This window comes from Maylandia zebra, linkage group LG14, assembly GCF_041146795.1.
Source record: "Maylandia zebra isolate NMK-2024a linkage group LG14, Mzebra_GT3a, whole genome shotgun sequence".
Classification (NCBI taxonomy): Eukaryota; Metazoa; Chordata; class Actinopteri; order Cichliformes; family Cichlidae; genus Maylandia; species Maylandia zebra.
The window spans coordinates 30,853,301-30,914,248 of NC_135180.1; the positions used below are offsets into that span (position 1 = coordinate 30,853,301).

The 60,948-nt window shown below is 40.6% G+C and overlaps 6 protein-coding genes across 6 annotated transcripts; all 6 read left to right on the forward strand.

Annotated features, from left to right (window-relative positions):
* The first annotated feature begins 30,425 nt into the window (after window positions 1-30,425).
* LOC112435961 (olfactory receptor 2AT4-like) lies at window positions 30,426-31,403 on the forward strand. Its single transcript, XM_024805071.2, has one exon. The coding sequence runs from the start codon at window positions 30,426-30,428 to the stop codon at window positions 31,401-31,403; it is 978 nt and encodes a 325-aa protein (XP_024660839.2).
* Window positions 31,404-34,621: 3,218 nt separating this feature from the next.
* Window positions 34,622-36,080, forward strand: LOC112435962 (olfactory receptor 2AT4-like). The gene has a single exon (XM_024805072.2). It carries the CDS (start codon window positions 35,094-35,096, stop codon window positions 36,078-36,080), a length of 987 nt encoding a protein of 328 aa, XP_024660840.2. The 5' UTR covers window positions 34,622-35,093.
* Window positions 36,081-39,127: 3,047 nt separating this feature from the next.
* On the forward strand, window positions 39,128-40,105 carry LOC101466556 (olfactory receptor 2AT4-like). Its single transcript, XM_014410083.2, has one exon. It carries the CDS (start codon window positions 39,128-39,130, stop codon window positions 40,103-40,105), a length of 978 nt encoding a protein of 325 aa, XP_014265569.2.
* Window positions 40,106-44,291: 4,186 nt separating this feature from the next.
* Window positions 44,292-45,790, forward strand: LOC112435933 (olfactory receptor 2AT4-like). Its single transcript, XM_024805036.2, has one exon. The coding sequence runs from the start codon at window positions 44,798-44,800 to the stop codon at window positions 45,788-45,790; it is 993 nt and encodes a 330-aa protein (XP_024660804.2). The 5' UTR covers window positions 44,292-44,797.
* Window positions 45,791-54,097: 8,307 nt separating this feature from the next.
* On the forward strand, window positions 54,098-55,399 carry LOC106675465 (olfactory receptor 52E8-like). The gene has a single exon (XM_014410082.3). The coding sequence runs from the start codon at window positions 54,098-54,100 to the stop codon at window positions 55,061-55,063; it is 966 nt and encodes a 321-aa protein (XP_014265568.3). The 3' UTR covers window positions 55,064-55,399.
* A 2,311-nt stretch (window positions 55,400-57,710) lies between these two features.
* On the forward strand, window positions 57,711-58,676 carry LOC101465985 (olfactory receptor 52E8-like). The gene has a single exon (XM_004560628.3). The coding sequence runs from the start codon at window positions 57,711-57,713 to the stop codon at window positions 58,674-58,676; it is 966 nt and encodes a 321-aa protein (XP_004560685.3).
* Window positions 58,677-60,948: the final 2,272 nt, after the last annotated feature.

Below are 60,948 nucleotides of genomic sequence, written 5' to 3' on the forward strand. Positions count from 1 at the left end.
ACAGAAAGGGCCAGAGTCGTCTCTATTTTTTGAGGCGACTGAGGTCCTTCAACATCTGCCAGAAAATGCCCAGGATTTTCTATGAGTCTGTTGTGGCCAGTGCGATCCTCATGCTGTTGCATGCTGGGGGAGCAGGCTGAGGGTTGCAGATGCCAACAAACTCGATAAACTGATTTGTAAGGCCAGTAATGTTGTGGGTATGGAGCTGGACTCCCTCAAGGTGGTGTTGGAGAGGCGGATGCTGTCCAAGATAAAGACAATGTTGGATAACAATAACACCTCCCACCCACTCCATGCTGGTCAGTCACAGAAGCACGTTCAGTGAAAGACTGAGATTACCGAAAAGCACCACTGAACGACACAGGAAATCATTCCTGCCTGTGGCCATCTCTCTGTACAACTCATCCACTTAACACACTGTTTACTGCAACAGCTACACCCTTCTTGCACATGTTCTTTTTCAGCTTTTTATTAATAAGTGACTTTTATGTATATATATGCCTGTATATATTGTGCTATTCTTAGTTAGTGTATTGTCTGTCTCTGTTAATGTTTGTTTATAATGGAGCACTGTAACGAAAAATAATTTCCCCTAGGGACCAATAAAGTATTCTGATTCTGATTCTGATTCTCAAAGACCGCTAAGGCCGGAAGTGCGAGGCTTGTAGGCTTGCGAAATGGGACGGTCTAGCCTCCGTCGCACTGCCCAGGTTGCCTAGCAACCATGATACTTACAGCTGGAAACATTTCATACAGCTTTGTTTGACAGAAATGAAGGAGAACATAGCAGCTAGTTCTCTCCCATCATGCCTTGGGACATGTGCTGCTGTTTAGATGTTCTTGTTTTATTGTTTATGGTTACGTTACTTTTAACTGTTATCTTGAATGTTGTGTTTACGCTGTGGTGCAGAGTCACTGACAGTTGTTGTTTTGTAGAGAGAGTGCTGTACCATGAGTGACTTCTGTTGTGCTGTTGTTGAACATTGAGGCACATTGTAGCACGAGCAAGTGTTTTAATAAAGAGCTCCCCCTACCAGCTTGGGGTTGAATAACAAGCTCAATCTCTCTCTGTGAGCTTCTTTGTTAAGAGGAGCTTATCACTCGCCTGGAAGTGGTGAATGGAGCACACCGCGAGAAGCAGGTAGAGCCCTGGGCAGCAGCAAGCCAACCAGGGGAAGATCTGTTGGGCTTACCAGATGGAGCCTCACACCCCCACCCACTTGGAAGCTGTCGGAGCCGCCAAGGCATGCTGCAGGCTCCAAGACCACGAGCAGCCAGCCAGCCTCCACTCATTGTGATGCCTGGGAGCAGCACACCGTCATTACTGGCAGCCGAGGGGGACAACGCCAACTGCCTCCTGGACCAAGCAGCCGCCGCTGCCATCAGGGGCTCCTGTCCAGGGGAGCATGAAGCTGCCACGCTATAATGGGGAGGCACCTCCAGAGACCTACCTTATCCAGGTACAGCTGGCTGCTCAGCTAAACGGATGGTCAACAGAAGAGACAGCTGTCCAAGTCGCCCTCGCCTTGGAAGGCAGGGCCCTGCAGATCCTCACAGAGCTTCAGCCAGAAGAGCGTTTAAGTTGACCTGCTGTTCCCAGAGTGATGCAGAGCAGGTTTGGCCTCCGTACACATGCAGATGATGCCCGAGATAAACTTGCTAGCCGCCCACAGAGACAACAGGAGAGTCTGGGTGCCTATGCTGCCGACCTACGTCTTTATGCACGAAGAGGGTACCCTGCTTTTGATGCTGCAGCACAAGAAGAGCTTGCTCTCCAGGCTTTCGTCCGGGGTCTCCAGCCAAAACGACTACAAGAGCACATCCGTCTGCATGCACCAGAAACCCTGGCAGCCGCTCTAACTGAGGCCGAAAAAGTGGAGCATGTGCTCAGCCCAGGTGCATGCAGCCCTGGCACAAGTCACCAAGTGCGCTAAACGGACTACGAAAGGAGCAACCAGGAGGAGGAGGCCCTCCAAACCACCATCACACCACCCTGGCGATCTCGGCGAGGGAATAGACAAGCAGGAGGCCAATCCAGGGGCAACTGCCATCGGTGCGGAGAACCAGGCCACATCGCACGCTACTGTCCAGCACCAAGCCCATGAAGCCTGGCACCCCAGCTGCCGTTAAACTAAGGCGGGGTGGCACAATGGAGGAACTGCCACCCCTACCACTCTGTCCTCCGAATCACACTTGCGGGTTGGCCGGCTGGGCCAGACACGGGGACTGTATCTGGACTGTGACCTTGCCGGCACCACCTGTAGAGCCCTGGTAGACACTGGATCCACGCTTTCCTTGGTACAGGCCAGAGTCCTCCCTGGTACTGACGGCCCAAGACCGCAGGGTTGGCAGCCTACTCAGCTCCACATCACCACAGTCACAGGGGAGCGTGCCAAAGTTAAGGGGGAAAGATCCCTCCCGGTGACTGTTGCTAACTGCACTGTGGACCACCAGTTCTGGCTAGCCAGCATCCAGGACCAATGCATCATTGGTCTGGACCTGCTAGCCAAATGGGAGGCCACAGTGGACATGTCCCGAGCAATCCTTTACCTGGGCACGGAGGCTCTGAAGCTCCACGCCACCAAGGAAGTCCCGCTGCCTGCCTCCACTTTTTCAGCCAGCGTCAGGAAGCCTGAGGACCTGTCGCCGCTGGCAGTGGAAGGGGCCTCTCCGCCCATCCGCCTCCACCCTTGCCAAGCGTGCTGCAGCAGAGCAGAAGATCAGGGAAATGGCATCATCGAACCCTCAAACAGCCCATGGGAAGCCCCGGCTGTACTGGTTCGGAAAAAGGATGGTACCTGGCGGACTATCGTCTATTGTCTACTCAACAGCATCACACACAAGGACTCCTACCCATTGCTGATGCCCTCGACGACATTGCTGGGTCCTGCTGGTTCAGTTCCCTCGATTTGCACAGTGGCTACTGGCAGGTGGAGCTGACACCAGAGGCCCGCCCAAAGACTGCTTTCTCCATTGGCCAGGGACTGTGGCAGTTTAAGGTGATGCCCTTCGGCCTCTGCAATGCCCCAGCCACATTCGAGCGCCTAATGGAGAGGGTTCTGGCTGACATCCCCCGCGACCGCTGTGTGGTCTACCTGGATGACCACCTCGTTCACGCGACAGACTTCAAGAAAGCCTTGGCTAACCTGACTGCTGTTTTCCATGCTATCCGCCAGGCTGGCCTTCATCTCCACGCCAAAAAGTGCTACCTCTTCCGAAAGGAGACGACCTTCTTGGGTCACGTTGTCAGCGGAGCAGGGGTTTCCACTGACCCGGCGAATGTGGCTGCTGTGAAGGACTGGCCCATTCCGGGCAACACTGCTGAGTTGCGGAGCTTCCTTGGCCTGGCATCATACTACCAGTGTTTTGTCAAGGACTTTGCTACCATTGCAAGCCCCTGCACTGGCTCACACAGAAGGGCCGGGAGTTCCACTGGAGTGAGGACTGTGCCGTGACATTTGATCGGCTCCGATCTTCACTGGTTGAGGAACCGGTGCTAGCCTACCCAGACCTTCAGCTTCCTTTTGTCGTAGACACCGATGCCAGCAACACGGGTGTGGGGGCTGTACTGTCGCAGGAAGGCCCTGAGGGGGAGCGGGTCATCTCCTACTACAGCCATTCCCTCAGCAGACCGGAGAGGAACTATTTTGTCACCCGTTGAGAGCTGCTGGCCATCATCCTGGGTCTCCGCCATTTCGGACCCTACCTCTACGGGAAGAAGTTCCTCCTGCGCACAGACCATGCGTCCCTCACTTGGCTGCTCAGCTTTAAAGAACCGGAGGGACAGCTAGCCCGGTGGTTGGAGACATTGCAAGATTACCACTTTGAGGTTCGTCACCGGGTGGGACGTCTCCACACCAATGCAGATGCCCTCTCCCGACGCCCTTGTGAGGAAAAACAGTGCAGGTACTGCCAACGCTTGGAGGACCGGGAGGGCATGTCTTCAGTCATCGCGTCACCACAGGGCGGCCCTGAGAATGACTCTGTTCCGGGTGGGCATTGTAGCAGACTTCAGGTCCAGTCCGCCGCAGGGGATACCGAGGATCTGGAGGCCATGGATCCCCAGCAGCTGCAACGCGACCAGAACCAAGACCCTGCCCTTTCCCAGGTTCAATGTTGGATTGAAGCCGGTTAGAGACCATAATGGTCAGAAGTATCTGCACTGGACATCGAGACCAAGGCTCTCTACTCCCAATGGGCCAAACTCACAAACCGAAACGGCCTCCTCTATCGCCGCTGGCAGGCTCCCGGGGGTCACCGTGAGGTTTTCCAGCTCGTGGTACCTCAACAGTTGCGTTCCAGGGTCCTCCAGCTAGTCCATGGTGCGGTGGGGGCAGGACACTTTGGAGTTACCAAGACTCTGCGGCGACTTCGGTCTCGGTTCTACTGGCCCGGGTGTCGCCAGGACGTAGAGCTCCATGTCCATCGGTGCAATGCCTGCACGGCTCAGAAAGGGCCTTCCCAACGCTCTCATGCCCCCTTGCAGCAGTATCAGGTGAGGGCTCCCATGGAGCGGGTTGGTGTGGACATCCTGGGACCCTTCCCCACCACTGACCAGGGGAACCGCTACGTCCTGGTTGCCATGGACTACTTCACTAAGTGGCCTAAGGCCTATGCAGTCCCTGACCAGAGTGCTGTTACCACTGCTGAGCTTCTGGTCAACGAGATGTTCTGCCGGTTCGGGGTACCAGAGGAACTGCACAGCGACCAGGGCCGGAATTTTGAGGCTGCGGTGTTCATGGAGGTCTGTCAGCGGCTGTGTATCAGGAAGACCCGGGCGATGCCACTGCACCCCCAAAGCGATGAGTTGGTGGAACGCTTCAACCACACCCTGGCCACCCAGCTTGCTATCCTGACCTCCCACCAGCAGCGTGACTGGGATCAACACCTTCCCTTGGTCCTAATGGCCTACTGTTCTGCAGTCCAGTAATCCACTAAGTGCACTCCAGCGGCCTTGATGTTTGGTCATGAGCTTCGTACCCCAGTGGACTTGGTGTTTGGATTCCCCCCCGAGCAGGAGGTGTGCGGGGACCCCGGGTTGGACTACCTCCACAAACTCCTCGCCCGGCTACGGGAGGTGCACCAGTTGACCAGGCAGGCTCTCCGAGATGCAGGCTCCCGGCAGAAGCGAGCTTATGATACCCGCTGCAAGGGGGAAGGATTCTCGCCAGGTCAGCATGTGTGGGTCTACAGCCCGGAGAGGAAGAAAGGGCTCTCTCCCAAACTGATGACCCAGTGGGTTGGACCCTGCACCGTTCTCGAAAGGCTGTCCGACGTGGTCTACAGGGTGCGGCTGGTCAAACGGAACAGGGTGGTCGTACTCCATCGTGATCGCCTGGCACCCTATCAGCTCTTGAGTCCTTCCAGGGAGGAGTCAGGGTCCCAGCTTCAACTGCAGGCCCCCAACCTGGCCTGAGAGGCGGCTGGGGGACCCACGGAACGTCCTCAACGACGCCGTCGCCTTCCCCAACACCTCAGAGACTTTGCTATGGACATGCCGGTTGCTGGGGACAGCTAACCACTCAGGTGGGGGCTGTGTGGCGTGTTGGGGGAGCAGCTAGTTCTCTCCCATCATGCCTTGGGACATGTGCTGCTGTTTAGATGTTCTTGTTTTATTGTTTATGGTTACGTTACTTTTAACTGTTATCTTGAATGTTGTGTTTACGCTGTGGTGCAGAGTCACTGACAGTTGTTGTTTTGTAGAGAGAGTGCTGTACCATAAAGAGCTCCCCCTACCAGCTTGGGGTTGAATAACAAGCTCAATCTCTCTCTGTGAGCTTCTTTGTTAAGATTCCTCTGCATGCCACAATATTTTGTTAATTTGTTTGTTTGTTTCTACATGAGCTTTGTGTGATTTGATAAGTATCTAAGGCTGAGACCACAGGACTGTAAAAACATGATTGTTGGGCTTCATTTCTGTACCGAACAGTCATTTTAAGATTAGCTAGTAAATAACAATTAGCTAATATTGTTCATGAGACTTAAGTCATCTCACTTTGGTAATATAAATATAATATGGCCAATATTAACCCTCTGGGATCCAGGGTATAATTGGCCGTTTTTGACTACTTTTGATTTTACCTCTATATTTCACCTTTAAAATATGTTTTTCTTGCCTTGTTTGGTACCATTTTTTTCAGCACAACCTCAAATGTCTGAAATTTGAGTTATTTTTTCATTTTGGTATACTATATTGCCACAGTTGATCTAAATTAAGACAAAAAATTTAAAATCAAAGTAGAAAAAAGTTATATTTCTTACTGTAAAACCCACAAACATGTTTAACGAATCATTTTCATAATTTGAAATGCAAATAGAAATGTGCATAATTTTTAGAAATATACAAAGTTTTGCAAACAACAAAGTTATATGGTACTATTTACCTAAAAATGCAGCCAAGGCCTCAGGCGTTGTGATATAACCATTTAAATCTATTTACAGAACAATCAGGTGTGCTGCATCAAATAAGAAGGCACACAAATTATTTGTGCCAGTCCAAAAAATGTAGTTTGTGTTCAGTATAAGACAGAGGAGAACACCAAAGGCCTAAATCCTGCAGGTCTGACAGCAGGAGGTGCATCAGTCCAGTTTTTCATGTGGGAACAGCGTTTACACTGGAATCTGTCTTTGACGGCTTTTTTTTGGAGAAAATGTGAAATTCAGCAGTATAACTGACACACAATACGAAACAATAATTAAACAACAAACTAACTATAGCCTCCAAACACGCTAAACGTCACTAATGTCTCACATATGAAAACTCCCTTGCTCTCTTTCTTTCGCTTGACCGCTTTCCGTCGCAGGTGTCACTCCGAAAAACTTCTCCTTCTCCCTAAACAACCAAGTGCCACATGTTGCCTTATCATTTTTTTGATTGGCTGACATGGTAAAGTCTAACACCAATAGGGAAGGGGTGTTTTTTCTTTTTCTTTTTTCACTAGCAGAGGGAGAGTGTTTGCTAGCGCTGTCTGTAGAAAACGCTGTTTTTACCGTTCTTCCCGCTGTAAACACCACTGTTTTGTTCAGAAAAAAACATTGCGTGTATTTTTTATCATAACTCTGGTTTTACGTGGCCCATCGACACAATTCAAAAACTGCTATGTAGTTTGAAGTCGGCACTTTCGACCCAAGTTGAAATAGAGACTCCGAATCGCTGCATTTTGTAGCTGTGTCGTCTTAAATTGGTCATGTGATTTTGATGCGCCAGCGCATCCGGCGACCCCAGAGGGTTAAAGTTATTATATTAGTCATTATTGGTTATTACAGCAGTGAGCTTGAACTCCGTGTCAAAGATTCAATTATTATTCAATTAGATTGCAGTTATTTATATTTCCTATCACCTTAAATCTTCACTCAAAGTCAAGTATCTTTGACAGTGTATGTATAGATGTATCATATATAAGAGACAAATTTTGGCATTACTAAATTTGGCTCAGTGCTTACTAGGGGTGCAACAATACTCGTATCAGTATTGAACCGTTCGATACAGTGCTTTCGGTTCGGTACGCATATGTATCGAACAATACAAAAAATTTTATTTATTTTATCAACTCTTCTTCTGACGATGCTGTCTGTGTTGACTGCTCAGTGAATCTGCGTTTGACTACTCCGCCTAGGCTGCACTGTCGAGTGCAGATCCACTGAGCGCAGCGCAAGCTAGCAAGACAGAAGCTAAGCTCGAAATTGAACCTCCCCCACCCTCATTCAGATCTGGCGTTTGGAACTATCTTGGTTTTCATGTGACGCATGACCCTGATGGTAAGCGCGTCATGGACAAAAGTAAAACCGTATGTCGGATGTGCCACGCAATGCTCAATTGGTGGGAAATAGTGCGTTAGCGCAGTTAGTTTGTTAATGTGTTGACGCTGTCCAGCCCCACGCACGGGGCGATCCACAGTAACTCGTTAAAGGAGATTTGCTATGTTATGGCGTTAATGTCATTTTAACGAGATTAACGCTGACAGCACTAGTGTGAACACAACGAATATCACTGCACATTTACACCGACATCATCCTAGTGCAAAGACAAGTGGAAGCAGACAAAAACAACAAGCACGCATGCTACAAACTTTACCCGAGTCATTTAGACAGCCGTTAGCACATGATTCTCCTTATGGGGACCTGATATGTTTAATATGCTGCTCAGAATATAACCCAGAAGAAGCGTATAGTATAGCTTTTATTTTGGAAAGAGCCATTTCTCTGTAATAAACTCTCTTTTCCAAAGATGAGTGATTTCTCAATCAGATAGATTTTTTTTTTAAATTTTGTTGTTTTAGCAACATTACATTTTAAAAAAAACGTACTTTTGAGTTAAAATATATATTTATAATTTTAATAAATGACAAATTAAAAAGGCATGAACATTTTTTTGTATCGAAAAAATATCGAACCGTGACTCCAAAGTATCGAACCGAACTGTGAATTTTGTGTATTGTTGCACCCCTAGTGCTTACATATGTGTAAAAACAAAATGTATGAGCTGTGATCAAGGTTATTATCCTTGACGAAAACTAACGAAATAACGAAAACTAGAAGTAAAAAAAATTTTTCGTTAGCGGAAATAAAAATAAAAACAAAAAAAGGAAAACTAACTAAAACTGTAATGAATGTTCACAAAACTAACTAAAATTAAATGAATTTATAGCAAAAATGTGTTTAGTTTTCATTCATGTGTGCGTGTCATACAATAGTCAAGGGTGAAAATGAAGTTTAGTTTCCAGATTTTTTTCTTGCTGTCTAATTATGCCAGCAGGTGGCAAGTACGTTAGTCGAGTCGTCTGTGTTGCTGCTCCGTCCACGCGCAGAATCGTGTCAGGAAAAGTCGGGAGAAAGCGCCAGAGTCCAATTTGGGATTACTTTGAATATGACTGTGTTTTGGATAAAGCAAGTGTCTTGTAGTGGAAAGAGACAAATTATGAGGGACATTTCTAAAGGGAAAAAAATCCCACAAACCTTAAAGTGCACTTGAAAAGCTCACACAAGAAGGCTAACCTAGCCTACCTTGAGAAGGTAAGGGAGCACACTCAACCCTCATCCCCAGAAAACAGAAGCTAACCCCAGGCAAGGCAGCGTGATGCATCCCGAGACAACAGGACTGGGATATCTACACAACTGTGTGAGTCAATTGCTTTCAAAAAGTTTATCAATTCACTTGAACCAAAATTACGAACACCGGTGCTGCAAGAGTTAATAGTCTCATTGGGGCCAAGATATACATTTTAAAGTTGCCTGGTATCAATGGTTGTTCATCTGCCTTTATTTATTTATTTATTTAAAGAACCCATAGCTGGGAATGTGAGTTGTCTGTCTCGGCATGTTAGCCCTGCAACAGACAGGCGACCTGTCCAGGGTGCAGGGTATGGTAGCTGGAATAGCAACATACCCAAGGATAAGCAGAAGAGAATGACTGATATGATGAAACTGGGATTTTGTTACACTTAATTATTGCAAACACAACTAAACCTATAACTGAAACTAATCAAAACTAAACTGAAACTAAGGATTTTCAAAAAAAATAAAAACTAAACTAAACTAGCAAACAATTGGTAAAAACTAATTAAAACTGATATAAAATTGAAAATCTGAAGTCAAATCTAAATAAAAATAAAAACTAATGATAATTGCAAAACTATTAAAACCCTGGCTGTGATAACTGTTGCTGATACAATGAAAAGTAGACTGATATATTAAATATTCCTTTATTGGGTGAGAAAATCATACCATCTCATAACTGCTTTAAGTCATACAGAATAGATATCAGAGCCTTAAACAGGCTAACTTCTGCTAAATGGGTCAAACTGGGCAGAAAGTATACAAACACATAACATCCTTATAGAATATGATGTAACACTATATCTCAGAATATATAAAGCATATAAACAATTACAGCAATATGATGCAACAAACACAGCAGTACTGCAAATCCAAAATACTCAAAGCTTCATAGAACTGAAACAAACATTTATTTTTAGATCCATTCTGCTGCCGATATATACTTTAGGTTTCTGAATATTAAACTTGTTACTGCCTTTCATAGTGTTTAACTTGAAGGCCCTGAGTACTTTCTCCCACACTGAAAACACTGGAATGATAAAATTATTTGAACATTACCTAATAAGACTGATTCAGGACATACAATTAGTTCTTTTAAACTTTCCTAGCAGTCCTTCACAAACAGGGGAAAGTCTGTCTATTCTCTCCATCTGTCAGCTGCTGCTGGCTGTTCCTCCTCCTCTTCCTTCCACACTGCTGAGTTTGTCCTGGTGGATCATCAGGGGTGCAAAGCCTCAGAGATGATGTGCAGCAGTGGGTCCCTCAGTCTCACACACACACACAGCGGTTTTCATACACACCCTCTTCACTTCACTGAATTTGATCAGTTTCTACAGCCTAATCGAACTCTTGTTCTATGTTCACACTCTGTATACTGTACCCTCTGTAATTCTACTCACTTTTAATATAAAAAGAATGCACCCTCAGCCACACACAGAAAACTGAAAAGTTTCACACAAGTATATACTCAGGTCTTTACACTTGCAAGCATTCACAAAAAGAAATCCTTCACATTAAAGTCCTCAGCGTGGTTAGCAGAATTCCTTTGGCACAAATCTTCAGCAAAATTAACACCGTTTTTCAACTCACATCAAAATTCTTTTAGCTCAGCTCTGCAGCACAATTCACACAATACTTTCAGCACCATTTTAGCACAATTCACTCAGGTCTTTTAGTAGCTCTTCTCACCCTTATCACACCATTCTATGTCACACCTTCAAAACAATATGCACTTCTGCCCATGCATCCAAAGGACAATTTAAACTTCACTATATATTCACACATTTATACGTATAACAAAAGACACCAAATGCCAAGACACATTATTCAACGTTTCCATGACACACTTTACGTCATCCTCCACTGGTACCAGTCATCCCTACACAATTTCGACAACTTTAAAATCTTATTTGTCCATGTCCAACCTTGCTAACCAGTTAACCTGTTTCTGTCCCGGACAGGTGCCTGATCTCTAAACCCTATGTTAATTTAAAAGCGTTTTTGTTTCAGAGTATTCCTGTAGCTGAGAACCATGGCCTCAAATCTGAGGCCATGGTTCTCAGCCGGAAAAGGGTGGAGTGCCCACTCCGGGTCGGGGATGAGTTCCTGCCCCAAGTGGAGGAGTTCAAGTATCTTGGGGTCTTGTTCTCGAGTGATGGGAGAAGGGAGCCGGAGATCGACAGACGGATTGGGGCTGCAGCTGCAGTAATGCGGACGCTGCACCGGTCCGTCGTGGTGAAGAGGGAGCTGAGTGTAAAAGCGAAGCTCTCAATTTACCGGTCGATCTACGTCCCTACCCTCACCTATGGCCACAAGCTGTGGGTAGTGACCGAAAGAACGAGATCGCGGATACAAGCGGCAGAAATGAGCTTCCTCCGAAGGGTGGCTGGCCTCTCCCTTAGAGATAGGGTGAGAAGTTCGGCCATCCGGGAGGGGCTCAGAGTAGAGCAGCTGCTGCTCCACATCGAAAGGAGCCAGCTGAGGTGGTTCGGGCATCTGACAAGGATGCCCCCTGGGCGCCTCCTGGGTGAGGTGTTCCAGGCATGTCCCACCGGGAGGAGGCCCCGGGGCAGACCCAGGACACGCTGGAGAGGTTATATCTCTCGGCTGGCCTGGGAACACCTTGGTATTACCCCGGATAAGCTGGAGGAGGTGGCTGGGGAGAGGGAGGTCTGGGCCTCTTTGCTTAGGCTGCTGCCCCCGCGACCCGGTCCCAGATAAAGCGGATGAAGATGGATGGATGGAGTATTCCTGTATTTTGTACTTTTTTCAAAAAGTTAGATCAGGTAGTGATATTATTTTTGTGGGGAGGGAAACATTTCAGAACTTTGTTCAGGTCTGAAAACAGAGATGGGTAGATGGCTACCCATCTATTTCGTTACTTTCAAGCACGGCATTGTACTTCTGCTCTCTTCCCCTCCTACCCTCTTCATCCAAATGTCCAACCGTGGGAGGAATTGTTGTCCCTTAAACCCAGTAAGGCATGCATTTATTACTTCCAGGCTGGACTACTGTAATTCATTATTATCAGGCTGTCCTAAAAACTCCATGAAAAGCCTTCAGTTAATCCAAAATGCTGCAGCAAGAGTACTGACAGGGAGTAGAAAGAGATAGAATATTTCTCCTGTATTGGCGTCCTGTTAAATCCAGAATTGAATTCAAAATCCTGCTCCTCACATACAAGATCTTAAATAATCAGGCCCCATCTTATCTTAATAACCTTCGCTCTCACATTGCATGCTTACTTGTTGTTCCTAGAGTATTTAAAAGTAGAATGGGAGGGAGAGCCTTCAGGCTCCCAGTTTGGATTTGGGAGAGAGACAGTAAAGTTTAGGCTTAAAACGTTCCTTTTTACTAAAGCATATAGTTAGGGCTGACCCTGAATCCTCCCTTAGTTATGCTGCAATTGATGTAGACAGCTGGGGGGATTCCCAGGATGCATTGAGTTTTTCCTTTCCACTCACCTTTCTCACTCACTATGTGTTAATAGACCTCTCTGCATTGAATCGTACCTGTCATTAATCTCTGTCGTTGGTCCACAGCATGTCTTTATCCTGTTTTCCTTCTCTCACCCAAACCAGTCGCAGCAGATGGCTGCCCCTCCCTGAGTCTAGTTCTGCTAGAGGTGTCTTTCTGTTAAAAGGGAGTTTTTCCTCCTCACTGTCACCAAAGTGCTTGCTCATAGGGGGTCATATGATGCTATAAAAATAAAATTCAATTCAATTCAATTCAATAAGAAATCAATTACATCTTTAATATATAACAACTTATGGATAAAGACTGTAACAGGATAAAAACGGTAATTGAGTTGGACAAACTTAAATAATTGATGACATATCAACTTATTTATTGCAGTTGAGTGCAGTTTAATTTAATTCACTCCATCCAACCCATACAAAATTACGTTAGTCTAAGAAAAAAACGTAATGCTAAAACAAAGGCATTTATCAATGTTGAAATCCTTTCTATGATTATTTTAAGTTCATTTAGAGGTATTTTAAATAAAACTAAAAATTGCCATGAGAGTAAACCCCATTAATCAAAAAAGTTGCCACATGTGATCGTGCAAGTTGTGACCTAAGGGGTTCAGCTGGAGATGAGTAATAACTACATAACAAGTAAACCACGTCTTAAAGAAGTGGGATTAGGCACAGTTAAGTAAGTTTCGGGTATGGAATTTATATAGTGTGATTGTTAGCAGTGCCCAAGTCCAGATCCTCAATGATTCCTCAACAACAGCTACTTCTGTAAACAGATTTCAAGTAATTAACAAATTTGTTAAAAAAACAAAAAAAACAAAAACATTTCACAATTTCAATCATGCATTTTCAAAAGTCAGTCATGTGTATAAGAGAGGCTGTGTATGAGGCTTTAAAAATCTGTCACAAAGGTGTCTTTGTGTCTGACCTTATTGCATATCTATGTGTAGAAGTTTCCTTTTCAGATTGCAAAATTATGGGAGGAGGCTGTATAGAAACATGAATTACTAAAGTCTGTGCCAGGCAATTTGATGCATATTAGGCTGAATTTATCAACAAAAACATGTGTCTTATTTTGCACATGTAGCCGTAAGAGTTTCTGCTAGCAGTGCTCAGATATCTGGCATGAGAGGGAGGTGATACCAAGACATACATGCATCTTCTCTTACAAGGCATCAAGTTACTTATGTCATTTTTTCCAGGTGTGCCTACAGTGAGCAATTTTTATTGTTATTTATAGTTATCTCAACTATGTTAGGTCGATGTTGGAGCAATTCTTTCATTTTCATCATTTTTGAAATGTAATAAAAATGTGTTGCTGCTTTCAGGTATTGAATACTATCCTTGTATTCCAAACACCTGATCAGACATTACTGAAGGTCTGGAAACAAACAAAAGAATTATTGAAGCAGTTCAAATAAATCATTACTAAAGTTTTTGTTGATTAAAATATTTACAGCATAGGAGGAAAAAACATACTGTTGCTCACAGACACAGTTTCACAAAATGGAAAAAAGACAATCAAAACCTTTCATTCTAAATTTTTTATGAATTGAATTGAATAGTTAAGGTAAGGAAAATATCTTGGGTAAAACCCACAAAGTAAAATAATTTGCACTTCTGTGCCAATCAAGGTGTGCCAGAATCGAGGTGAATAGTTTGTGTTTCATTTTGTGACAAAATGTTCAGAATGGGCTATCACTGTATTCATCTAAAAAAAAAAAAAAAAGTCACACTCTGTTCACAAGACTTTAGTCAGATGTGTGAAACTTTTTGAAAATCTTATAGAACTTTTGTTTAATTTCTTTTGTTCTAAGACAGTACACAAAAGGATTTACAAGACATGGACCGAGGACTGCACCAATTAATAAACCTTGGCGTTCCTCAAGAGTTAGTACCACGCCAAACCTGGTGAAGATATTGCGAACAAATGCAGGACAGTAATAAACGATTACACAAATTAAGTGACTCACAAGAGTCACTTAATTTGTATTAAGCATGTATATATATATATATTTACATGCTTCCATCTCCCGTTTCTGGTTGGTGACATCTCTTACTTTCGACTCATTTTCTCCCTCCCTCGCTCACAGACACATAACGGATATGGCAGTCCAGTCTCCATGTAGCATGGACTACACTGCCGGAGGCTACATTTTTTAGGGCTATGCCTGTAACACTCTGCCTATTGCCTTTATATTAAATCATTTTTGTGAATAATTTTTAAAAATATTTCTTCACGTCATTATGCGGCCGCAAGTAGAGGTGACATGGGCCGCAAATGGCCCGCGGGCCGTGAGTTTGAGACCCCTGCTCTGGATACTGTGAAAAACAAAGTCTTAAATCAGAAGTACTTGACTCCCTCGTATAACTATGAAATGCATAGCTGTAGCAGATAGCAGATCTATAACAAAGCCATTTGTAAAGCTAAGGCATGCTTATTATTCATCATATTAAAGAAAATAAGAACTGCACTTGGTTTCTCTTCAGCACTGCACCCAAACTGAAAAGAGTAAGCTGTGTTAACCAAATATTCTTTTAACCGTAGCTAGTAATGATTTTGTTAGTTTCTTCACTAAATTTTAAAAAAATTCTAATAACTGTCTCACAGATGTATCATTACGTCCAGCAACTTCCATTACTATTGATATTTATATAGTCTTAATCTCTGATTGATGCTTGTTCAGTAAACACTTCCTTAAACCATCAATGTGTCTATACGATTCGATTAGATTCAAAGACCTACCATTAAATATTGTTCCATTCCAAATAATAGGGCCATCTCTATTAATGGTCTATGTGCCACAGGCTTCAAGGTAGCAGTAATTAAAACATTAATCAAAAAGCCATCACTTGACCCAACTACCTTAGCTAATTATATTTCAATTTACAACTTTATTTTATGTAAACAATTCTTCAAAGAGTAGTTTTAAAAGAGCCAAATGACCATTTGTTAGAGGAATGATTTTTTTTGAAGAAGCAATTTAATTCATATTAAGCTGAATATATTACCAAAAACGTGTCTCTTATTTTGTCAATGCAGATGTAAGAGTTGCTGCTAGCAGTGCTAAGCTATTTGGCAGAGAGGGTGATGTTATCAGTACGAGCAAGGATCTTGCCAAGTTACTCGTGTCACTTTTTCCAGATGTGTCCTCACAAAGTAGCTTTATTTGTTTGTTTATTTTACGTCTCTCTGATGTATAATCATTTAACAGACCAAACTGAAATGTCTGTCAAAATGTAGCAGCCATGTCAACTATGTTAGGCTGTTTTTGGAGACATTCATTCATTTTGATCATTTTTGAAATGCAATAAAAACTCATTGCTGGTTTCCAAAAACACATGATCAGACACAACTGAAGGTCTGGAAACAAGCAAAAGAATTATTGAGGCAGTTCAAATAAATAATTGCTAAAGCTGATTAATTTTTGTTGAATAAAATATGATTATTTACAGCGTAGCAGGAAAAAACATACTGTTGCTCACAAACACAAAAACAGTTTCAGTAAATTTAAAAAAAAAATTCAAAACCTTTGTTTCTAAATTTTGTATTTTTTTATTGAAAAGTTAAGGTGCAAATATCTTGTGTAAAACCCACAAAGTAGAGTAATTCTCACTTCTGTGCCAGAATCAAAGTAAATGGTTGGTGTTTCAAACATTTTGTGATAAAATGTTCAGAAAATTTACACCAACATCAATTAAGACTACTACTGTATTCATCTTAACAAAAAAAAAAAAAAGTCACACTCTGTTCACAAGACTTTAGTCAGATGTATGAAACTTTTTGAAAATCTTATAGAACTTTTGTTTAATTTCTTTTGTTCTAAGAAAGTACACAAAAGGATTTACAAGACATGGACCGAGGACTGCACCAATTAATAAACCTTGGCGTTCCTCAAGAGTTAGTACCACACCAAACCTGGTGAAGATATTGCGAACAAATGCAGGACAGTAATGAACAAATACACAAATTAAGTGACTCACAAGAGTGCTCCCCATTTTCTTTTTTTCATTATTTGAAGATAATTTTACAAAAAGTAATATTCCACAATATGAAAGACAAATGAAAATGAAAGTGAAAAAGAAAATAAAAAATGAGACAATGGCAACTTCATTGAAATATTTTTCTGGGTTAACACAGGTTGTTCTTAATACAGCAGCAAAGTCACAGAAAGTGTACCTGAGCCTGGAGCTGCAGTGTGGGAGGAGGACAACAGTTGCAGGCATATAAAACACAAAACACCAGGCAACGAACCACACGATAAATGTAAGAACAAGAACACGTGTGTTTGTTAAATAACTTTGATACTGGAAAGGATAAATTATTGCAATGAATCTATCCAATGCCATAACTGCTAAAACAAATGACTCCATTGATGTTCCCAAAGCGCCAACACACATTTGAATTAAACATGCCATATAGGATATAGTATTAACACCTGCGAGTAGAACCCCAATCATTGTTGGACTGCAACTGGAGGTGTACATTATATCAACAACAGCAAGGTTGCAAATCAGAAGATACATCGGTTTATGTAATCTCTTGTCAGAAATAATAAACATGATATTTATCATATTGGCAAGAACAGCAAGAAGATAGACTATTAATATAACCACACCAACAGCAATAGGTCTACTGAGTGTGTCAAAACCACCTATAATAAAGTGTGTTACATTGATTGAAGCATTCTGTAAAGACATATTCTGTTTGGAGGTTTAAGAAGAAGAAGGGAAAAAAGGAAAGCAAATCTGGATAAAATACGTGGTAAATCTTCTTTATCAGACTTCACAGACACCTCTGAGCTCAGTCAAACACCTTTGCTTTTACTGGGCAACATTTAAACTTCTCATCTTAAGGCTTTGGAAGAACAGTAAGTTTTGATTGGAGAGCTCCCTCTTCCAGTCAAATTAGTCTATATTGCATCAGATATTGCAAAAAGATGATATAGAATACAGGGTGGGCCATTTAGAAGTCAGCCATCTTAGATACAACTTTTGTTTTTTCAATAGGAAGAGGGTCATGTGACACATCAAACTTATTGGTAATGTCACAAGAAAAACAATGGTGTGCTTGGTTTCAACATAACTTTATTCTTTCATGAGTTATTTACAAGTTTCTGACCATTTATAAAATGTGTTCAGTGTGCTGCCCTTTGTGTTGGATTGTCAATGTAACCCTCTTCTCCCACTCTTCACACACTGATAGCAACACCGCAGAAGAAATGCTAGCACAGGCATCCAGTATCCATAGTTTCAGGTGCTGCACATCTCGTATCTTCACACCATAGACAATTGCCTTCAGATGACCCCAAAGATAAAAGTCTAAGGGGGTCAGATCGGGAGACCTTGGGGGCCATTCAACTGGCCCACGATGACCAATCCACTTTCCAGGAAACTGTTCATCTAGGAATGCTCGGACCTGGCACCAATAATGTGGTGGTGCACCATCCTGCTGGAAAAACTCAGGGAACGTGCCAGCTTCAGTGCATAAAGAGGAAACACATCATCATGTAGCAATTTCAAATATCCAGTGGCCTTGAGGTTACCATTGATGAAGAATGGACCCACTATCGTTGTACCCCATATACCACACCAAACCATCACTTTTGTTGTTCCAACAGTCTTGGAGGGCTCCATCCAATGTGGGTTAGTGTCAGACCAATAGCGATGGTTTTGATTGTTAACTTCACCATTCACATAAAAGTTTGCCTCATCACTGAACAAAATCTTCTGCATTAATTGAGGGTCCTGTTCCAATTTTTGTTGTGCCCATTCTGCAAATTCTGTGCGCCGATCTGGGTCATCCTCGTTGAGATGCTGGAGTAGCTGGAGTTTGTAAGGGTGCAATTTATGAGTAGCTAATATCTGCCGAAGGGATGTTCAACTAATGCCACTCTCCAGTGACATGCGGCGAGTGCTACGCTGAGGGCTCTTGCTGAATGAAGCTAGGACAGCCACTGATGTTTCTTCATTAGTGACAGTTTTCTTGCATCCACAACACTGAACCAGTTTCACGAAACTTAGCAAGCAGTTTGCATGGGAGATGAGTGGTCTCGTAGGGTGTCTTGCATTGGAATCTGCTGCAATGATCCAGTTACTGCATTCACCAGATATCAACACAATTTCGATCCGCTCCTCACGTGTTAACCTCTTCGACATGTCAATGGCTGCGCTAACGGCTGTCTAAATGACTGGGGTAAAGTTTGTATCATGCGTGCTTGTTGTTTTTGTCTGCTTCCACTTGTGTTTGCACTAGGATGATGTCGGCGTAAATGTGTAGTCATATTCGTTGTGTTCCCACTAGTGCTATCAGCGTTAATCTCGTTAAAATATCATTAACGCCTTAACGCCGCAAATCTCCTTTAACGAGTTACTGCGGATCGCCCCGCGCGTGGGGCTGGACGGCGTCAACACGTTAACGAGCTAACTGCGCTAACGCACTAGTTCCCACCAATTGAGCATTGCGTGGCACATCCGACATACGGTTTTACTTTTGTCCATGACACACTTACTATCAGGGTCATGCTTCACAAGAAAACCAAAATAGTTCCAAACGCCAGATCTGAATGAGTGTGGGGGAGGTTCAATTTTGGGTAGCGTTGAGGAAGTTGCCATGTTGCAACGAGCTCAACTTCTGTCTCGCTAGCTTGCGCTGCGCTCAGTGGATCTGCACTCGACAGTGCAGCCTAGGCGGAGTAGTCGAACACTGAGCTCTCAACACAGTCAGCATCGTCAGAAGAAAAGTTGATAAAATAAATTAAACATTTTGTATTGTTCGATACATATGCGTACCGAACCGAAAGCACTGTATCGAACGGTTCAATATCGATATGAATATTGTTGCACCCCTAATGGTTACGTGTGAGTCCGGAGTTAGCGCAGTTAACCACGACTCTGTGAAGCACATCAGGCTGCACTCCCTGTAGCTCCTCTGAATTCGGGTAAGAGCCGCCAGCTCGTCTACTTTGTTGGGGAGAGATCTCACATTCCCCATAATAATAGATGGAATTGCTGGCCAGTACCTCCTAACTTTACTGCGACACCCGATCCCAGCCCGAGTACCGCGTCTCTTCCTCCTCACCTCGCAGGGAATGTTGGCTTGCTCAGCGGAGGCCCTGAGGGCTAACAGCTGATCCCTGCTGTAAACAGTGTTGGGAAGGTTACTTTTAAAATCTATTCCACTATAGATTACAGAATACATTACCCAAAATGTATTTTGTAATGTATTCCGTTCTGTTACTCAATGAGAGTAACGTATTCTGAATACTTTGGATTACTTAATATATTATCATGCTTTTTTACAACCAATGAATGTCCTATTGCTGTGTGATTTAGTACTATTACTGAAGGCTACTCGCCATACCAATAGCAACTAGATTTTAAAACCTTAATATAAAATGAGTAACAGTAGGGTGGACATTACGCAAGGCTGCACTTTTTGCAGTCATCTCATATAGAAAACTATTCCGCGCGTATATAAAACAGGCCCGCAGCTCCGAACCGTAGTAAAGGGACCTTTGGCTAGTACGTTGGGTTCCGTGTCAGGCTCGTAGCCAAAAACTAGCTTTACTTTGTTGTCTGGGTCAACTTTGCTAGCGAGAGACAGAGAGAGGCATTTAAAGGCTGCTCCAGCGGAATTTATTGTTTCAGAGCAAAACAGGAACACAGTGTACAGTCGAGTCTTAATAGCTTTCCTTTCAACTGGGTTCGTCAGGCACTCTTTTTGGCTGCAGTGGTTATTATTATATTTACATGCTTCCAGCTCCCGTTTCTGGTCGGTGACAAGTCGTACTTTTCCACTCTCCCTTTTCAACCTCCCTTGCTCTCACAGACACATAACGGGTATGGCAGTCCATTCTCCCTGCAGCACGGACTACACTGCCCTTGAGGGTACATTCTTTAGGGCAATGCCTGTAACACTCTTCTATTGCCTTCATATTAAATCATTTAAAAAATGTTTCTTCATGTCATTATGAGAAGCGAGATTGAGAAACAGGCATTTGAGCCTCTTAATGTGTGTTTTGTTTGAAATTAAAAATAGAGACGGCATAGCCTAACATATGAAACAGGAAAAGACCGCCGTGTAATCCCTTTATTTCAACAAAGTAACTGTATTCTAAATACCACCCTTTCAAACCAAAGTTAGGGGTTAACGTGTGGGCCATTTTTTCGTTGTTGTGTTTTGGTTTGTTTTTTTTGGCACAACGGTACTTGAGCATCTTACTAGTGCTACTGAAGAGGAGCAAAAACCACAGAGAACAGCCTGTATACTACTGAAAAGCCACTCTCTACAATGTAGGGAACAGGAAATATGTTATATTTTCTTTCATTTTCTTCAGATTCATTGCATAAAAATAGAGACATTGTTCTGCCTTTTATAACTTAAATTGGATATTATAGTTATAAACTGCCCTAGAGCTCCCTCTAGTGGCTGCTTTGTAATATGGGTTCGGTTACTTTGGGAAAGGAAAAAAATGAGAACGTGAAGAAGAAATAAAAGATGGCGGAAAGTGATACCATAATGTTATTGTTCTAAGCTGATACGGACCTTAAAATGTTGTTGACTTAGACAAGATATGTCTGTAAGTATGAGTGTCGATAAAATAATTATTATCTTTTGTTTTGTGTAAAAATGGTACGATAATTTGTACATTTGAAAGTTTTATCTTGTTAGCTTGCAGTAAGAGTGTAACAAGCTAGTTTACAATGTTAGTTAGCTAATACAGTATTTTGTACTTTCAGTTTTACGATGGTCAAAGAGAAGACAATGGTCAGAGGCCATTCTTCAATAAATCAGCGCAAAAAGGAAAATAAGTCTGGTTATTGGAGCATCGTTATCTCGCTGTCTAGCTGGTGAAACCAAGAGACTCAGGGCGAGGACAGCATAGACATCCTCCAAAGAGATACTTTTTTACTTTCTTACTTTGAGTAGATTTCAGTGCCTGTACTTTTTTTTAATTAAATAAAGAAGTTGAATCAGTACTTCGACTTTTTAGGATTTTTTAACAATAGTATCTGTACTTTTACTTAAGTACAGATTGTCTGTACTTTTGCCAACTCTGAAGCTCACCATGCACTAAAAAATGGCCCAAGACTCCATAGCACATACAGCCTGCTCAGTTTTTTTCATTGTAAATGGCATTTGTGTTGTTAATCCAGTCAAGTTTATTGGTCAGATGAACATTCAGGTACTTATTTGCGTTCACGATCTTGATGTCCATTCCCCTCAGAGCTGATGCCATCTGGATCTGTTGCTATCCTTGTTTTGATCCTCTTGTTTTGATCCTCCCTAGTTTACACTTTACCTCGTTTATTGCGGGTTGCATGTTGGAACTGGGAGCAACTGTGTATAGAGATTGACAGACCATGTGACTTTCGCGCATTGCATGCCGTGAACTCGTGGCAAAACAATCCAAGTACCGCATCAAATGCAAGCATTTGCAGCACCGCAAAACATTCATTCTTCGGTTCCAATAAATTCTTGCTTTTTCTTTGCCCCCCAAAAAGGTATGTACAAAACGAAGGAGAACAATGCCGGTCCGTACAAAGACAGACTTGATGAAAAGTCAAAGAAAAGATACGAGGAAAAAAATCAAACCAGTGAAAGGGTCAGACCCTTACATATCATAAGTTTACCAGTCTCACAAATTGTCTTCATAAATACACATTCGTTAACCGTTTATTAATAGGACCTTTGAGCTCAATGGTAATTAATTAGTAGTGGAAATAATTTCTGGTACGCATTACAGAAATGTAGCAGTGACAATAATATTGTATGCTGTAATTGCACTGGGCAATTAGTGATACAAAACAACTGTTTTATCCTGTGAATAAAAGTATATGTTTTTGTCAATGTACCATGGTAATAACAGAAGCGAAACACAATATTGTGTCAGGACAATTCACTATTTATGCACAATAAACAAAGGAGCATAGCGCGACAATTTCTGTTCAGCGCCAGACTTGCTTGTAACCTATATCACTAATTATGTTAAGAAAAATGACGCATTAACTACAACAGCAGACTGACCTTTGTGGGAATGCTTGGAGCAGACTAACCTGTGAGCTGGAGTGTTCTGGGATGTTATATTTGATCTTTGAATGGCTGCAATCAAGTCGCCTCTTTGTTACTTCGGAAACATGGCTCGAACAATTTCTCTTCAACGACGTAATCCGATAACAACCGATCTCTTTACCCGTCGGCTTCCTGTGGCTGTCATGCGACCGGCTATTTCAGTTAATAATGCAACAGCTTCTTGCCATTTTTTGTGTTTCTTTTTATCGCTGTATAACTGATTTCAATTGAAAGCCTGCGTGCGCTAGTACCTCTTGCCACGAGTTCCCAGAATTCTTTGCGGTTTTACCCCTGAGTGACGTCACATTTTCAATCTCTATTGAAAGTCATGGTTGAGGGGGAGGGGCAGCACACTGGGAATGTAGTGGAAGTGCAAAGAGGAGCTGAGGTGGGAGTAGAGCTGGGGCGCTCCCCAGGGGCGCCATGTTATGATGGCAGTAGCTGTAGGTGCAACAGTGGGGACAAACATGGGAGAGGGGTTGATGATGAATCAAATGTGCTGAAAAAGGGATTCAGCTTTTTTCTGACTTAGTGTTCCTTACATACGGAGGACTGTGTTCATTATAACTGGAAATGATACTAAGACATCTCTACACTGCACTAATAGCCCCTTTCCACTAGCACCTACTCAGTTTTTAGTCGAGCCGCGTCAAGTAAAGCCGAGTAGCTCATAGTGGGAAAGGGCAATAACTCCCAATCACTGCTCTCACAGCTAGAGATTGACGAGGTACAACACAAATGCTACGGCAAGGAGGAGTCAGGACGCCAGGTCAGGGGGGCGATATCATCACCCCCACCCGAGATTGGGTACATAGCCCCAAGTGCGATAGGAGAAGGATCGTTGAGTGCGAGAGGAACTGACCTGAAAAATAGGATCATGGCCAAGCTTGAAACCTGGATCCCCCGTAGCCGGTTACCAAGATTACGTGAAGTTCCCTCAGAAGGTCTGCTAGATGATGTTAATGCAGCACTACGGACAATACCTACAACCACGATTACCGACACTAACAAGCTGATCTACAATACGGCAGCAGTGATCAGTGAGATGCTTGGCTACAAGTTGAACAGCGACAAGGGGCAGTACCCTCCATGGAGAAGGAGGCTAGAGGGCAAGATCAAAGTAGCACGGAGGGAGGTTAGCCAACTAACGGAGTTGCAGAAAGGTGTGACAAATAAGGTGCCTAAGAAATACAGCAAGCTGTCCATACCTGAGGCCTTGGAAACTGCCAAGCAAAGACTCACAGCCTTGGCCAGCCGCTTGAGGAGGTACACCAGAGAGATAGAAGGCAGGAGAATAAACCAGCTGTTCTCCACAGAACCAGCAAAGGTGTACTCTCAGTGGCAAGGGAACAATAAGAGAACAGCACCACCAAGGCTGGAGACGGAGCAATACTGGAAGAGCATATGGGAGAAGGATGCAACCCATAACGGCAATGCTCAGTGGCTAGAGGATCTGAGGGCAGACCACAGCGACCTCCCTGAACAGGGTCCAGTAACCATCACAGTGGCAGATATCCAAGAAAGGGTCTCCAGTATGAAGAGTTGGACAGCACCAGGGCCCGACATGGTTCACGCCTACTGGCTGAAGAAGCTGACTGCACTCCACGAGCGTTTGGCAGCACAAATGAACCAGCTGCTAGTTAACGAGAGACACCCGGAATGGCTAACTGAAGGCCGGACGGTCCTGATCCCCAAGGACCCCAAGAAGGGACCGGTCCCCTCCAACTACCGACCAATAACCTGCCTCAGTACTACATGGAAGCTCCTTTCAGGCATCATATCGGCTAAGATGAACAGGCACATGGGTCAATACATGAGCGGGACACAGAAAGGAATTGGCAAGAATGCCAGAGGCGCAAAACACCAGCTACTGGTAGACAGAACAATCAGCCGAGACTACAAGACCAGACTGACCAACCTGTGCACTGCCTGGATTGATTACAAGAAGGCCTATGACTCAGTGCCCCACAGCTGGATACTGGAATGCCTAGAATTGTACAAGATCAATGGGACCCTAAGAGCCTTCATCAGGAACTCAATGGGGATGTGGCGTACAACACTAGAGGCCAACTCCAAGCCCATAGCCCATAGGAGATGCTCTGTCCCCACTGCTGTTCTGCATAGGCCTGAAACCCCTCAGTGAGATCATTAACAAGACTGGCTACGGATACCGACTACGGAACGGAGCAGTTGTCAGCCACCTCCTGTACGTGGATGACATCAAGCTGTATGCCAAGAGTGAACGAGACATCGATTCACTGATCCACACTACCAGGCTATACAGCAATGACATTGGAATGTCGTTCGGACTGGAGAAGTGTAGTCGGATGGTAACAAAGAGAGGGAAGGTAGTCAGAACTGAGGGGATTGAACTACCAGAAGGCAACATTGCAGACATAGAGGACAGTTACAAGTACCTGGGGATCCCACAGGCGAATGGGAACCATGAAGAGGCCGCTAGAAAAGCTGCAACCACCAAGTACCTGCAGAGGGTCAGGCAAGTCCTGAGGAGTCAGCTGAATGGTAAGAACAAGATCCGGGCCATCAACACGTACGCCCTGCCCGTGATCAGGTACCCTGCTGGGGTAATAGGCTGGCCAAAGGAGGAGATAGAAGCCACTGACATAAAGACAAGAAAGCTCCTTACCATGCATGGAGGGTTTCACCCCAAGTCCAGCACCCTGAGGCTGTACGCTAAGCGGAAGGAAGGGGGCCGGGGACTGGTGAGTGTCAGCACCACAGTCCAGGATGAGACAACGAACATCCAAGAATACATTGGGAAGATGGCCCCAACTGACCGAGTGCTCAGTGAATACCTCAGGCAGCAGAAACCCAAGAAAGAGGAGGGAGACGAGGAACCATCATGGAAAGACAGGCCCCTGCACGGTAGGTACCACCGGCAGATAGAGGAGGTGGCTGATATCCAGAAATCCTACCAGTGGCTGGACAAAGCTGGACTGAAAGACAGCAGAGAGGCACTAATCATGGCAGCACAGGAACAAGCTCTGAGCACAAGATCCATAGAGGCTGGGGTCTATCACACCAGGCAAGACCCCAGGTGTAGGCTGTGTAAAGATGCCCCAGAGACAATCCAGCACATAACAGCAGGGTGCAAGATGCTAGCAGGCAAGGCATACATGGAACGCCATAACCAAGTGGCCGGCATAGTGTACAGGAACATCTGTGCCGAGTATAACCTGGAAGTCCCGAGGTCAAAATGGGAGATGCCCCCAAGGGTGGTGGAGAATGACCGAGCTAAGATCCTGTGGGACTTCCAGATACAGACGGACAAAATGGTGGTGGCTAACCAACCGGACATAGTGGTGGTAGACAAACAGAAGAAGACGGCTGTAGTGATCGATGTAGCGGTTCCGAATGACAGCAATATCAGGAAGAAGGAACACGAGAAGCTGGAGAAATACCAAGGGCTCAGAGAAGAGCTTGAGAGGATGTGGAGGGTGAAGGTAACGGTGGTCCCCGTGGTAATCGGAGCACTAGGTGCAGTGACTCCCAAGCTAGGCGAGTGGCTCCAGCAGATCCCGGGAACAACATCGGAGATCTCTGTCCAGAAGAGCGCAGTCCTGGGAACAGCTAAGATACTGCGCAGGACCCTCAAGCTCCCAGGCCTCTGGTAGAGGACCCGAGCTTGAAGGATAAACCGCCCGCAGGGGCGTGCTGGGTGTTTTTTTTTTTTTATATATATATAAAATCACTGACTTTCAGCTTGTTGTGTTTGTGGATATATGACTGACTTTAATTATTAAACATTCGCACATAAATAAGTGACGTCATATTCAGTACTTTTGACAGTTCACTCTTTGGCCGCTCCATCTTATTAGGAAAATTCCACATACATAAATGTCAATTTCAAAACTCAACCCCATCATTTAATTTGTTTTTGATTGAAGTTGAATATTACTTAAACTCTCTTAAATTAACTTCCAATAAAAAAAGGTTTATCATTGATTGAAATTCATTCAGAAATGTTTAACAAATGAGCTGTCACAACTTTCAAGTACAAAGTTGTTATGAAGTCTGTCACATTTCCCCCCTTTTTTTCTTTTTTCTTTTGTATCCTTTATTTATTTATCCTTCTTATTTCATTGTACTGTATATTGTTACTCTTATTTGCCTTGTATGTCTACTGTACAAACTGAACTGGAATGACTGACTGTTCGCTTTATAATTTCAATAAAGTTTTGAAAAGAAAAAAAACCCCTCTTCGGCCGCTCCCTTCTGCCGTATTTTGCGGCAAAATTATCCACACCCACCGCCGCGCTATGCATTGTGGGATATATGGGACCACAAAGCGTGCACCGGACCACGCTATTTGGGGAAATCGACGACGCATTTGGAGTATGCATTTGAAGTACACTTCAAATTGGGACAGCTATCGTCGCGTGGCGGTGACGTAACCGCACTTAAAATGCGTACTTCAAGCGTGCAGACCCTGAATTGGGACACAGCCTGTGTCTTCCCCTACTCGGTGTCACATTGTTAACGTCTGTTCTCCCTCTTACCTCCCTGTGTGTTCTGTTTACCTGCATGCCAGTTTAGTTATTTTCCGGTATAGTTAGTTTTCTGTTCAGTCACCACTGCAATAAAGCCGGTTTTTCTTAATTCACTTTCGCTTCCGCGAGTCCTGCATTTTAGGTCCTTCTCCTCTGTCACACTAACCATATGCCTGTCCTTGTTCACTTCATCCATGAACCTGCTTTGAGGCTGTCATCTTTTCCTCCTGCCTAGTAACTCCACCAATGTCCTTTGCTCAGTATATTCACTGTACATACTCTGCAGATGTCGACTGTTTAAAATGATTAATGCATTTAATGATTTGTTGATTCTCAACTGTTTGGGACTCAGTGCTTTACAATTCTGATAAGAAGAAAAAAAAGTTACCAGTTAAGAGTTAAAGGTTAACAAAACTGAATAAATAATTTTTTGAATATCATATAGATTTTATTTTTTATTTCTTTTGTCCTAAGGCAGTACACAAAAGGATTTACAACAGATGGCCCAAGGATATTCGCAATCAGGCCATTTACTTTATCAGACAAAGTAAAAGAATTTGAGAATTAAATATCATATCCACTTATAAACAGCAGCGGATTTTTCACGTGCTCAAAGCAATAGTCACTTTTCTTTGAGCTTCTCCAGTGGTCAGTCAAAAACACACTGGCTCTTTCTTTTTTATACATGAGCATAAAAGGCAATACAAGGCAAAACAAAGCTGAAAACTATCCCAAAGAGACCTTAAAGGGATAGACTGTAGAAACAAAAACAGGTACAAATTGAGGCTACAATTTTGCAGGCCTGACTACTTATCATTACCGGTTCTACCTGTTGAAGTTCAGAATCTGACTGCTGGGCTGTGGTCAGCATGCACTCAACTTTAACTTCACTGTTGGTTTTTGGCTAGCTTTATGTTAGCATGCCGTCTGTGCAGCCAAAGTTGTGTTAGCAGCCAAAGAACCAAAGAACCTTTGCAGCAATACATAATGACATGATTGTAACTCTAATGTATTTGTTTAATGTAGTACAGTAACATCTAAAATTACTGCATTACTGAAAAATATAATGTGATTACAGTAACATGTAATACCTTGCCATCATAAATGGCACATTTTATTTATATAGCAGCAAATCACAACAGCACATCACTTTCAAAAGTCGATCACTGTTATCTAGTCCACTCTAATGATATTATATATCACTGATATGATACTTTTAGTAAGAAAACTTTCTTTAGGTTTCTCATTTTTTAGGTTATGTGAATGCTATAGGTGTAATATACAATTAACTGTTGTTGTGTTCAGCTGCTGGTTAACAATCAAAAAAGTTTTGTCTTTGGGGCAAAGAAACATGTTGCCTCAGTCTACAGATACTCAGAAGCAACAACACAAATGAGCTACACAAGGGAGCTAATTACCATCTTATGGCAACAGTGGTCTCATGTGTGTAATTAAAGTGTGTGTCTTCTATATTTGTCTTTGCTCCTCACCGTATTCTATTCTCAAAACACTCTTATGCAATGTTGTTTTCACCTGAACAGCCGTGGTTATTTTTAAGTTTAGCATTTGAAAGTATCTAAGAACTATAAACATTAGCTCACCTTTTAGTTAAGTTCAACAGAAAAGTTGAAATATGAATGCTGTAAAGTGCCAAAAACAAATGAACTGAGACCACACACACACACACACACACACACACACACACACACACACACACACACACACACACACATATATAGAAAAAAGAAAAAATTGGCTTTCTTACCCTTTTTCAAGTCAAAAAAAAATATTAAAGCACAAAATATTAAACAGCAGGTTTCTTAAAGACCATTTTTACTGAGAGGTGTTGCTGTTTTTCAGCTTTATTTAAAAAAATTTGAAACAGTGTTAGGGCAAAAAACCTCATCATTTTTGTTGCGGGGCCTACTCATCTTCTAAGCAATTACAATAAATTTTAATCGTATTAAATGAAAGAACACAAGAAGACACATTATTGTGTGTTTCGCGCCCCTTACGCGGGCTTACAATTTTGTGCATGTTATGTGCTTATGACCTTGGGCCTTATGTTGTGAAGCAATCTAAGATGTGTGATTAGAGAGCATCATTAAACACAAAGGGGTTTCAGCACTTCTACCACAGTATCAATTTAGGTGCACATTGGGGTTTCATTAAGGTGCAGTTGTTTACTCCTGTGGGATTTATAATCCATTAGCTTCAGAGCTAATAAGCGGTAGGGTAAAGTTTTCCTCCTTAGACTGTCTGTGTCTTTTTTTTTTCCTATTATAAATCACAACAAGTAATATGACCATTGCACTTTGTTACTTATCCTTACCCGTTTTGCTCAAGTAGCGAGTTGAGCATAATCAGCCGTTGTACAGTTGATTTTAAGTTCAATTCAATTCCATTTGAATTATATAATACTAAATCACAACTGACCCCCCATGGCACCCTATACTGTAAGGTAAAGACCCTACAATAATAGTCAGAAAACCCATCTCTTTCTGAAAAATAAAGACTGTTCCATGGGCAAAAGAATCAATAAAAAACCCACAAACTTTAAGATGTCATAAAATAAGATTTTAACTTTTAATTTTCCAAAATGCAGGACAAGTTCATGAATCTCTAGTTTGACAAACTGGGGCCTCACTGGTCCTCAGCAAGGATCTTTAAAAAACAAAGAAGGTGCTTTAACTTAAATCCAGCTCAAACAAAAACTGCACTTTATATAATATGATCGAGTCATACAATCTTCAGCAAATACACAACTATTCTTTTTCCTAATCTTCTGACTTATTGTTGAAGATCTTTTTTGTTTCCTAGAAAAAAAAAATCATCAATCTGGGTCTGATTGACTGTATATTGAGCACTGACTGATCCACAGAGAATATAACAATGGCCTATAGCACACCTTCATCACAAAAACATACTGCGAGAAGTTTTTTAAAAAGAGAACCAGCGGGCAACTCAGCAGATTATGCTGCCACGGTGTATGAGAAAGGTAAGTGTAAAGTGAGCGAAAGGAAGTCTGAGTCATTATTATGTTATGTTATGTGTTATTCATCCCATAAAAAAGATTATGTCATGTATGTTATGCAGTCAGGAACATGTTTAGTTGTAACATAAATTCCCAGACCTAAAGGAAAAACAAATGAGAACTAAAACTTACTAAAATATTCTTAACAATATGCACAAAGTACCAAAAATTACTTTAAAGCACAATGATTTCAAGGTATTATAAATTTAAATGTTACCATTTATCTTAACATTGTGGGTTTTCCAGTGTTCTCAGGAAATTTCTGCTCTGTCATGCCTGAGAGAAATCATAGCAGTGTGACTGAGTTCATCCTTACTGGATTCGCTGGCCTTCATCAAGAATACTATGGTCTTGTCTCAGCTGTATTGTTTTTTGTATATTTGATAACTCTGATAGCAAATGCTAAAGTTATTTTTTTATTTGCAACCAACCACAGCCTCCATAAGCCAATGTATTATATCATTTTAAATCTGAGTGTATGTGATATTCTCTTTAGCACAACCACTTTACCTAAGATCATAAGCAGATATTGGTTTCGATCAGGAAGCATTTCATTTACTGCCTGTTTTATCCAAATGTACTTTGTTCACTATCTTGGTTCAGTCAATTCGTTTATTCTCTTTCAGATGGCTTTAGATAGATATTTGGCTATTTGCTATCCTTTCAGATATTCACTTGTTCTTACAAAATCTAATATTTTAATTCTCAGTATTACTGCCTGGATTATTTCCAAGGCATTCCCTCTAATGATGGTTATTAGAGCATATCCTCTTCCTTACTGTGCCTCAAATATAATCACTCACTGTTTCTGTGACCATATTGGTATAACAGTCCTGGCGTGCACTGACAGGACCCCTTATGCCACTCCTGCCTTTACAGCAGCAATGGTTACACTACTGGGGCCTCTGGCATTCATCATTTTCTCATACTGCTCTATTCTTATAGCAGTGTATAAGATAGCAAATGTGCAAGGCCGCCTGAAATCATTGTCCACTTGTAGTACTCAGCTGATTATAATCTCCCTTTATTATTTACCCAGATGTTTTGTATATTTAGCCCAAAATGTTGGCATTACATTTAGTGCTGATGTGCGAATAGTGATCATCATGCTGTACAGCCTTGCCCCACCAATGATCAATCCACTCATATATTGCTTAAGAGCAAAAGACATGAGAGAAAGCTTGTTGAAGCAATTTTGCAAAAGAATTGTTCCACGAAAAGCTCATGTTGCAGCTATTAGTAACTCATAAGTTAACATATCTTTCAAACAGGCCTTAATGTAAATCATTCTAAAGGGAAGGCAAATAGATTGTCTTGTTGTACTGCATTTATGAAAGAAACCTTTGCTGGATTTATGTAAAAAAAAGTTGCTGTAGTTGATGTTCAGTGGTGTCTGTTGCAGGAAACAGGGGAACAAACGTTAAAAAAAACATTTGTAAGCACTTCCTGGAATGTGACAGAATATGTTTATTGCTTCTATTGACCCCGTTTTTCTACTGATAAAACAAACCAGGCTTTGAACTTCTCACGTGCTTTTTTTCATGTGTTTATGCCCTCACCAAATTTAAAATTCTTCTTACCTACTCTTTGTTATTAAAATCGAGTAGTTTTTTTATGTCCATTTTTTTTTAATTTAAAGTTATACTAAGTAATTTCTTAAGGTTATCTAATATAAAAAATAATAGTTTCCTGATAAATATACTTTAATTAATGTGTAATTACACCACCCAATTATTCATTTGGAAATATAGAGGAGCAGGTGCTGGTTTGTGGAAGTTTCCCCACCATCTTGAATACAGTGGCCAAGACATTCTACCTAATAACATTTTTATGTATGTTGCTAGAGACCAGGCAACTTTTAAAAACTTACTCTTTGTAAGTTTTTAAAAGTTGTAACTTTTAATTTTAGGATACCAAATGTGTTTTTCAAACTATATGTGATCACTTCATATGCATCTTTCTCATAATGCCTTTCACCATGCGCTCTCTCCTGCCTTATTTCCACTTCATCCACTTTCTCCTCACTTTAAGCTTCATCTTCTGAACTAAAGTCTGGACTCAAAAAATGGCCATAAACATGCTTATTTATCCTCCATATTCCCAATCGCAATTATTTATTGTCATCAGATTACACACGCGACTCTCCAGTTTCCTGACAGCTGAAAATGGCTGACTAACCAACAAGAACAGCTTAGCTGCGAGTGTACTAAATTCACATTTTTCCCTCTGATAAGCAGTTTGACTGTATTCTCACATCACATGAGAGTTTATTCACTAAGTTTCCAAGTGCAACAATGTTTGATCGACTTCAAAGGAAGCTTCACTAATGCTGGCTAACAGCAGATAACAGCAACAAAAACAGCATTGCGCACTGACAGCCTCCTTCAGAGTAAATCAGTAAGGACACTAACAGCGGTAAACAGAATGATGAAAGACATCTATCAAATATCTATACTGTTTCACAAGTTTAAAATGTTTTCTGACTGCCCTTGTAACAAGGTATCCATTTGTTTTTTCCTGTTTTTGCTTCATTCTGTGGCTTTAATTTTTGTTGAGTTTTTTTTTTTTTTTTTTTTTTTAAGAAGAAAATCTTTTCACTGTAACTGTGGAATGAATTAATTCTGCTGGCTGTAAAAAAATATGCAGTTAATAAATTGTTTTTTTTTTAAAACATGATTTTAACCTATTTATTATTGAATTTAAAGGACAACATTTAGAATAGTGTTATATTTAACTTATAGCACCAGTGAAAATTCACATTAAAAAAAAGCTAAAATTGCTGTTCAATGGGGGAAAAAGCAAACAACATTTTTGTGTGTCTCCATGTTGGATGAGCATGTGAGTATTTGTATGTGTGTGCATGAGGCTGGAAATGCATGCTTGTGACATAATTTCCTAGGGGTTAATAAAGTATTCTGATTCTGATTGTATATGTCTATGTGTCAGGTCAGGTCTTACACTCTCACTCTCTCAGAACATCTTAGGCTCCCTCAGGTGTGATGGCCTATTTCCCCCCACCACACTCACTGCCAGTTGCTGGTGCCAACACACACCGGTGCATTGGTGGTTCTCTGTGTCTCTGGGTGGGTGTTTGGCTGTTTAGTGGCTCACTCCTGGTGGCTGCTTGGTGGGGCCTGGCTCTATTGGGCCCCTGCTGGGGGTCTCTGGGCCCGGTACACAGTCTGCTAGCCAGATTGCCTGTGGAGCCCGCAGGCTCGCCGCTGAGGCCTCCTGTGGCTTCTGCACCATGGCCCCTGGGTGATCCCTGTCAAGGGCTCTCCTTAACACTTTTCTAGGTGGGTGCTGTGATTGCTCTTGTACTCTAGGGGGGCTATGGATGTCTGGGGCCTGGGTCTCCTCCATGCCTGCTTTATGAAATGGGGTCAAGGCTGTGGCTCCCCAAACCTACTATTAGATACTTAAATGGAGAAATCTTATGAGCACAAGCTCACACACACAGGTGTGCACACAAGCGTACAAGTTTTCACACATGTGTACAAACAGGTACTTACAAATGCACACTATATTAGTTTACTGCTGCCTCGAAACATGGCGTGTATCATTAATAGTGTGTCAAGTTGACCAGTATAGTAAAAGCCGTAATGGTGCAGTTGGGAAAATAAATCTGTTGATCATTTTTTCTGACCTTCAAACAACTGTTCTGATTGCTACACTGCCAAACAGTACAGGCAATAAATCACATGTTTTGTAAGGCAACAAGTTAGCAAAAAAAAAAAAAACCTGCACCAGGGCAAACCTCCACATGCCCCACTCCTGCTAAACAGGTGAAAATAGAATTATGAGCAACAGGACTTAGTGCCACTAAGTCTTTGATTTTATTTATTTTCTGCTGTGTTTTACTTGCATCTATTTGAAAGAGTGAGTGTAAAAACAAAAAATGTTATTTTATATGCTGGAATATGCAGAAAATAGGTTTAAATATTAAACAAATTTCTTCAAGTCAAAGACTGTTGCATATAACTTTTGCTTGATGCAATGTGCATAAAGTTAAAAGATTAAAACTAATAAAACAAGTTTTAAAAAGAGACTTTTTCATTTGATTACATTTTATATGATAGATTATGCAGAATAAGTAGAAAGGTCTGGGCTAAAAGTTCTATTGCTTTATTACGTAATCAGGTTTTGTATCATATTTTTAAAATGTAATTAAGTAGCTAAGAACTTTTGAAAATAAGTGATCAGTAAAGTGATGGGGTACTTTTTTGGAGGAGTAATCAGCAATTAGTTACTGATTACTTTTTTCAACTAACTTGACCAACACTGTAAACAAACGCTGTGCTTTCAAAGCAAGAAATATCATTTTCTAACAACAACAAAAACAATCCTAGATGGCTTTCAGCTTATTTACGACTAAATTTAGTAGTAGTAAAGGACTTTTTCCTTTACTAAAAAATACCATTAATGATGCTCTCATGGTCTGACTGAATATTGAGCACTGACTGATCCACAGAGAATAGAAAAATGGCCAATAGCACACCTTCATCACAAGGCCATATAGTGCAAGAAGTCTTTTTAAGCAGAGAACCAGGAGACAAGTCAGCAGAGTCTACCCCAAGGCTGTATGAGAAAGGTATATATAAACTGAGCTAATTAAAGTCTAAATCATTACTATGTTAATTTATATTGTTAAAATTTAACACAAAAAAGCTTTGGTTGTATACAAACATTCATGGATCGAAATCCTTTGTTAAAAGAAATAAGTAATCAAAAAGGATTAAAAACAATAATTTATAATCTTAGCAATATAAATGCATTAAATGGTACAATAGGGTTAACAGTACAGTGAAAAGAATCTAAATGAATTGGTTTGATGCTGTACTTTATTGTGAGTTTGAATGTCATCATGTAAATGATGAGCCTTAAGTGTTTTATCTAAAGTATTATATTTACTAGCGTTTTAAGGACGTCTCCCCTCCATCATGCCTGTGGAAAATCATAGCAGTGTGACGGAGTTTGTCCTTACCGGATTCCCTGGACTTCATCAAGAGTACTATGGTCTTGTCTCAGCTGTATTGTTTTTTGTATATTTGATAACTCTGATAGCAAATGCTACAGTTATTTTTTTATTTGCAACCAACCACAGCCTCCATAAGCCAATGTATTATATCATTTTAAATCTGAGTGTATGTGATATTCTCTTTAGCACAACCACTTTACCTAAGATCATAAGCAGATATTGGTTTCAGTCAGGAAGCATTTCATTTACTGCCTGTTTTATCCAAATGTACTTTGTCCATTATTTTGGCACAGCTGTTGCATACATTCTCTTTCAGATGGCTTTAGATAGGTACTTGGCTATCTGCCATCCTCTCAAATATTCACGTATTCTCACAAAATCGAATATTTTAATTCTTAGTATTACTGGATGGACTGTTGCCAAGGCATCCCCTTTAATGATGGTCATTAGAGCATATCCTCTTCCTTACTGTGCCTCAAACATAATCACTCACTGCTTCTGTGACCATATTGGTATAACAGTCCTTGCGTGCACTGACAGGACCCCTTATGCCATCCCTGCTTTAGTATTTGCAATGGTTACACTACTGGGGCCTCTGGCATTTATCATTTTCTCATACTGCTCTATTCTTATAGCAGTACATAAAATAGCAAGTGTGCAAGGTCGCCTGAAATCATTGTCCACTTGTAGTACTCAGCTGATAATAATATCCCTCTACTTTTTACCCAGATGTTTTGTATATTTAGCCCAAAATGTTGGCATTACATTTAGTGCTGATGTGCGAATAGTGATCATCATGCTGTACAGCCTTGCCCCACCAATGATCAATCCACTCATATACTGCTTAAGAGCAAAAGACATGAGAGAAAGCTTGTTGAAGGTATTTTGCAGAAGAACCATTCCACAAAAAGCACAGGTTGCAGTTATTAATATCATAAATCACAAATAACAGATCTTTTAAACAGTTTAAGTCATTGGGATTCTTGTATTGCATGAAAAAGTCCATGAGTTGTTGGAGAAAAATTACATATAAAAATTACATATACTTGAGATCCAGTGCTATTTGTTGCAGGTTACAGATGAAATAAAACCATTAGCAAGCATTTCCTTACATGTAACCCGGTATCTTTATATGTTCTCTTGACCCCAGATATGTATGCAGAGTTCTGTCAAGTTTTTAAGGGAGCACAAACAGAGTTCGATATTCAAAAAACAGGCTGAGCTTCACACTCACAGTGTCTCACACAGCTTTCCATTTCATGTATTTGTGACCTGAATAGATTCAAATTTTGTCTTACCCACTTGTTAAAGAGCCTTTAGGCACCAGTTGTGATTTAGCACTATATAAATTAAATTGAATCAAATTGTTACTTAGATAATGTACATTTCATTTTTGACCTGAGGGCAGAATTTTCTTTTGTAAATGTCAAAACATACCACAACATTTGTACTGTCCCAGGAAGGGGGGGGGGGGGGGGGATTCTTTGTTTTTTCTTAATGAGACAATCACTTGATGTGTAACTATAGAATAAATTTATTGTGTTGTGTGTAGAAATAAATAAATAAATAAAATAATTTTAAATTTTGCTGTCTTCCTCTGCTTGTCCACCACTGCTATGTCAGGTTGGTTAGCCACCACCAGTTTGTCTGCCTGTATCTGGGAATTCCAGGCCGTACTCGGCACAGATGTTCCATACTATGCCAGCCACGTGCTTATGGTATTCCATGTATGCCCTGACTGCTATCATTTTGTACCCTGCTGTTGTGCTGGATTGTCTCAGGGGCATCTTTATACAGCCTGCACCTAAGGTATTGCCTGGTGTGTTAAACCCCTGCCTCTATCGATCTTGTGCTAAGAGCCTGTTCCTGTGCTGCCATTATTAGTGCCTCTGTGCTGTCTTTCAGTCCAGATTTGTTCAGCCACTGGTAGGATTTCTTGATGTCAGCCACGTCTTATACCTCCCCGTGGTACATACAGTACAGGGGCCTGTCCTTCTACAATGGTTCTTCTCATTGATCCTCTTCTTTCTCAGGTTTCTGCTGCCTGAAGTATTTAGTACATACATGGTCAGTTGGGGCCATCTTCCTGATGTACTCATGGATGTTTGTTGTCATCATGTGATCATGGATAGTGGTTTTAACACTCACCAGTCCTTGGCCTCCTTCCTTCTGCTTAGCGTACAGTCCCCACAGTCTCGTGGTGGTGCATTTGGGTTAAAATCCAAGCTTCCTTGTCTTGATGTCAGTGGCTTTGATCTCCTTCTTTGGGCGGTTTATTATCCCAGCATGGAACCTAATCACCGGCAGGATACCTGATCATTGGCAGGGCGTAGGTGTTGATTGCAGGGATCTTGTTCTTACCATTCAGCTGACTACTCAGGACATGTCTTTGGGATTCCCAAGTAATTGCAGTTGTCCTTGATGTCTGAAATTGACCTCTACTATTGTTCGCCATATCCCCATTGAATCCCCGATGAAGGCTCTTAGGGTCCTGTTGATCTTTTATTGTTCTAGGCATTCCAGGATCCATGTGTGGGCCACTGAGTTATAGGCTTTCTTGTAGTCAATCCAGGCAGTACAAAGTTTGGTCACTCTAGTCTTGCAATCTCGAGACTGTTCTGTCTACCAGGAGCTGGTGTTTCACCCCTCTGTTATTCCTGCCAATTATTTACTGTGCCTCACTCATGTTTTGAGTCATATCCCTGTTCATCTTAGCCGCTATGATGCCTGGTCCTAGTGACTGGACCTACACAAGTATGTGGATATTACATTGTATGTTGTTTTATCCCATCATCGGCCTGTTTCTAACTTCATGATTTTAGATGCCGTGTTTCAGATCATAAGCTTGTGTTATTTGACATTTCATTGTCCATGCGGTGTGTTGCTTAGAGTTGTTAAAGACACCCTCCTGGCTACAACTTTAGGGAGTCATGTTATCTTGGTTTTCCAAGATAGCTGATTTTAGAACAGTAATCCATTATTTTATTACAACTCAGCTGCATTACTGTAACTTGTTGTACCTTGGTAGTAGCCAGGCACCCTTGTCATGTCTTCAACTGGTGCAAAATGCTGCTGCACGGTTTTTAACTGGTAAACGGAGAAGGGAGGGAGCATATTACTATTGTTTTATGCTCACTACACTGGCTACCTGTGCATTTTAGGGTTCAATTAATAATTCTTTAATTTGGTTTCAAAAGCCTTAAATGGTCTTGCCCCACACTACCTCTCTTAAGTACTGCACCTTCACACCCCTCGTCGGTCTCTCAGATCGGGCTTTTGCAATTGCGGCTCCCAAATTCTGGAATGCACTGCCATTACAAATTACAAAGTATTTCCAATTTGATATCTTTCATTTTGGTCTGAAGATGCACCTTTTTGGTTTGGCTTTTAACACCGTATAGAAAGGCCAATTTTATTTGGATTTTAATGTCTTTCTGATGTTGGTGTTGTATATTGTTTACTGTCACTGTTTTTGATTTTATGTATTTTTATTTTTTATTGTTTTATTTTCAGCACTCTGGTCAGTGTTCAGTTAGAGTGCTTTATAAATAAAGTAGGCTTGGCTTGATCCACAGAGAATATAAAGTGAACCTATCGAACACCACCATCATGATACCACACTGCAAGAAGTCTTTTTAAGCAGTGAATCAGCAGGCAACACAGCGGAGCCTTCTCTCATCCTGTATGAGAAAGGTACATATAAACTGAGCTAATTAAAGTCTTTCTCATCCTTATGTTTATGTGCATAGTTAAAGATTTACAATAAAACGGAATGTTTATTTTTCACATGAAACATGATTAGATCAAAAGGCTTTGATAAAGAAAAAGAATTGAAAAAGAATTGAAAAATAATAACAATAACAATTAGTCGGATTAAATCTTTGAGTTAATACTATACTGTATTGTAAATTTAAGATTGTGTAATTGATAAGGCTTAACGGTGGTTTCTCAAGCATTGTATGTTTACCAGTGTTTTAAACAAATTTCTGTTTCATCATGCCTGAGAGAAATCATAGTGTTCTGACTGAGTTCATCCTTACTGGATTCCCTGGCCTTCATCAAGAGTACTATGGTCTTGTCTCAGCTGTATTGTTTTTTGTATATTCGGTAACTCTGATAGCAAATGCTACAGTTATTTTTTTATTTGCAACCAACCGCAGCCTCCATAAGCCAATGTATTATATCATTTTAAATCTGAGTGTATGTGATATTCTCTTTAGCACAACCACTTTACCTAAGATCATAAGCAGATATTGGTTTCAGTCAGGAAGCATTTCATTTACTGCCTGTTTTATCCAAATGTACTTTGTCCATTATTTTGGCACAGCTGTTGCATACATTCTCTTTCAGATGGCTTTAGATAGCCAAGTACCTATCTGCCATCCTCTCAAATATTCACGTATTCTCACAAAATCGAATATTTTAATTCTTAGTATTACTGCATGGATTACTTCCAAGGCATCCCCTTTAATGTCAGTTATTAGAGCATATGCTCTTCCTTACTGTGCCTCAAATATAATCACTCACTGCTACTGTGACCATATTGGTATAACAGTCCTTGCGTGCACTGACAGGACCCCTTATGCCACTCCTGCTTTTGTATTTGCAATGGTTGTGCTACTGGGGCCTCTGGCATTTATCATTTTCTCATACTGCTCTATTCTTATAGCAGTGTATAAGATAGCAAATGTGCAAGGCCGCCTGAAATCATTGTCCACTTGTAGTACTCAGCTGATTATAATCTCCCTTTATTATTTACCCAGATGTTTTGTATATTTAGCCCAAAATGTTGGCATTACATTTAGTGCTGATGTGCGAATAGTGATCATCATGCTGTACAGCCTTGCCCCACCAATGATCAATCCACTCATATATTGCTTAAGAGCAAAAGACATGAGAGAAAGCTTGTTGAAGCAATTTTGCAAAAGACTTGTTCCACGAAAAGCTCAGGTTGCAGCTATTAGTAACTCATAAGTTAACATATCTTTCAAACAGGCCTTAATGTAAATCATTCTAAAGGGAAGGCAAATAGATTGTCTTGTTGTACTGCATTTATGAAAGAAACCTTTGCTGGATTTATGTAAAAAAAAGTTGCTGTAGTTGATGTTCAGTGGTGTCTGTTGCAGGAAACAGGGGAACAAACGTTAAAAAAAACATTTGTAAGCACTTCCTGGAATGTGACAGAATATGTTTATTGCTTCTATTGACCCCGTTTTTCTACTGATAAAACAAACCAGACTTTGAACTTCTCACGTGCTTTTTTTCATGTGTTTATGCCCTCACCAAATTTAAAATTCTTCTTACCTACTCTTTGTTATTAAAATCGAGTAGTTTTTTATGTCCATTTTTTTTTAATTTAAAGTTATACTAAGTAATTTCTTAAGGTTATCTAATATAAAAAATAATAGTTTCCTGATAAATATACTTTAATTAATGTGTAATTACACCACCCAATTATTCATTTGGAAATATAGAGGAGCAGGTGCTGGTTTGTGGAAGTTTCCCCACCATCTTGAATACAGTGGCCAAGACATTCTACCTAATAACATTTTTATGTATGTTGCTAGAGACCAGGCACATACGCAGTACTCTTTGTAAGTTTTTAAAAGTTGTAACTTTTAATTTTAGGATACCAAATATGTTTTTCAAACTATATGTGATCACTTCATATGCATCTTTCTCATAATGCCTTTCACCATGCGCTCTCTCCTGCCTTATTTCCACTTCATCCACTTTCTCCTCACTTTAAGCTTCATCTTCTGAACTAAAGTCTGGACTCAAAAAATGGCCATAAACATGCTTATTTATCCTCCATATTCCCAATCGCAATTATTTATTGTCATCAGATTACACACGCGACTCTCCAGTTTCCTGACAGCTGAAAATGGCTGACTAACCAACAAGAACAGCTTAGCTGCGAGTGTACTAAATTCACATTTTTCCCTCTGATAAGCAGTTTGACTGTATTCTCACATCACATGAGAGTTTATTCACTAAGTTTCCAAGTGCAACAATGTTTGATCGACTTCAAAGGAAGCTTCACTAATGCTGGCTAACAGCAGATAACAGCAACAAAAACAGCATTGCGCACTGACAGCCTCCTTCAGAGTAAATCAGTAAGGACACTAACAGCGGTAAACAGAATGATAAAATACGAAAGACATCTATCAAATATCTATACTGTTTCACAAGTTTAAAATGTTTTCTGACTGCCCTTGTAACAAGGTATCCATTTGTTTTTTCCTGTTTTTGCTTCATTCTGTGGCTTTAATTTTTGTTGAGTTTTTTTTTTTTAAGAAGAAAATCTTTTCACTGTAACTGTGGAATGAATTAATTCTGCTGGCTGTAAAAAAATATGCAGTTAATAATTAATTTTTTTTTTTTTTTTTTTTTTTTTTTAATACATGATTTTAACCTATTTATTATTGAATTTAAAGGACAACATTTAGAATAGTGTTATATTTAACTTATAGCACCAGTGAAAATTCACATTAAAAAAAAGCTAAAATTGCTGTTCAATGGGGGAAAAAGCAAACAACATTTTTGTGTGTCTCCATGTTGGACGAGCATGTGAGTATTTGTATGTGTGTGCATGAGGCTGGAAATGCATGCTTGTGACATAATTTCCTAGGGGTTAATAAAGTATTCTGATTCTGATTGTATATGTCTATGTGTCAGGTCAGGTCTTACACTCTCACTCTCTCAGAACATCTTAGGCTCCCTCAGGTGTGATGGCCTATTTCCCCCCACCACACTCACTGCCAGTTGCTGGTGCCAACACACACCGGTGCATTGGTGGTTCTCTGTGTCTCTGGGTGGGTGTTTGGCTGTTTAGTGGCTCACTCCTGGTGGCTGCTTGGTGGGGCCTGGCTCTATTGGGCCCCTGCTGGGGGTCTCTGGGCCCGGTACACAGTCTGCTAGCCAGATTGCCTGTGGAGCCCGCAGGCTCGCCGCTGAGGCCTCCTGTGGCTTCTGCACCATGGCCCCTGGGTGATCCCTGTCAAGGGCTCTCCTTAACACTTTTCTAGGTGGGTGCTGTGATTGCTCTTGTACTCTAGGGGGGCTATGGATGTCTGGGGCCTGGGTCTCCTCCATGCCTGCTTTATGAAATGGGGTCAAGGCTGTGGCTCCCCAAACCTACTATTAGATACTTAAATGGAGAAATCTTATGAGCACAAGCTCACACACACAGGTGTGCACACAAGCGTACAAGTTTTCACACATGTGTACAAACAGGTACTTACAAATGCACACTATATTAGTTTACTGCTGCCTCGAAACATGGCGTGTATCATTAATAGTGTGTCAAGTTGACCAGTATAGTAAAAGCCGTAATGGTGCAGTTGGGAAAATAAATCTGTTGATCATTTTTTCTGACCTTCAAACAACTGTTCTGATTGCTACACTGCCAAACAGTACAGGCAATAAATCACATGTTTTGTAAGGCAACAAGTTAGCAAAAAAAAAAAAAAAAAAAAAACCTGCACCAGGGCAAACCTCCACATGCCCCACTCCTGCTAAACAGGTGAAAATAGAATTATGAGCAACAGGACTTAGTGCCACTAAGTCTTTGATTTTATTTATTTTCTGCTGTGTTTTACTTGCATCTATTTGAAAGAGTGAGTGTAAAAACAAAAAATGTTATTTTATATGCTGGAATATGCAGAAAATAGGTTTAAATGTTAAACAAATTTCTTCAAGTCAAAGACTGTTGCATATAACTTTTGCTTGATGCAATGTGCATAAAGTTAAAAGATTAAAACTAATAAAACAAGTTTTAAAAAGAGACTTTTTCATTTGATTACATTTTATATGATAGATTATGCAGAATAAGTAGAAAGGTCTGGGCTAAAAGTTCTATTGCTTTATTACGTAATCAGGTTTTGTATCATATTTTTAAAATGTAATTAAGTAGCTAAGAACTTTTGAAAATAAGTAATCAGTAAAGTGATGGGGTACTTTTTTGGAGGAGTAATTAGCAATTAGTTACTGATTACTTTTTTCAAGTAACTTGACCAACACTGTAAACAAACGCTGTGCTTTCAAAGCAAGAAATATCATTTTCTAACAACAACAAAAACAATCCTAGATGGCTTTCAGCTTATTTACGACTAAATTTAGCTCATTTCTGTCAAGGTTGGCTGAAGGAGAACCCAAATGCTGGACTTTTAGAATGGAGAAAGTTTGTTTATTTACACAGAAAAAAGTGCCAACAATCCACAGTGTGTGCTTTTCCAATTCCCCGTGCGGTGATTCCTCTCTGTGATGCGTGGTAGTGCTTCGTCCTCCCTGGTGCTTGTGTTCAACTGTGTACTGCTCCCTGCACACGTTTCCGTAATCAACCTGGAAACAAGAGATGCCACAATGAGTACTGTCCCATCCACCGGCCAACTAAACACGTTAACCATTCCAACAAGAGAGTATTGAAAACACAAGCTCCACACTAACTGTATTTCTAGTTTAACAATCCCATGCCAACTGCTGCTCCACTGCTCTCTTAAGTAGAGCCCCTTGATTAGGCAGATCAGCAACAGGTGAGTGATTATTGCAGGTGTGGCTGGCTCCAAGGCAGGGACTCTCCAGTCCTGATCGGGCAGCAAAACTGACACGACAACACACAGGGAAAGGAGGAACCAGGAGCAGATCACACCACAACCATAAATGATTAAGAAAGACGAATAAAACTCATAATATTCATTCAACTCAAAAAAATAACACATGATCCCCAGATCACAGACCCAGGACCATGACAACTTCTACTAAATAATTATGCATAATCTTTATTGAAGTCCAAAAAGCTGAATGACACCAAATGTAAATAGATACACATATAAATACCTAAAATATACTTTTTTTTACTTAAGCATGTCACACAATTAGTACTTTGAGCATGTATACAGTTTTTAATTAATCTTAAGAGTAACTGGTAAAGTACGGAGCCCCACAAGGGACATGGGAGAAAAAAAAAAAATTAAGACTGACTTTTGCGAGATCTCGCAAAACAAACTCGGGATCTTGCAAAACTTTTACGAGATCCCGAGTTTGTTTTGCGAGATCTCGCAAAAGTTCATCATAATTTTTTTTTCTCCCATGTCCCTTGTGGGGCTCCGTAGTAAAGGACTTTTTCCTTTACTAAAAAATACCATTAATGATGCTCTCATGGTCTGACTGAATATTGAGCACTGACTGATCCACAGAGAATAGAAAAATGGCCAATAGCACACCTTCATCACAAGGCCATATAGTGCAAGAAGTCTTTTTAAGCAGAGAACCAGGAGACAAGTCAGCAGAGTCTACCCCAAGGCTGTATGAGAAAGGTATATATAAACTGAGCTAATTAAAGTCTAAATCATTACTATGTTAATTTATATTGTTAAAATTTAACACAAAAAAGCTTTGGTTGTATACAAACATTCATGGATCGAAATCCTTTGTTAAAAGAAATAAGTAATCAAAAAGGATTAAAAACAATAATTTATAATCTTAGCAATATAAATGCATTAAATGGTACAATAGGGTTAACAGTACAGTGAAAAGAATCTAAATGAATTGGTTTGATGCTGTACTTTATTGTGAGTTTGAATGTCATCATGTAAATGATGAGCCTTAAGTGTTTTATCTAAAGTATTATATTTACTAGCGTTTTAAGGACGTCTCCCCTCCATCATGCCTGTGGAAAATCATAGCAGTGTGACGGAGTTTGTCCTTACCGGATTCCCTGGACTTCATCAAGAGTACTATGGTCTTGTCTCAGCTGTATTGTTTTTTGTATATTTGATAACTCTGATAGCAAATGCTACAGTTATTTTTTTATTTGCAACCAACCACAGCCTCCATGAGCCAATGTATTATATTATTTTAAATCTGAGTGTATGTGATATTCTCTTTAGCACAACCACTTTACCTAAGATCATAAGCAGATATTGGTTTCAGTCAGGAAGCATTTCATTTACTGCCTGTTTTATCCAAATGTACTTTGTCCATTATTTTGGCACAGCTGTTGCATACATTCTCTTTCAGATGGCTTTAGATAGATATTTGGCTATCTGCCATCCTCTCAGATATTCACATATTCTTACAAAATCGAATATTTTAATTCTTAGTATTACTGCATGGATTATTGCCAAGGCATCCCCTTTAATGATGGTCATTAGAGCATATCCTCTTCCTTACTGTGCCTCAAACATAATCACTCACTGCTTCTGTGACCATATTGGTATAACAGTCCTTGCGTGCACTGACAGGACCCCTTATGCCATCCCTGCTTTTGTATTTGCAATGGTTGTGCTACTGGGGCCTCTGGCATTCATCATTTTCTCATACGGCTCTATTCTTATAGCAGTGTATAAGATAGCAAATGTGCAAAGCCGCATGAAATCATTGTCCACTTGTAGTACTCAGCTGATTATAATCTCCCTTTATTTTTTACCCAGATGTTTTGTATATTTAGCCCAAAATGTTGGCATTACATTTAGTGCTGATGTGCGAATAGTGATCATCATGCTGTACAGCCTTGCCCCACCAATGATCAATCCACTCATATATTGCTTAAGAGCAAAAGACATGAGAGAAAGCTTGTTGAAACAATTCTGCAGAAGAATCGTTCCAGAAAAAGCTCAGGTTGCAGCTATTAGTAACTCGTTAAAAACATCACCTTAACATGCTTTAAATTATCCTATTCTAATGGGGAGCCAAAGTGATTCTTGTATTTCATTAAGGAGTCTTTTGCTTGGTTAGTGTATAGAAAAGTTTTATATAGTTGATTTTCAGTGGTATCTCTCGCAGGGTACAGAGTCGACACTTCCTGGCATGTGACTTAAATTATTTATTGCTTCTACTGAATCTAGAAAATAATCTCAGAGCACAAAGTAGTTCTATGTTAATCAAATTGGCTGTTTAACATTTAGTTCTTTAGTTTTGCTTTTTAATTTAAAAACCCCACAATAACAAGAGCTTTGCTGTATAATATTAAGGTGTATGTTTTACTTTTTCTGTTTTTGGGATGCTTCACTTTGTTTATAATTTTTTTAAGGAGAAATTGTATTGGAATGTAATTATAGAAGGGATTAATTGTAGTGTCTTAAATCATTTTAAACAGGTATGCAACTGAATAAATTAGAGGGGGAAAATGCATCATTTCTATTATTTACTGTGATATTTTTATGTTTTATGTTTTAAATAATGATGCAGCTTAATCATCATTTATAACAAATTTTGCTAATATATGTATGTGTGTATGATTTCAAATTTTAATTTCAATTAAATTTAAAATCCCCCCTTTAGCACCATCCCTTTTACACCTACAGTTGAGATAAAGTGAGGACTTCTGAGAGTAGAAATCAACACAGTGTTCTTGGAATCTTGAATTGAAGTGTTTGAAATTGCGTAAGGAGTTTCAAACACCAGTCTGGTGGTGACTCTGTGGAGGTAACTACAGCATCTGAAAGACGGTCATTTATATGGGCAGAAATCTGTGCCATCAGAAACTGAATTTGAATAAGTTAAATTTGAATTATTCGGACTGAATCTGAATTGTAGCTTGAATAAAGGCTTTTAAAAACTAAATTTGAATTAGCCTAATTTGAAATTCAATTTATTGGTTTGAAAATTATCATCACTAAATTGAACTTCAATTTTATAGTTTGAAAATGAATTCATTTGCTTTGAAACTGTATTTTATCCTTTAAAAATTTAGTTCTCGAATAATTTCAGATTCACTTCTCACCATTCAGTTTCAGTTCTACAATTCAATTTCATTTCCAAAATTCCGTTTTCTGTGACTTGCATCCGGTTCCGGTTCAAGAGTATGAACCGGAACCAGAGCGCAGATTAATAGAACTACGTTTTACTAGTGGACCGAAAGTGTCACTGATGGGAATCTACAGCATCTTGAGCTGAATTAAGACTTCAGAAGTCATGTCGAATGACCAGCGGATAAACTCTCAGGTTGGTAATAAATGTATTACATGTATAAGAACGAGCGTCATGTTAACAAATGATAGCCATACAGTAACTTTTATGCTTATTGTAGCTTTTAGCTAAATACGCCCTGGATTCAGCTTTGACAAACAAATATGCTCGACTGTTTCTAGTAGAATTCCAAAGTTGTCATCTTGTACCCTCTTAGAGCCCTGTATGCTTGCAGAGACCCCTACAGTAGGGAAATATGCAAAACAGTGTCCAAACCTTTGTAGTTTAGCTTTATTTATGTCTTACAGCATCCCAACTCTTTAGCTAACTTAATAACTTTAGCTGAAGTGAATAGTTAGTCTAATTCATTAGTGCAGCATTACCTCTCTCAGTCAGGAATTCATAATTCAACCCTTTCAGAAAAAACAAACAAACAAAATAAAACAAAACAAATTCCTGAAGCAACTTTAAGGAAAGTATATAGTGTTCATATATGTTATTTGAGGAAAAGAGCTTTGCATCATACATGTCTCTCTTTATCTGATAAGCAAATTGGCATATTATAGATTAGTAAATGTTATTCTGACTTTGTTTTTAATTCCAAAGCACCATAAATTTCAGACACCTCCACAGACTTTTTCTGCTGTGAATTGTTTGTCTTCTATTAGCACTTGTATCACTTTCATTATGGGAAAGTCTTAAATCAATCCTCAATCAGAATAAGAACATGAACTTGGGCTCTATTAACATTTTTTTAACCACATCAAATTTACCATTGCAGGGACGCTAGGCAAATAGCAGCAACCCCTGCAGAGGGCATCGCTCCATCACAGGGATAACAGAGAGACAGACAATCAAACACTCACTATCACATCCTACAGCCATTATAACCACTGAATTAATTCGCATTTCATATTAAATATCTCTCTCTACAACTGTCCACTCTCATCTAAATAACATCTTGAGACTCCAGCCTTATACCTCCAGCATGGACTCCTGCAAAGCTGTCCAGTTTTGTCTGCCTATTAAAGCCCTGGACATGCTGCAGTTTGTTCAAAACTCAGTTGCAGAGTTCTTTCTACTGCTGTGACAAAATAAATACATAAATCCATAAATAACAAAGACAAGTAATGCCACGTTTCATACAACAATCAACAAACCATCATCTCTTATAATGAATTTCATTCAAAATACTATTATAGAAAAACATTCTCATGGGTCCCATCAAAGTATATCAGCAATAACGCTAATAAATATTATCCAAAGTTACTCACATATATTTACAAAACTCATTTAATCACAGGTGTTGCACAACAGATTCAATAATCTCAATGGAATTTAACTCCATGCAAAATCTCATAGGCCATTTTGGCATTTCATCAGAAAAGTAACAAAAAACATCCAAAACGGACAAAACTACAAAAATCAAATCACTCGTTAACTCTAGATACATTAAGTCAACATTCGGCCATAATGGAATAAACAAAAACAACAATATTCAATAAATAAAACTAGTAATTGCACTTACTGTTGCTAGCCTAGCATTAGCTTACCGGCGATTTCGGCTGTGCGATCGCGGCTCCGCATTTTCATTAATTGTGACAAAACAAAACAAACAAATAACTCACCGTTGAGTCGATTGTGAGGTAGTTTAAAGATGAATGAATCGGCCGGGTTATTGCACGCTGTCAACTGGTCTAGTGTAAAATTTGTCGATATCTGACAAGTACGCCAACCACAGGGACAACAGCAGCCAGAGGAGCAGGGACATGCAGCTGATTGACCCGGAACTTATACAGGGTTCATTCCCGCCACAATAAAGGGACTGGCGGAAGTGGGGTCAGAAGTTACCGTGGTTACACTCTCCCCCCCTAATCTCATGGACGTCCTCGTACATGGACTAGGCTGGCAGCGAATGACTGGTTGGCTGAGGTGTGAAGGCATTGTCTCCTCTTCTTCATCATCTTGAAGAGCGAAGGAGAAGACAGAACTTAACCCATGGAGAAAGGTCTGAACGCTCTTTAACAGAGGCTTACCAGGCTTGATGTATTGCAGCCGATCAGGAGGATTCCTGGTGCGGGTTGAATGCCTCAAGGGTGGTTCTGCCTCAGGACTGAGAGGCTATGATTCAGTAGGTGAGTGTTGTGACAAGTTATTTCTGGATGCTTCTGAATCACAAGACAGACTTTCTTCATCGTGTGAAGTTTCTGCAAGGTCAACTGGCTCAAAGCCAGCTTCCAAGGTTCCGTTAGCAATAACTTGTTCCTCTTCAATAGGTACAGGTTCCTCTGAGAGAATAGCATTCTCTTCCTCTGTAGCCAATACTACAGGGACATCTGGCTGGTTGATAAGTGGAACAGGTTGCGCAGTATTGGGTAAGTCAATGGTTGTTGTGAAGGTGACTGGTTCAGCAGAGAAAGGAATAGGTAGGTATGAGACGAGTTCCTCTTCGTCATTGTCATCAGCATCAGCACATAGAGGAGACATGGGTAAGACAGGCATTTTTCTCTTCTGCTTAGTAAGCCTTTCCTTTTCAGGTGGTAAATACCCACAGGGCAGTAGGAGGTCTCGATGTAAAGTTCTCAGGGGCTTGTCTTGGCCTTCGGGTCGAACTGTATACACAGGAAGAGTGCCGGCTTTCTTCACTACAATGTACACAGATGACTCCCATTTATCTGCAAGCTTGTGTTTGCCTCTTAGCCACACGTTCCTCACAAGAACTCTGTCTCCAACATTCAGCTGTGATGCAGTGACATTTTTATCAAATCTGTTTTTGTTACGTTTCATCACCTTTTCTGAGCTTTCGATGGCCAGCTTGTAACTTTCTTCTAGGTGGGACTTTAGTTTTTCCACATATTGTGTGTGGGATGTTGATCCTTCTTTGGCAAGGGGTAGTCCAAAGGCCAAGTCGACCGGTAAGCGAGGTTGGCGGCCAAACATAAGCTCATATGGTGAAAAACCTGTAACATCATTTCTTGTGCAATTGTATGCATGCACCAGGGGTTTTACAAAATCTTTCCAATGGGATTTCTGTTGAGCTGTGAGTGTTCCTAGCATATCCAGTAATGTTCGGTTAAACCGTTCAACAGGATTGCTTCTTGGATGGTATGGAGTGGTTCTTATTTTGTGGATCCCAGCCATTTCACAAAGCTCTCGGATGATTCTGGATTCAAAGTCAGGGCCTTGGTCACTGTGCAAGCGTTCTGGGATACCATAATGCACAAGAAAGTTGTCCCATAAACATTTGGCAACAGTCCTGGCTTTCTGGTTTGGTGTTGGCACAGCAATGGCATATTTTGTGAAATGGTCAGTTATGACTTTGACTCCACGATCTGGTTCCACAGAGAGAAAATCCATACACACCAGTTCCATGGGATGAGAGGTTTTGATATTGACCAGAGGTGTGGCTCGTTCAGATGGAGATTTGCGTCTCACGCATCTTTCGCAGTGTCTTATTTTATTGACCACATCACTCGTCATCTTAGGCCAATAAAACCGGGAACGGACCAAGTCCAGCGTTCTGTCAATTCCCATGTGACCCATTTGATCATGTAGGTGGTGTAGTACAACTGGTCGATATTCCTCAGGTAGCACTAGCTGGTATGTGAAGTCACTTCCCACTTGTCTCTTCCTGACGAGAAGGGTGTTATGGAGCTCCAGTTTATTTACTTCTCGCAGTAATAGAGGTAAATCGGGAAGTTCTTCCCTCAGGAATGGCGGTGGGGACTCTCCTCGCTCAACCTGAGCTATGACATGCCGGATGACAGGGTCAAGGCGTTGTTTGGCTGCAAGGTCAGCTGTTGAGATTTGGGGGAGTACCATGGAGGTGAACTGGATGTCGTCCGTGAAACTGTCAGGCAGACTGTTGACATTGACAGACATGGATAACACCAGAGCAAGATCAGGATCAGTGCTTGAACTGTACACCAGATGACGGTCACAAACTGCTTTGATGGTATGCTGGTCAATAGAGACATGATCTGGTTCATTGAGATGTTGCCATGCAAATCTCCAGATTCGCTCACGTTCTTTCTGTGACAGAGGATCATCAGACAGTTCACCATGAGGTCGGCGAGACAAACCATCAGCATCCGCGTTCTGCTTTCCTGCTCTGTAGATTAATTTGAAGGTGAAAGTGGACAACGCTGAAAGCCATCTGTAACCGGTAGCGTCAAGTTTTGCTGATGATAAGAGGTATGTTAATGGGTTGCTGTCTGTCACAACTGTAAACTGAGCACCATAAAGATAGTCGTGGAATTTTTCAGTCACCGCCCATTTCAAACTCCAATTTGTGGGCGGGATACTTTGACTCACTCCGGGAAAGACCTCTGCTGGCATATGCTACGACTCTGTTTTTTCCATCCTGCTCTTGATACAGCACCGCACCAAGATCTGTGGCACTGGCATCAGTGTGGAGTGTGTATGGTTTTCTGGGATCAGCAAATGCCAGAACTGGGGCAGAAGTGAGTTTGTCAATAATGGACTCAAAAGCTTGTTGACACATTTGCGTCCATCGTCCTCCAAATGGCTCTTTGGGGTTGAGGTAATTCTCTGGCTTTACAGTTTGTCTCAGTTTCCTCTGGGAAGGTGGATAACCAGCAGTGAGATCATGCAACGGCTTGACAATGGCTGAATATCCCTGGACAAAACGTCTGTAGTACCCAGCAAAACCAAGGAAAGATCTTAATTCCTTCAAGTTTTTTGGCACTGGCCAAGAAGTGAGTGTGGAAATCTTGTCCGGATCAGTTTCAACACCAGCCTGGGACACTACATGGCCCAGATACTTCACAGATGTCTGGAAGAACACGCATTTCTCAAGTGAAAGCTTCAAGCCAAAATCTTTGAGTCTGGTGAGAACTTTCATCAGGCGAGCTTCATGTTCCTCAAGAGTTGGTGCAAAAACAATGAGATCGTCAATGAAAACCAGGACTTCTTTTAGATTCACGGCCGTGATTGCTGCGTCACTGTCACATGCCACATGGGTGGACCCCAGACAAGCTCGGTGGTTGCTGCTGGACATGTAGGCAGCACCTGGACCCACCTCTTCTGACACCTCCCTGTCCCTGGCCCAGGGGCCGGGAGTGTCGACGGTCAGGGCCTATCCCTCTCCCGCTCTCGAGAGAGGACACTGTAGTGCTCACCTGGCATAAATGGTCAATTTTTAAAGGAGTTCATTGACTTTTTATCCTCCACTTTGAAGCTGTCCAAACTGGTTATAGTCAGGGATTTTAATATACACATTGAGGATGACTCTGACCTCTTTGCCAGAAGTTTCCTTGGCGTCATGGATTATTTTCATTTTACACAGAATGTGTCTGGCCCTACACACACCAAAGGACACACACTGGACCTTGTTTTTACCTTAGGATTGTCAGGTGTTGTGTGGAGGTGAGGAAGAAGGAACCCAAATGCAGGACTCGCAGGTAGGTGAAGACTGGTGAAGGTTTATTTTAAGGAGTGGATGAACAGAGGGTGAACGGACACTGACTGGCTGGACAACTGAATGGCTGACTGAACTGAGGGAACACACGGGAAGGACAACATAACATCAACATCAATGACACGACAGTGAACGAGTAGAAACAGAGGGCTTAAATACACAGACTGATGATAATGATGATAATGAGAGACCAGTGAGTACACAGCTGAACATAATGAACTAATGATAAATGGGAAGAGGACTGAACATAATGCACACAGACCAAGGCTAACACAATAAAACAGGAAGTGGAACAGGCAGTAGATAAACAGTGAACATGAACTGAAAATACTGGGTCAACGACCCAGAAACCCTGACAAGGATTAACCAGTGATTTTATTAGTTCTGAGGACATTTTTATTTTGGACATTGTTGTATTGTTTTTTCCTGTCTTTCCATCTGTCTCTCTCTTCTATTTGACATGTGGTTAGCTCTTGCATCTTAAATTCCTCTACTGCTGCTAAATTTTCTGATGTTTTTAATTTATTTTTACATTCCTATAACAATGTTGATTTATTAAAAAACCTTTTTAATAATCATCGTCTTTCTATCTTTAGGCTCTCTTGGTTTATTTGCAAAATCTTCTATTAGGAATCTTGGTGTTACTTTTGACCCAGCTCTGACATTGGACGCTCATGTTAAATCTCTGGTCCGCTCCTGTTTTTACCATTTAAGAAACATTGTGAAGCTGAGTCCTATTGTTTCATGCTTTGAACTGGAAATGATCATTCATGCATTTGTTTCCTCTCATTTGGACTATTGTAATTCCTTGTTCACCTGTTTATGTAATACCTCCTTGGAACATCAGCAGGATGTTCAGAATGCTGCCGCAAGGCTTTGACCAAGTCTATCAAGTACTCCCATGCCATACCCCTGCTGATCCAGCTGCACTGGCTCCCCATAAAATTCAGAGTCCACTTTAAGATTATGATTTTGACATTCAGGACTCTGCATGGACAAGCACCAAAATATGTCAGTGATCTTTTACATCCTTACATCCCCTGCAGGCCCCTGAGGTCATGTGATGAGGGCTTGCTTGTTGTCCAGCACACGAGGCTGAAAACAAAAGGTGACAGAGCTTTTGTAACTATGGCCCCCAGACTTTGGAACTCTCTCCTATTGAGTTTGAGATCTGTGGACTCACTCACCTCTTTTAAAAAACAGCTAAAAACTCATCTTTTTAAACTTGCCTTTGGCTGATTTTTGTTTTTATGTTTTAGCTTTGGTGAAGCACTTTGTGATTTTATCTTGAAAGGTGCTATATAAATAAAAGGAAGAGAGAAGGGTGTGCTAAAGGGTGTCCATTGAGGATACAACAGGTCAGACCTCATAAAAGATGGATGCTGCCTACCACCCAGACACTCTTTTGAATATAGAGCTGCAATCAGAAGCAAAAGCCATACTCAAAGTATGTAACAGAGATCATCTAATTAATTGCTTTTTTCTAAGACCACCTTTTAAATAGCTTTTTTTAATGATTTCTGGAAAATGATTAATGTATAAATGTTATAGTGCATGTTAGTAGTATATTCTCATATCAATATTTCAAAGCTCTAATCAAATTTGTTACTGAAATTATGATCACCAATGTAACAAGGATGAAAAGCTTCTTCATCCTTGGATTTCCTGGACTTTCACCACAGTATTATGGACCCATATCAACTTTTCTTTTTTTTGTTTACCTAGCAATTGCATTGGGGAACATTTTCATTTTATCATTTGTTGCCTATGAAAAGTCCCTGCAAAAGCCAACATATCTGGTCTTTTGTCACCTGGCCCTGAATGACTTGACATTTGGCACTGTGACACTGCCAAAAATCATGTCAAAATATTGGTTTGACAATAGTGTTATTTCATTTTATGGCTGTTTTACGCAAATGTTCTTTGTTCATTATTTGGGATCAGTAACATCTTTCATCTTGCTGGTAATGGCTCTTGATCGATTTGTTGCAATATGTATTCCTCTTCGTTACCCTGTTCTAATTACAAACAGTGTCATATCTGTGTTGTGTGGGTTTGCTTGGTTCATACCTCTGCCTTTGATGATAGCTGTTGTACTCCATGCCCTAACTTTACCTTTCTGCAAATCAAACATCATTGTTCAGTGCTACTGTGACAACATATCCATAATAAGCCAGGCTTGTGGAGACGATGTTAGAATTTTTGTAGTCACTTCACTCTGTTTAGCCATGTTTTGTCTTTTGCTTCCTCTTGCATTCATTTTGTTTTCCTACATTTCTATTATTGTGGTTATTATGAAAATGTCCAGTTCTGCAGGGCGCAAAAGAACCTTATCCACTTGTACTTCACAAATATTTATCACATGTCTTTTTTATCTACCCAGATGTTTTGTTTATGTGACTTATGCTGTTGGATTTTCTTTCAGTTTAGATGTCCGCATTGGGTTGATATTGCTGTACAGTCTTTTTCCTGCTGCTGTTAATCCAGTCATATACTGTTTCAAGACTCGCGACATTAAACACATGCTGATGAAGAGGCTGAAGAAAACTAAAATTGAATTAGAGATAAAGCTTTCACCTTAATATGTAACTCTGAAAAGTGAATCGATAAGTCAGAAGCAGGATATCTCTTTCTCAGACACTTATGAGAGTAAAGACGTGATGATTTTCACAATGTAGCCCCTTTTCAGTATTTTTCCTCCCAAACATGGATTCCACTCTTGTTTTTTTTTTAATTTATGTGTATATTTCATACATATTATGGCAAATTGTACTGAAAAATGTTACTTCTCTTGTAAGGTGTAATGCTCAAAATCTGTAAAAGTGTAAAAGTATGCTGTTTACCCACAATATTAAACATAGGTTGTATGAAATCAATCAAATTTTGCTATCATTGAAAATACATACATATTCCTACTTTAGTACATATTAGTAATTAGACATATCAGGATGGTTTTTGTTGAAGCTGTTGCCTTGAACCCGTAACCACAGTTACACATTTGCATGTAGGCAAGACACATTTTTTAACTTGTCTTTGTTTTGTTTTTCAAGTCAAGCCTTCATTAGTATCCTGTCATCTAATTTTTAAGATGTGCAAAATCTAATTAAATTTTTTCTTTCATTATAAAGATGTAATGATTATAAAATAGTATGTGATGTTACAGACATAGACTCAGCATATTGTTGAAACTGATCAAACTATTGGTGTATATGTTTATGATGTGTCACTGTGTATTTAGGTAGGCATACAAAGAATTAAATACAGACATATGTGTACAGCGTCTCTGTTATGATTCCATATTCTTTAAGTAACATGCTGGACTGGACACTAAGAGCTCTAGGGCCATTTTGTTTCTATAAATAAAGAGACAGGTATAGGACCAGCATGCACTGGGGTGGGCCTATGTATTTTTTTTTTACCAGAGCAGGAGAAGCAGCAGGAAGTAACAAAAATGGATCTTGTTATTGCTTGCCAAACTGGATAAAATAAATCATAAAAACGCAACTTTCAAGTTTGGACAGTGGACTTCTTTTGCCTGCGTACGAAATATTATCTCAGTGCAGCAGTGGCTTGTGGACTTTTAATTGTGGGATGTTTGGTCTGTCAAACAAAAGAAATCCTGGATCCTTGAAGTTCAGGTACATTCTGTACAGAAACCCTGGCAAAAAGACTGAATCTAAAAGGTAAAAAGACCAATATCCTTTTGAGAATAATGAGTCAAGATAGGATTGTTAGTGCACAAGTTCTGTCTGGTTTGGAAGCAAATGATTTCATGCCGCTGCCAGATGTTTTGACTCAAAAGACCATGCCAGTTTCTACAGTCAATATTCCCCAGCAAGGCAACATTGATCAGTGGCCTCATCTTAAACCTGTTAAACTTCACGACATTGATGCAGAGGTGGAGCTACTGATAGGCACTGATGCTTCCAATGTTTTAGAGCCATGGAAGGTGATTTTTTGATTTTCTGATGTTGTTAATTTATTTTTACATTCCTATAACAATGTTGATTTATTATAAAACCTTTTTAATAATCATCGTCTTTCTATCTTTAGGCTCTCTTGGTTTATTTGCAAAATCTTCTATTAGGAATCTTGGTGTTACTTTTGACCCAGCTCTGACATTGGACGCTCATGTTAAATCTCTGGTCCGCTCCTGTTTTTACCATTTAAGAAACATTGCGAAGCTGAGTCCTATTGTTTCATGCTTTGAACTGAAAATGATCATTCATGCATTTGTTTCCTCTCATTTGGACTATTGTAATTCCTTGTTCACCTGTTTATGTAATACCTCCTTGGAACATCAGCAGGATGTTCAGAATGCTGCCGCAAGGCTTTGACCAAGTCTATCAAGTACTCCCATGCCACACCCCTGCTGATCCAGCTGCACTGGCTCCCCATAAAATTCAGAGTCCACTTTAAGATTATGATTTTGACATTCAGGACTCTGCATGGACAAGCACCAAAATACGTCAGTGATCTTTTACATCCTTACATCCCCAGCAGGCCCCTGAGGTCATGTGATGAGGGCTTGCTTGTTGTCCAGCACACGAGGCTGAAAACAAAAGGTGACAGAGCTTTTGTAACTATGGCCCCCAGACTTTGGAACTCTCTCCTATTGAGTTTGAGATCTGTGGACTCACTCACCTCTTTTAAAAAACAGCTAAAAACTCATCTTTTTAAACTTGCCTTTGGCTGATTTTTGTTTTTATGTTTTAGCTTTGGTGAAGCACTTTGTGATTTTATCTTGAAAGGTGCTATATAAATAAAATTTTACTGACTTACTTTACTTATGTACACTCTTGTTTAGTACTCGTTTCTCCAGACTTCAGTTATTGGCATGGAATTTTGCAGCCAATGCACTGCCAAATCTTCAGGGAACAGCACTTTTTGACCAAGAATAATTTATTACAAGCTAGCTTAGCAGGAAGAGAGAAGGATGTGCTGAAGGGTGTCCATTGAGGATACAACAGGTCAGACCTCATAAAAGATGGATGCTGCCTACCACCCCGACACTCTTTTGAATATAGAGCTGCAATCAGAAGCAAAAGCCATACTCAAAGTATGTAACAGAGATCATCTAATTAATTGCTTTTTTCTAAGACCACCTTTTAAATAGGTTTTTTTTAATGATTTCTGAAAAATGATTAATGTATAAATGTTATAGTGCATGTTAGTAGTATATTCTCATATCAATATTTCAAAGCTCTAATCAAATTTGTTACTGAAATTATGATCACCAATGTAACAAGGATGAAAAGCTTCTTCATCCTTGGATTTCCTGGACTTTCACCACAGTATTATGGACCCATATCAACTTTTCTTTTTTTTGTTTACCTAGCAATTGCATTGGGGAACATTTTCATTTTATCATTTGTTGCCTATGAAAAGTCCCTGCAAAAGCCAACATATCTGGTCTTTTGTCACCTGGCCCTGAATGACTTGACATTTGGCACTGTGACACTGCCAAAAATCATGTCAAAATATTGGTTTGACAATAGTGTTATTTCATTTTATGGCTGTTTTACGCAAATGTTCTTTGTTCATTATTTGGGATCAGTAACATCTTTCATCTTGCTGGTAATGGCTCTTGATCGATTTGTTGCAATATGTATTCCTCTTCGTTACCCTGTTCTAATTACAAACAGTGTCATATCTGTGTTGTGTGGGTTTGCTTGGTTCATACCTCTGCCTTTGATGATAGCTGTTGTACTCCATGCCCTAACTTTACCTTTCTGTAAATCAAACATCATTGTTCAGTGCTACTGTGACCACATATCCATAGTAAGCCAGGCTTGTGGAGACGATGTTAGAATTGTTGTAGTCACTTCACTCTGTTTAGCCATGTTTTGTCTTTTGCTTCCTCTTGCATTCATTTTGTTTTCCTACATTTCTATTATTGTGGTTATTATGAAAATGTCCAGTTCTGCAGGGCGCAAAAGAACCTTATCCACTTGTACTTCACAAATATTTATCGCATGTCTTTTTTATCTACCCAGATGTTTTGTTTATGTGGCTAATGCTTTTGGATTTTCTTTCAGTTTAGATGTCCGCATTGGGTTGATATTGCTGTACAGTCTTTTTCCTGCTGCTGTTAATCCAGTCATATACTGTTTCAAGACTCGCGACATTAAACACATGCTGATGAAGAGGCTGAAGAAAACTAAAATCGGATTAGAGATAAAGCTTGCCCTTTAATATGTAACTCTGAGAAATAAGTCGATAAGCCAAAATCAGGATATCTCTTTCTCAGACACTTTTATGAAAGTAGACTACTCGCTTTTCACAATGTTATTTTATGTACATATATTTTGTACATAATTATGGCGAATTGTACTGAAAAATGTTACTTCTCTTTTAAGGTGTAATGCTCAAAATCTGTAAAAGTGTAAAAGTATGCTGTTTACCCACAATATTAAACATAGGTTGTATGAAATCAATCAAATTTTGCTATCATTGAAAATACATACATATTCCTACTTTAGTACATATTAGTAATTAGACATATCAGGATGGTTTTTGTTGAAGCTGTTGCCTTGAACCCGTAACCACAGTTACACATTTGCATGTAGGCAAGACACATTTTTTAACTTGTCTTTGTTTTGTTTTTCAAGTCAAGCCTTCATTAGTATCCTGTCATCTAATTTTTAAGATGTGCAAAATCTAATTAAATTTTTGCTTTCATTATAAAGATGTAATGATTATAAAATAGTATGTGATGTTATAGACATAGACTCAGCATATTGTTGAAACTTATTAAACTATTGGTGTATATGTTTATGATGTGTCACTGTGTATTTAGGTAGACATACAAAGAATTAAATACAGACATATGTGTACAGCGTCTCTGTTATGATTCCATATTCTTTAAGTAACATGCTGGACAGGGTTTATCATTTTTAACCCTAGAACACTATCGCCGGGTGATTTTCACCCGAGCAAATGTATTTACATAATTTTCAATATGTTGCGTTTGTCTGAGTGTGGTGGGTCTCTGGGTAGTTTCAGCATTGTCTTTGAAGGCGTGGGTGTTTCCCTACCCCAAATCCCGCTTTTTCCTACAGGCATGTGTTTGGGTGAATTTCACCCGGCAATAGTGATAGAGGATAAAGTAGGTTTTGGGTGGATTTCACCCGGTGATAGTGTTAGTGTATAAAATCAGGCGAGCTTGCCGCATTTCAAGGGTGACAACATTCAGGCTCACCATATTTACTGTCCCTCTTCAACTACAGCTGTCACCCTGTTGCAGGTTTAGTGTTTCTGGCATCCCAGCTAGTGAGTAACACATAGGTAAGGTTTGTTTAACTTGGCAATTGTTAGCTGATTAGATTTCTTTTTCTTTTCTTTTTTTTTATCTAAAAGCTAGCTAGATAACTGTGCACATTATTTCTTTCAGCAAATACCTAGCAAGATAGCTAGCTGGTGAAGTTCTAGCAGTCCTCTAGGGAAAAAAATGCCAAAAAGGAAACCACTGAAGTACTTCACCCAAAAAGAAATAGAAGAGATTCTATTCAGGGAAAGCAGTGATGAAGATGTTGATCATGTGGAAGCAGAAGAGATGTATGACAGCGAAAGTGACGTGGACTACATTCCAAAACCGGGTGATGATGACAGTGATAGTGATGGCTTTGAGCCTAGCACTTCAAGTCATCGGAGAAAAAAAATGCGACATCGTGATTCAAGTAGACTGACCACCAGGCAAATTCCCACCTCAGGACCTTTTGCCTCTAGGGTTACTGCCCATCTTACTTCCCCTGCCACACCTGATGTGGTTCTTGCCACGCCTGATGCGGTCCCTGCCACGCCTGATGTGGGTCACAGGGGGAGAGGACACCGCCATGTGAATGATGACATGGCCTATATTGTGAGACTCCAAAACAAGTCTTACAGGAGTACTTCTGGTTTCCAGGGGAGTTCTCGGCCTCAGACATTGGCAGCTACCAGGACAGCTGCACGATGCCTGCTTTTACACCAGGACCAACACCAGAAGCATCAAATGCTGACACCCCTGAGAAGTGTTTCACATTATTTTTTGAGGAGCAAATCATCGACGAAATTGTGACATGGACGAACATCCGTATTGATGCTGAAGTTGTGAAGTATCGGAAGATAACAGGTACTTTCCAGAGAACAACCCCAGCAGAGGTGCGTGCAATGCTAGGGATTTGTATCTTTAGTGGTTGCCAGATGGACAACCATTTGTCTACTAAAGAAATGTGGAACCCTGCTACTGCTGCACCTGTGTACCGTGCTGCTATGTCTGAGGGCCGCTTTTCATTCCTCCTTAGCTGTCTCCGATTTGATGACCCTGACACACGGCAAGAAAGACAGGCCATGGATAAATTTGCTCCCATTAGAAATATATGGCAAATATTCATTGACAACTGTAAAAACTTATATGTGCCCAGTCAAAACATAACTGTAGATGAACAGTTGCTTGGATTTAGAGGGAGGTGTCCATTTAGAATGT

Coding starts and splice junctions, on each gene's coding strand:
- LOC112435961 (XM_024805071.2), top strand. CDS start 30,426: ATGCCTGAGAGAAATCATAGCAGTGTGACTGAGTTCATCCTTACTGGA.
- LOC112435962 (XM_024805072.2), top strand. CDS start 35,094: ATGCCTGTGGAAAATCATAGCAGTGTGACGGAGTTTGTCCTTACCGGA.
- LOC101466556 (XM_014410083.2), top strand. CDS start 39,128: ATGCCTGAGAGAAATCATAGTGTTCTGACTGAGTTCATCCTTACTGGA.
- LOC112435933 (XM_024805036.2), top strand. CDS start 44,798: ATGCCTGTGGAAAATCATAGCAGTGTGACGGAGTTTGTCCTTACCGGA.
- LOC106675465 (XM_014410082.3), top strand. CDS start 54,098: ATGATCACCAATGTAACAAGGATGAAAAGCTTCTTCATCCTTGGATTT.
- LOC101465985 (XM_004560628.3), top strand. CDS start 57,711: ATGATCACCAATGTAACAAGGATGAAAAGCTTCTTCATCCTTGGATTT.